A 72089-nucleotide genomic window follows, 5' to 3' on the forward strand; every position below is an offset into this window, starting at 1 on the left:
AATTAAATGATCATTTGATGTGAAAAATGATGAAATAAGGGATGTCATCGATGAGCAATAATTGTTGTAGTTGAAGGGAAATGAAGGGTGTCAAGGTAGCCAAGAGATAGGTCAGGAATGAGTTGCAGAAAGTGGTCAAATGTGGAAAGGGCAAAGATAGGTTGTAACAATCATGTCTTTTGGGAAACTTACGTGTAAGTCTTAATAGATAAACTTATTATCCAATAGGTCTTGTAATAATTAATGATATTTTTTTTTCATTAAATACTATTAAAACATGTCACTAATTGTTAATTTTCAACGACAGTTTGAAAATTTCATCATAAAAAATGTCACTAATTATAAGTTTTAGCGTCATTTTAAAAAAATCGTCACAAAACACATTACTAATTTTCAACTTTCACCAATAGTTGTCACTAGAAAAATGTCACTAATGGTAAATTTTAGTGATAATTTATAAAAACGAAACAAAAAAGTCACTAATTATCAATTTTTAGGGACATATGTAAAAAATCGTCCAAAAAAAACGACGATTTTATTATGATTTATTTTCAATAGGATTTGATAAGAATTAAGTCAAACTATTAGTACCTATTGATAGTTTATCATTTTTTTTAAGTATTGCATGTAATTATTTTAGATTCTCATGATTTTTTAACAAAAAAGTTAAGGTTCCAAAATTTGGGAGTCAGAATGTACCTATTGTAGACACCCCATTTTTTACCGTCCTCAAGACTTGGATGTTCTTACAGGTACATCCAGTGACAAGTTTGATTGCTCGTCGAGCACTCGAATTCCATGGCAGAACGTGCCAGGTTTGCTCTTTCCAAACCCTATTTCCATTCTGTCTCATATTTGGACCATGTGTTGGTATTTGCAAGCTGATGTCCTTGATAGCCTATCGGCCATGCATTTGGGTATGCCAGCCATCAATAGGCCTTGTTGGCCACCAATGAGGCACTGCCGGCCACCACTGATGGTCGGCCGGCCACTATTGCTTTAGTAGATATTTTTGCAGATATTTTGACAGCTGTTTGCACAGGTAAGCTCATCTGCACGCACGTGGATGGCTGGATCTCTTCAAGGCTTCTTTGTATCTCCTATATATAGAACTCATCTATATGCATGCAAAGGGTTACAAAATTTCAGAGCTAAAATTTCCCTCTCTTTCTAGAATTCTTTCTCTCTCTCTATATATATATATATATATATTGTGCTATATTGTGCTTGAAAGTGTATTTTCTTCACATATTTGCATTAACACACCTAGTCAAACACCACTACCTTGGAGCTGAGGTTCTTGAAGGCTTGTTTGGAGCTCAAAAAGCTAGTTTTTGGCTCAGAAGTTGCTTGTTTGGCTGCTGTGCTTCAAGGGTAAGCATTTACCCTTTTTAAGCTTGTTTTTGTATGCTAGTTTGGGCCACCTTTGCATGCTATTTTGGCTTAGTTATCAACTACAAAAACCTCTATTTTTAAGTGTTAAAAATGGTTATTTGAGGCTCTTTTGGAGTTAGAGGTGATCCACCCTCCTTGTAGCTTTATTTGCTAAGCTTTGTGCCATCCTTTAAAGCTTTTAAAACAATTCTTTTTTGGCCTTTCTACCACTGAAACTCAGAGGTTTTTCAATGGTAGAAAGCTGGTTTTGAGGACCAAAATAGGGGGGGTGGTCCCCCATCTTCACATCTTGTTTGCATGTGTTATTAGCCTAGTAGTTTTATTCACCCCAAAAAAAAAAAAAGCCTAGTAGTTTAGCATGTTTTTCTACCATCTCATGGCTTGTTCTCAGCATATTTTTATGACTTTTTTGACATGCTATAACTCTGTTTTGGGCTGGATTGGTCAACTCTTGCTTGCTTCTTACACTTGTAGTGCAATCTTGTTCGCTAGACTAGTGTGCTTGATGTTTTAGCTTATCATTTTAGCATGTGTTGGCTCCATTCCAACATGTATTTGGCCTTGCTTTGACATGCTTAAGCTCTATTTTGATTGGTCTTGGTCCCTTGAGACTTGCTTTGTATAGCTATAGTGTAGTTGACCTTGACTAGCTTTGTGTTTCAAGGTCCTTAACATGTTTTGTTTGAGTTGTTTACATGATATGGCATCATTTTACATTTGATTTCAGAGCATACATCATTGTCATACTCTTACATATTCCACTCTTTCATTGTGTTTGAGAGTTGTGCCTTATGCATTGTTTGTGAGCCAATGAGTGAGCATGATTTTCTTGCTTGTCATGCCACCATCTCAGCACATTTTGGCCACTGTTTTGGCATGTTTAAGGTCTGTCCATAATTGGTTTGGCCATTCGGGTTTGATATTGCATGCCTCTAGTGTAATGCTCCTCACTAGTCTTAATGATCATGATTTTTGAACATGTCTTGCATGCTTTGCTTGCATGGTTTGGTGTCTTTAGCATGCCATTTCAGCACTAAAAATCTGCCACCTTCCTTATTTCTCCACTTTTGATTTGTTTTGAGGGTTGGTTAGTCTTAAGTTGTGCTTAAACTATGGGATTGAGGCTTATGCTTAAATGGCTTTAACCCAATTTTGAGGGTACCTCCTAGTCAAAGACATGGTCTCTCCCATGTCTTAAGTCATCTTTTGATTGACCTTCCTCTCATCAGAGGACTTTCACATTGGGCAAATTGGTTAATGAATGGCTTGGTAATTTAAAATGTGTAAACAAGAATTGAATCAAGTAAAACATGCCAAGATAAGCATGTTATGTGTGCATTGCATTATGTTCAATCGGATGTTATATTGAACACAAGATGGATTGGCCCATTTCATACTCAAAGTGATGAAAATGAGCCAATTCCTTTTGTCTCCATTGCCTTTGATCATCTATGATAAGGTAGTGGTGTGCATTTATTGAATTTCTGCAAGTTGGATCCTTGGCCATCATGCATTGAAATGCTTGATTGATGGTTTTGGATCCAATGGTGTCTTTCCCTTGATGTTTTGAGATGATAAGGAGTGGCATAGTATAAACATGTCCTTGGGAGAACCTCCATTTTCCTCTATTGCAGTTTGTTGTCACAGCCACCAGTGGCCGGCACCCTTTCATTGTTGGCCGATATCCTTACATCCTTGGTCGGAAGAGGCACACTCTTGGTCGGCAGATGGCCGGTAGCCACCATTCATGGCCGGTAGGCCACTAGTGCACTCCCCAGCATTGTTTTGGTAAGGTTCAGCAGAAAGTTCTTGAAGACACCCTGCAAACAGAGCCTCTAAAGAGCAAACCAGAGAGCTTTTCCGGACGGAAACCGAGGCATACATGTTTAACTTCTTCAAACAGAGCTGAGGCAGTATAAGTTTAGAGCTTTACTTGTTAGTTAGCTTGAATTTGTAATTTAACTAATTAATTTGTTAATTAGTTAAATTGTTGTAATAATTAGTAAATAGTTTGCTAGTTATTCAATTTGGTTTTGTAATAATTAGTCTAATTAGTTTAATTAGCTTAGCTTAGATTAGTTTAGCTTATTCATTCGGATCCTCCTTCGCGAGGGCGTAATGTTGTAATAAAGGTGCTTGTGTGTGTGCATGTCTTCCAACACCACTTCTTTCTCCCTTTTACTTAACCGCTTTCGATAGTTAGTTTTAGGACATATTTCAATTAACATACCTTATGCTTGCATGCGTGCATCATTCATTTGTCTTGCATGCACCGGGCTCGGCGCATCATACAAACTTCATTATATTTCAATACCTATTTGAATACATGTTATCAAATTGTCGCATTCATATGCCATCATAGATAGCTAAGCCTATTTAGTTGCATGTGTTGCATTAGGCATCTCGACATAGTTAGGATCATGCATTGTTTCTAACTAGCTTTTATTTTTGGCTTGGAGTACACTGTAAGTGTTACGCTTTAGCATACTTGCATAAGTATGAGTGTTGCCATGTTTCGCATGCTTGCCATGAGGCTATTTGCTTAAATGCTTAACTGCTTGAATGTCTGTGGGTGAAGGCTTGATTGCCTGAATTAGAATAATTCGATGATTGTGAGTTTTAAAGCCCACTTTGCGAAGTGGCAAAATCATGTTTTAAGCCCACTTTGAGGGTGGCAAATCCGCGCTTTAGCCTACTTGCGAGTAGCACTTTCAAACCATTTTCAAAAACAAACATGAGTTGTTTTGTTCCAATTCTCGTGATCGAGTCTATACTTGTATGCTGTGCGCATCGCATAGTAAAGTTAGCTAATAACCCGAATAAGAACACATGTGTTTTTAAAAGAACATATCATGCTTAGTAGAGGCCGATCCTTTGATCGGACGAGCGGGGGTGCTCATTTCAAGACCTTCCCCTCTCGTACCGTAGACACCCCTTTTTTGACTGTCCTCAAGACTTGGACGTCATCGTTTGAACATTCGATGATCATCCATGTTCGTGTTCGTCTTGAGTTCTCGGAGGTTTCGGTTGCGCGCCTTGCCTCAAGACCTCTCGACTTATTGGCTTTGTGCTTGGTTATATACCAAACACTTGTGTTTTTGCTTCTGAGGGCAAGGAATGGCTTGTTGACCATCCCCACACTTCATCGGCCTTGGCTTAAGGCCACCGGCTCTGTTTTCTTGCTACCGGCCAAATATTTTGGTCGATCGGCATTGTTTTTGGTCGGCCGGCCATTTTTGTTGGTCAATCGGCCATATTTTCCAGCCGACCCCTTTCCATCTGCTTTTGGCAGATATTTTATGCCAGCTGTCACAGCTGGCATCCACTTTACTCCCTCTCCATACACGTGTATGGAGGGATTTGTCTCTTGCTTAGCTTGTTTTGGAAGCTTTGCAAGATGAGAATTCTATAAAGATGGAGCTTCTCCTCCCTCCTCAAGGGTTCCAAAGGTCAGAGAATTAGGTTTAGAAATAGTTGTATCTATCTATCTCCATATCTCCCTCTTTTTACATATTTATGTGTGTATAAGGTTGTTTTGTTCATATTTTTGCACACAAACACCTAGCATTACACCATCCTCTTGGAACTGAGATCCGTGGAGGTTGATTTTGGTGTTCTTGGGTTGCTTTGAACTCGAAAAACCTACTGGACCATTGTTCTTGAAGAAGGTCTACAAGGGTGAGTGTTCTTGCTTTAGTTTTCCCATTTTTGTACAAGCTTTTGGCCTATCTTGCATCTGTTTTTAAGCTTAAGTTATAACTGATAAAAGTTCTATTTTTAAGTACTTAAAATAGTTATTTAAGATCACTTTGGTGTTTGGGGTTGTTTACCCCCTCTTAGGCCTTGTTTGACCTTATTTTTGTGCCATTTTTTTGTGAGCTCCGGGACCACCTTGTATTGTGTTTTGAGGTCCTAAGAAGGAGAGGGCCATCCCCTCTCCCTGTTGTCTTCAATACTTGTCATATTTGCCTCATATGTGAGCACCTTTGTTAAGTTCATGTTGGCCATGTCTTAGTTAGTATTTGTGGTTATTTTTCTGTCATATGCCACTGTTTTTGCCTATCTTGGTCATTCCATGCATGGTTTATACACTTGTAGTGTAAATTTTGCAAACTAGTCTTGTATGCCTCATGTTTGAACATGTGTTTCTAACTTGTTTTTGGGCTATCTCAGTAGATTTTTGGTGTTGTTTTAACATGCCTTAGATCTGTTTTTGCTTGGTTTGGTTGGCCCTTGCATGCCTCATACACTTGTAGTGTAAATCACACACACTAGCTTTGTATGCTCCTTGAAGTAGCATCTCATTTTAGCCTATGTTGTGTCCATTTCAGCATGTTCTTGGGCTTATTTTATCATGTCATACCTTTGTTTAGGTTTGGTTTGGTTAGCCGTTGCATGCTCCATACACTTGCCATGCAATCCCATGAAATAGCCTAACATGCGTCATGTTGTGACATGTCTTTTTTAGCATGCTTTTGGCTTGACTTCAAGAAGATTTTATCCATGTTTTGGTATGCTTGAGGTCTGGTTTTGGTTGTCTTGGTCACCCATGACTTGTTTTGCATAGCTTTGGTTCAATCTTGCTTGTAAGCTTTGTGTATTGAGTCATTTAGTGTGCATTACTTGGCCTATTTCAATGATTTGGCATCATTTGTAGTGTAATTTCAGTCCATGTTTCATGGTCATGTACATGCATTTATCACTCTTTAAATGCATTTGAGAGTTGTGCTTGTATGCCTCATTTATGGACCATTGCATGAGCTTCATCTTTGTGCATTCCGAGCCACCATCTCAACACATTTTAGCCACTGATTTTGGCATGCTTGAGAGCTACCTATGTTAGTGTAAGTCCATCTCACCATATTGTTGCATGCTTATTTCATTTTGCATGTTGTTGCATGCTATACATGTCCACATGTTTAGGTTGTATGCCTATTGCATATTGCATGTTAACATGCTCATGTTGCATTAGATTTGTTGCATACTTGAGTTATTTGCATGCTTGCTTGCTTGCCTAGGTTGCATTGCACTGTGTGTGCATCCCTTGCCTCTTGATCAATCATGATAGAGGTTGAGGCCCTTTATGTGTTTTGTGCATTTCATTCCATATCGAGTTGCACACTTGGCTTCTTTGGCCATCATGCATTGAAATGCGTGATTGATGGTTCGAGGGTTGAGGACTACACTCCCTTGAGTCTTAAACATGATAGAAAGAGTGGTTGTGCATACATTGCTTTGAAAATGCATTGCCATGCTTTGTTTGCCCTTTGCTGCAGCAAAACAGGATTCTGCAGGAAGAGATGGCTGGTCGGCCATCTTTAGTGCCGGACGGCCATGTATTGTTGGCCGAGAGCTCCACTTATGGCCGATGACCATTTTTCAATGGCCGGTGGCCTTTTCTTTTGGCTGGTGACCTTCCACAGTGCTCAAAAGGTGGTTCAGAAGCATCCTTGGGACTTGTACAGTCCTCAGAGGTGCATAACGGTGTAAACAGAGGCAACATGTGGCATGGCAACGGGTTTCCAAGCGAGGCGAATCGAGCATGCATCGTCCCATCATTCCAAGGCAGGGCTGCGGCCACCTCCTTTTGTAATTAATTTGTTAATTAATTAGAATTTTGTAATATTTAATTAGCTAGAGTAGTTAATTATTTATTTGGTTTGTATTATTTATTCGGACCCTCCGAGAGAGGGCAATGTTGTAATAAGTGTGTGTGAGTGTGTGCATGTCTTCTAACCCTTACTTCTTTCTCCCTTTTACTTACCTGCTTTCAATGGTTAGTCTTAGGGCACGTTTCAATTAGCATACTTATGATAGCATGTTTGCATCATTCATCTGTATTGCATGCACCGAGCTCGGCGCATCATGCTAACTGCATTGTATTTCAATTCCAAGTTGAATACATGTATTGGATTGTCGCACCTCATATGCCATTCTTAGGATAGCCGAGCCTATCTTAGTTGCATTTTGCATGCATTGCATTAGCCATCTTAACATGAATTAGGATCATGCATGATTACTAACTAGTTTCTTGTTTTGGCTCGGAGTACACTGTAAGTGTTTATGCTTTAGCATCTCACATGAGTGTGAATGTTAACATGATTGCATGCTTTCCATGAGGCTAATTGCTTAGGTGATATAACTGCCTGAATGCCTGTGGGTGAAGGTTGGATTGCTTGAATTGGGATAATTCATTGAAATCCGTGTTTTAGCCTACTTACGAGTAGCAAACTTCAAATCATTTTCCAAACAAACGGATATGCGATACTTTGTTCCAAATTAGGCGATCTAGTCTATACTTGTTTTGTTGCGCACATCACATAGTAATTCTAGCTAATTAATCGGAATAAGAACGCATGTGTTTTAAAAAACGAGATATCATGTTTAGTAGTGGTCAATCTTTGATCGGGTGAGCGGAGGTGCTCATAGCTGACCTTCCCCAATCGTACCCTAGTTCCTGAGCCGAGGCAACTTTGGTGATGACGGACATGTGACCTTAGGCAACGAGTCAGGGTTACCTAAATTTTCCAAAAATAAAACATTTAGGTGGCGACTCTGTATCTAGCAAAGCAGTCCATGTTTGGCACTTCTTTCTAAAAATCTATTTTTCAAAACGATTTGTCGGATTTGGACTCTTTGGTGATTTATCAATCTCACATCGCACATTGTGAGATCAGATTAAGAACCGTGACAATTTGAGTGCGAACTGTAGTGAGCCCAAATGAATAAAACAGGATTCCCTCCCGGGACGTTCGGGGACGTCCACAGTTTCTGGCGACTCCGCTGGGGAGTTAGAGAACTTGACTCGAACTCATGATGTCTTGTTTTGAGTACACTCATGTGTTTCTTTGCATTGCATGTGCATTGGTGCGCCTAGGACACTGTGTTTGCCATCTGCTATTCTTGAACGGTTTGCCGGAGGCTCACTTTGAAAAGCTTGCCATAAGGCTGACCGGTTACGGAACACAAACCCCGGTTTTTACTGGGGCACCCTGTTGACCATTCGACCTAGTGTATATTCGGAATCCATAGTGACCATTCCAAAGCTAGGACAGGTTGCTTACCCGATTATAGGTTGTTTGAAATCGCTATGTGCGTAGTGAAACCCTAGTTCTTGACGAAACTAGGACAGGGAAACCCTATCCCAACATAAGGGTGTATTGGCTTTCATTTGCTTGTTATATGTGCTTTTAGAGTTGACCTCTACAAGGAACGCACATATCCGTTTGCAAGTCTGGGCATCAGGCCTGAGGGCATCAGTGTCAGTATTTTAAGAATCAGTAGTATCTGCGGGTATCAGATTCAGTCTTGGGGCAGTAGTTTTGAAGAACAGTGATCAGTAATCAAATACAGTTGTTCAGTTGTGCTTACGATTGTTTGGGCAAAATTGGGCTGAACTGCTGCCTATTTTCTCTTTCAGGGGAGGAAGAGGGGAGTTTCAGAGATCTGAGTTCAGAATAGCCAGTGTTCTCCTTCGCCGAAGCAAGGCAGATATCTGATCAATCAAGTCACCAGTCACATCACCTCCGTTTAGTTCAGCGGATTTATGATATCACAGAATTCAGAGGAAGTTGTGGTTATGACAGCCGCACTAAATCAAGGGATCATCTTACAGGGTGAGACCGATGTTGAAATATCACACCCGCCCAGGTCGCCTGTTGCACCCCCGATCTGGGAACCCCAGTTGTTTCAAGCTCGTGAACCCACCACGTTCGAGTTAATGGGAATGATTGGCGACCTCTAGAGATCTGTGGCTGATCTAGCCTACGGAATGTCAGCCCCGCCGCCAAATGCATTGTATGCTGGGAACTTTATGCCAGAGGAGCCTCCGCTACTGGGGCGAATTGTAATTGAGCTCAGCCAGCCTGAAGCTATCTCGAACTCCAGCAATGACGTATCAACGACAATGGGGCTTTGCACTGAAGCAACAACCCAAACCTCCCACCAAGCTGAGGCTAGTGGAAAGAACAAGATGAAGGCAGATGCAGATCCCTATGCACAACTCCAGCAAGCTGTTGAGGCTCTGAAAGCTGGGGGCTTGAATAAGCAACAAGTACTCGCGGTTTTGGCTAAGACTGTGGATGACATCTTTCCCACTCAAACTGAGAGCAGTTCAAGCCAAAGGGAAAATCGAGATAGGGACCGTCGTACCAGAACCATTCCTCTCAACCCTAATCCTGCACCTGGAAAAGATCAAAAAGCCAAGGTAGCACCTGTCGATCCTTTTGCTAGTGCGTCCAGCAAAGGTCCACAGACTTCGAAGTACTTGCCCCGAGGGCGCAGGGTTTTTCATGTCCTTTACATGCCTTTGTCCAAGGCTCTTCGAATTCTCACGAAAAAAGGTCATCTCAAACCTCTTGAGCCTCGGCCTCTCCCGAGTAATCTCCCTCTCTCACATGATGCCACCCAGTGCTGTGCGTACCATCAACAGGCTGGTCACACCACCGACAATTGCTTTCGTCTTCGCCACGAAGTGCAAGACTTGATCAATAATGAGGTCATCCTCCCACCCAGCTCAGCAAAGTCTATCGCCACTGAGTTTCTGGACTTCGAAGATAATGCAAGTATGTGATCAGGGGTTGGCCCACCTACGGGCAGTGCTCAGTTTACTTCAGATATGGCGTGTGGCGCGCACTATTTTGAGCATCTGCGAATGCTAACTTTTGTAGTTTCTGACTCGGGTGTTGAGTTAGTTCTGTGGTTTTGTTTTGAGTCTGTCTCTTTGTTTTGAGTTAGTCTTTTTGATTAAGGGTTTGTCTTGTTGTATCGAGTCAGTCCTGTTGTATAGAAGTTGGGTGATTCCGGGGTTGTTGCTTCGGATATCACTATTTTGTTTTGTGTTCATCCTTTCTTTTGAGTCTGTTTCTATCTTGGAGCCAGTTACACCAGAAGATCTGAATGAAATAGCAGTAATTTTCACACTCTCATGTTTGCTTCTGCTTTGCGCCAGTTGTGCCAGAATCTTGAATGAAACGGCAGTACATTTCACCTGCTCTTCTATGCCTTCAAATCATTGCATTGACCTAAGTTTTTCAAAACTTTTTAAACATTGTGATGAAAACGAAGAGGAAGGAATTCCTCGGGTTTTGCAAAATTTGATCAAATTGAGAGAAAGAGAGGCATGCTAAGCCCTTAATGAATGAGATCATGTTTGTTAATATGAGTACTGAGAAGGATCCTGACTTGATCCAGATTGGTTCTACACTGTCTTCGGCACGAGCGATTAGTCGCTTTCTTAAAATTTTTCAAAAAAATGTTTTGCGCGATTCTGTGAAGACCTGTGTGGAATCGCTCTTAAGATTGTGCAGCTTAGGATCGCTCTCAGCCTCGAGACTCGACCCCTTTTTACTTTCAAACAATTGAACTTGCGTTCAGAATGTTCAAACGGTCAATCACGATGTGAGGCTTGTATGGACAGATCAGAAGCACCTCTCGAACAAGAGGCAAAAGACGTCAGATAATGCACTCGAAGAGTCCAAAACGAAGATCGGCAAGAATGCCAAATCCCAGAAGGGAGGAAAGAGGAAAACATCGCCGGAGAACAACTGAGTTCCTATCTACAACACTAGGGGGAAATTCAGCCCCCATTGGATGGACTCCGACATCATCAGCAAACAACAGCCACTCTCTTGGATTCAGATGGCTTCGAGATCTCAAAACCATTCAACATGGACAAAGCTACACTTTTACCCTTGAGAGGCTCGCTGGGCCGAAAATCCGGAAGAGCGACCCAGGCAAAAGTTAGAGCAAGAAAAAAGAAGAAGAAAAATGAAAAAAATGCAAAGAATGGAAAAGAACAACAAGGATTGAAAAGAAAAGAAAAATAAAGCTCGCAAGGTCGAAAACCCAGAAGGGCGGCCTTGGCAAAAGTTAGAGCGTAAAAGGAGAGGTTAATAACCGAGTGTCCCTCACCGGAACTACGTAAGGCTTGATTCCCATGTTTGGGATACGTAGGCAACTTCATTCTGAAGCCCAGCCACAAATACTTCCAATTGGATTGTCTCCATGTAATGGTTTTGCTCATCTTTATTTTCTCTGTATCCGAGAGTGCGATTGTGATCGTCACTCTGAAGGCTGATTACAATGCGCAGTGGTGCTATCCAAGCAAGGGGCAACTTTCCGTTGCCATTTAGTGTGCTGCGATGCCGTTCAGACAAGGGGCAATTTTTCATTGCTTCCGATTCGAGGTTGTACATCTTAAGAGTAGGTTCCGTGCTCGTAGAGCAGTGGCCGTTTGCAAAAATAACTTTTGAGAAGTTTTACTGAGGTTGACTAATTTTCTCAAAAATTATTCCATTTTTCCAAAACCGGACCATTTTCTTGGACCCAAAAAGGAAAATTTTTAGTGCTCACAACCTAACTTGCATGATTTTAAGTCAGAAAGTTGAATGAGCATGTTAATCAAACTTTTGTATTGATCAAAATTGTTTTAGTAGAAAACAAAAACAAAAAATGGTCAAAATGATGAACTAGGGGCACAGTTGAATCAGGCTTCCTGTCTTTTTCCCGTTATCCATGCGTTTGCCAGAAAGGGCACTCTACCTGCCAGAAAGGCACACAACTGAAGCTAACAACAAAGGGTCGAAAGCTCTCAACATCCTCTGAAAAACGAGGTATCAAGCCAAGTGTGAAGCACGAACTCGAATGGATCAAGTTACTCAATTCCCTCTTCTGGGCCCTTGACTAAATGACACCGGAGGAGATAGCCGTGAGCTAATAGTGTTGGGCATGAACCCACAACCTTTTGTTTATCCATCAAACCACCCAGGGGAGGGATAAAAAAATGAGAGATTGAAGAATAGAGAGATGTGCATTGAGAGAAAAAGTGAGGAAAAGACTTTTTCAGAGAAAAAAGAGCCTGAGGGCCGAGTGATGTGAGAATCACAAATGAGAAAGGGTGGAAAACAATACCCGGAGAAACTGGCCTCTCGCTTTTGTAACATGTCCGAATGTCGTGTCTTTTGTTTGTCTCGATTCTTGTCTTGAGTCGTTTCAAGTGTCTGTGTTTTTCTTTAGGTTGTATACCTTTTGTTTTATGTTGTTGAGTCCTTTTTCGTTGTGTTCAGTAGTAGGCTCAATACCCAATTGAGAATTCATTTCTCGATTTTCAAAATGAATCGCTTTGTACTCAGAGTGCTGTGTCATTCTCCACATTTGTTCTTCCACATTTGGAGCATCTGAGTATGTTTCAACTTCTGCCAATCCCATTTTTGTATCCCGTCTGTTCGGATCGAACTGTTTATTCAAAATTAGCTATATGCCGAATAAACCGAATGTTGTGTTATGGGCTGTGAGTTCAGAATGAGCAATATTTAGAATGGGCTGTGTATTCAGAATCAGCAGTGTCCTACATGGGCCGTATGACCAAAATGAACAGAGTACTGTGTTGCGAGTGGTGTGTTCAAAACGAACACTCTATATGTTGAACATATTGAGAACTCGTGATTAGTTCCATTTCTAGTGCCTTCCGGTGTTGATTTTGCAAAGTCACACCTGTATTACTTCAATTTGCTTATCGAGTTGTTGCTCATTTGCTTATCGAGTTGTTACTCATTTTGCTTATTGAGTTGTTACTCATTTTGCTTATCGAGTTGTCGCTCATTTGCTTATCGAGTTGTTACTCATTTTGCTTATCGAGTTGTCGCTCATTTGCTTGTCAAGTTGTTACTTATTTGCTTATTGAGTTGTTACTCATTTGATTACCAAGTTGTCGCAATTTTGCTTATCGAGTTGTTGCTCTCTGCTTATCGAGTTGTAAACTTGTTAAGGTCTCATTTTTGCTTATTGAGTTAATTTTGTTTACGTTGGTCTACCTGACCTGGTAGTACATGCATGTTCAATTTCTATCCGATTACATTGTCATGTGATATGGTGCGATGCGATGCGATGCGATGTGATGTACAAATGCAACACTTTTTCAGCAAAAAGCTTGTTTCATTCCATCATCGTTTCAAATACATAGCTTTGGGAAAGTAAAACCTGCCTCAAGCAGTACAAAATGCTCAAACTACTAGCTAAAAGGAAAATAAAGCAAAAGAAAGAAAAGCAGCAAAAGTCTAGATCAATGTCAACTGGTCTCACGCATGAGAGTCTGTCCTCGTCCTCTTCCTGGACGAAGGTCCAAGAGCGTCGTCGCCGTCCCCACCATCTGAGCCCGAGCCCGAGCCCGAGCCGAGTCATCTCCAATCGTGTCCTCAGATGATTCTGTCTCTGCCTCTATCTCGGACTCATCATCATCTGGAATCGGTGCCCGCGAGCTGCTCCCAACATGAGTGCGCCCCGCTTTGGTGTGGGGGGGTACTGTGGTCCCTCGTCCTACTCTCCCTCCTCCTCGGGCAGACACGGATGGTCCTGCCGGAGCACCTCCTACAGTCGGTATCTGGAATGGGGGCTGAAAATGACAAATAGTAGATACATCAGTTATGCTATGAGCAGTATATCAGTGCAGAATGCCGTGTATGAATGCTATGAGCAGTATATCAGTGCAAAATGTCGTGTATGAATGCTATGGGCAGTATATCAGTTCAGAATGCCATGTATGAATGCTATGAGCAGTATATCAGTAGAGAATGTCGTGTATGAATGCTATGAGCAGTATATCAATGCAGAATGCCGTGTATGAATGCTATGAGCAGTATATCAGTGCAGAATGCCGTGTATGAATGCTATGGGCAGTATATCAGTGCAGAATGCCGTGTATGAATGCTATGAGCAGTATATCAGCGCAGAATGTCGAGTATGAATGCTATGAGAAGTGTGTCAGTATAGAGTACAGTGACTGAGTGCAGTGTATGAATGTCGTAAGTAATGCTATGAGCAGTCCGTGGGTTACAATGTATCAAATGCCGTGAGGGCCGTGTATCAAGTGCCATGTTGGCAGTGCGATGCATCATATTATGTGTGAAACAGATTATGCACAGTTTGAGATTGTGGTTGAAGGAGCTTATCGGGATACCGTAAATAGCCAACAGGTCGAGGCTCCGCTGTAGCATCCCCATCACAGAGGTAATCAACTCTAAAGACTGGCGAGTGTACTCGGCAGAAGTCTGCAAGAGTGTTAGAAACATCAGTATTCCGTGGAAAATCAAGAGAAATGAATTGAAATGACTGTACAAGATGCAAAATACAGTAGTGCATACCGGAGGCAAGCCGTAGAATCCGACTAGCTCGTGATCAGGCGGAGGGGGAGCGATGGGAATCTGGTAAGTCTCCCCATCCTGCCCTCGACAAGTCATCATAGTAGGCAGCTCAGGCCACCCAGCTCCCTACCCTCTCCGGGGCCCACTCCTACCTCAGGCCTGAGGTGCCCGCGATGCTTCCGCTCTCGCAGCTGGCGCCACTAGTCTCTCTCTCTCTCAACTCGGCTGGTACTAGCCAGAGGCCTCATGATATAGGTCTGGACGAACTCCGCTTAGTTGCCCTCGTCTACATAGCACTCATAGCTCCAACCGATGGTGTAACTCATCATCTCCGCTAAGGTATATCTCTTAGTGTCCCTTGCATGGGTAGGAGGAGGTGCTGGAACCGGTTGCTCCGGCATGCCCAAGGTCTGTCGCAAGAAGCGCTCTCCAAAGTACAAGGTACGCCAAACCGGGCCCTCTAGCAAAACTCTGAATCGGGCCGTCTCTCGGGCACCAGCATACCGGTCCCGAACTGCGTCAGGCAATGGGGCCCAAGGCTGCCAGGTAATCTGCAAATACAATACAGTTTGTTACCTACTAATATTGAAAGAGCAATGTAAAGCGAAGCTTAAATGACCTGTAATGTTTGACATACCTCGGCTGCGGTGATGGTATCGAAGTAGCGGCGAAAGAATATGAAGAACTCCCGCAGCCTCCGCTCACATCTCACGTCGAAGCGATGAGAGAACGGGACACCAAGGGGAATCTCCTCATCCGGCACTGGGGCAAGCCTCGGAAAGTAAGCATACACCCACAACTACAAAACGAAATAGAGCGAACACCAGTAGGCTTATCAGATAAAGTAGTGTACAAATAAAAGCGAAAATCAGAAAACAGTGTGCGGTGTATTGTGCAATGTGTGCGGTGTGTTGTGCAGTGTATGCAATGTATAGTCAATGTAGAACAGATTGCGTGTGCGCAGTGTGTATAGAGCGAAGATAATGTAAAACAGAACTGAAAAGACAAAAAATGGAACATGTACCTCCCAAGCTCGCCAGTAGCCTCCGAGTAACTGCCCACTGAGGCGGGAAGATGAGCTCATGTACCCGTAGAGAGTGGCCAAGCCAGCGCCACCCCAGTCATAGCGACGGATCTGTGTCACATCCACAAGCGCGCTCAGCAAATAGAGGGTGACGGTGTTCGCTCGGTCGGCGAAAAACGTGGTCCCTAGCAGAAACATGATAAAGCCACGAGCATACTGCTCCTCCTCCTCCTGGGTAGTAGGTGCCTAGATCCGAAAATGGTCCTCGAACCATGAATATCTCACAAACCCTGCCCGAGCGAGAGGTGGCTGAGCGCCGAGCAGGTACATCTGAGCGGCGTCCCACTCATCCATATCTGTATCGAAGGGGATCAGATCACCCCCCACTCCGATGCCTGTGAGCATGGAGAAGTCGAAGGGAGTCATCGTCATCTCCCCCGTGGCAGAAAGGTGGAGGGAGTTGGTGGTGTCTCACCACCTCTCCACCAGAGCAGCAAGGAGGGGCCTACTTGCAGTAAGGCGCGAGAGTCCCATGCAAAAAGTCCCAAAGCCAGCTCGATTAACGATGCGACGAACCGCGTCAGGTAGCTCCATGTACCAACCTCTGGCGTCAACATTCCCATATCCCCGGAAGGCATGGGAATCCCCCTGTGGTCAAAACAAACATTTACGAAGCAGTGTTACAAATACAATGTTGAATGCACTCAGAATTGATGAAAATACAGCGTGTGTACATGTGTTCAGATTCAAACAGATATCGGGTGCAGGTGTGCTCACAGGGAACTACAGCATGTGATGTATCAGTGTGTCTGAGCGGTTCAGTGGAAAATACAGCGTGTGTACACATGTTCAGATTCAAACAGATATCGGGTACGGGTGTGCTCGCAGTGAACTACAGCATGTGATGTATCAGTGTGTCTGAGCGATTCAGTGGAAAATATAGCGTGTGTACACGTGTTCAGATTCAAACAGATATCAGGTGCGGGTGTGCTCTCAGTGAACTACGGCATGTGATGTATCAGTCTGTTTGAGTGGTTCAGTGGAAAATACAGCGTGTGTACACATGTTCAGATTCAAACAGATATCAGGTGCGGGTGTGCTCGCAGTGAACTACAACATGCAATGTATCGGTGTATCCGGGCCAAACAGTTAAAGAACAGAATCAACTATTAAAGTTATGTATTCTACTTTGCAGAAAATGAAATAGGGAAGAGTGTACCTGAGAAGCGCCATAGGACAGGTGTGACTCTGGCTCGTGCAACAGAAGCTCCAGTGGCACGCGTCGCTCATAGCTCCTGAAGTGACGGAGGCTGTCAGGAGGAAGCACATGTATCGCCGGCCTGTAGGCCGCCGGATCGAATAGCTGGATATAAAGAGGCAAGAGCTCAGCCTCAGGGTCCACGTCCAACTCTAGGGAAGCCCCACCGCCTGGAATGTCATCTGCCATCTCAAGAATCGTGTGAAAATGGCCGAAAGTGTGAAAACCGGGCAAGAATGTGGAAAGTCAACCCAAAAGTCAATCCCGGGAGGGTGAAAAATGGGAGAAAATGTCGAAGTGCGGAAAAGGGCACGAAGACCGAGGAAAACTTGGGAGAAGCAAATCCTAGGTGATGGAAATAAAGAAAACTACACTGAAACTAAGATTTGTTTGGTTCAAAATGTGCGAAATCGGAAGGATTTCGTGAATCAAACAACGAAATGGGCCCGAAAACCAAGGAAAGACGGGGATCGAGAGGAGGAAAATCACCTAGAGAGAGGGGGGAAGTTTTCGAGCTAGGGCAAAGTGAAAATATGAGGTTTAGAACCTCATATTTAAATACCCGCGGCCAATTGACAAAACTGCCCCGACGCAGGCATTTTTGGCTGGTCAGCCAAATTGTTAGCCGATTGGCCAAAAAGTTGGCTGATGGCCTTACTTTGTGGCTGGTGGATGGCCGGTGGACTCTCCTAATGGTCGGTGAGTCTCCCACACCCTTGGTTGGGTCATTCATGTGGTTTGGAACCTCCATTTATCAAGGCAGTACAAGGAAATGCACTTTTGAACCTTGATCGGCCTTCGTGTTGACCTCGAGCCGTGTTTCCTGTATGCGATGCTCAATACGCATAAGGTGTATCCTTTTCGTATCCTTGGGTATCTTGTAAGGTTCAATAACCACTTTAAATGCGTTGCATTACATGTGTTGCCTCGTTTCTGATAAACATGCATTGGTTGCATTGTTATGCACGTCTACGCGCGTTGTAACACACACAATTTGCATTGTTATGCACTGTTCATTTGCATTGTCACGTATTTCAAAAAAAAAGACGTGCATTGTCACACATTTGAGTTCGTTTGCAATGTCATGCATTTCAAAAAAAAAAAAAACAAACGTGCGTTGTCACGCATTTAAGGTCATTTGCATTGCCATGCATTTCAAGAGACGTGCATTGTCACGCATTTTGAATTCATTTGCATTGTCGTGCATCCCAATAACATGCATTGTCGCGCATTTCAGTTCATGCATTGTCATGCGTGTCTCATTTTGCATTGTCATGCATTTCCTTACTTTGCATTGTCATGCATTTTAGTACATGCATTGTCATGCATTTCTCTCATCGTGCATTGTTATGCACACCGCATTTGCATTGTCATGCATTTCCTTATCATGCATTGTCATGCATCTCCTTACTTTGCATTGTTATGCATTTCAGTACATGCATTATCATGCATTCCCTTATCACGCATTGTTATGCATTACATGCATTGTCATGCACTTCAATTACATGCATTGTCATGCATTTCAATAAGTCATGCATTGTCATGCATTTCAATCCATGCATTGTCATGCGTGTCTCATTTCGCATTGTCATGCATCTCAAATTACACACATTGTTATGCATTACACTCATTGTCGTACATTTCAATTAGATGCATTGTCGCGCATTTCAGTTCATGCATTGTCATGCGTGTCTCATTTTGCATTGTCATGCATTTCCTTACTTTGCATTGTCATGCATTTTAGTACATGCATTGTCATGCATTTCTCTCATCGTGCATTGTTATGCACACCGCATTTACATTGTCATGCATTTCCTTATCATGCATTGTCATGCATCTCCTTACTTTGCATTGTTATGCATTTCAGCACATGCATTATCATGCATTCCCTTATCACGCATTGTTATGCATTACATGCATTGTCATACGATTCAATTACACGCATTGTCATGCATTTCAATTACATGCATTGTCATGCATTTCAATCCATGCATTGTCATGCGTGTCTCATTTCGCATTGTCATGCATCTCAAATTACACGCATTGTTATGCATTACACGCATTGTCGTACATTTCAATTACATGCATTGTCACGCATTTCAGTTCATGCATTGTCATGCGTGTCTCATTTTGCATTGTCATGCATTTCCTTACTTTGCATTGTCATACATTTCAGGTCATGCATTTCTCTCATCGTGCATTGTTATGCACACCGCATTTGCATTGTCATGCATTTCCTTATCATGCATTGTCATGAATCTCCTTACTTTGCATTGTTATGCATTTCAGTACATGCATTGTCATGCATTCCCTTATCATGCCTTGTCACGCATTTTCGTATCATGCATTGTCATGCATTTCGGTACATGCATTGTCATACATTTCCCTACTTTGCATTGTCATGCATTTCAGTATATGTATTGTCATGTGTTTTCCTACCTCGCATTGTCATACACGTTTCATTTGCATTGTTCCTACTATACACATTGCATGCATTTCCGCGCATGCTTTACTTACATGTGTATATTTAGCTTGCTTTATACATTGCATGCGTTTCCACGTGTGTTTTACTTATATGTGTTTATGCATCCCCCCCAGGTGGTTACACATTGTATGCATTATCGCGTGTATTTTACTTATATGTGTTCATACCTTGCTTGTTTTACACATTGCATGCGTTTCCGTGTGTGCTTTACTTATATGTGTTTATGCATCCCCCCAGGTGGTTACACATTGCATGCGTTTTCGCGTGTACTTTACTTATATGTGTTCATACCTTGCTTGCTTTACACATTGCATGCGTTTCCGTGTGTACTTTACTTATATGTGTTTATGCATCCCCCCAGGTGGTTACACATTGTATGCGTTTTCGCGTGTACTTTACTTATATGTGTTCATAACTTGCTTGCTTTACACATTGCATGCGTTTCCGCGTGTGCTTTACTTATATGTGTTTATGTATCCCCCCCAGGTGGTTACACATTGTATGCGTTTTCGCGTGTATTTTACTTATATGTGTTCATACCTTACTTGCTTTACACATTGCATGCGTTTCCGCGTGTGCTTTACTTATATGTGTTTATGCATCCCTCCGAGTGGTTACACATTGTATGCGTTTTCGCGTGTACTTTACTTATATGTGTTCATACCTTGCTTGCTTTACATATTGCATGCGTTTCTGCGTGTGCTTTACTTATATGTGTTTATGCATCCCCTCAGGTTGTATGCGTTTTCGCATGTACTTTACTTATATGTGTTCATACCTTGCTTGCTTTACACATTGCATGCGTTTCCGCGTGTGCTTTACTTATATGTGCTTATGTATCCCCCCCAAGCTGGTTACACATTGTATGTGTTTTCGCGTGTACTTTACTTACATGTGTTTACACCTTGCTTGCTTTACACATTGCATGCGTTTCCGCGTGTGCTTTACTTATATGTGTTCATGCATATTTTCAGGAGGTTACGCATTGCTTGCGTTAGCGCGCATGCTTTACTTACATGTGTTCATTCCTGCCATACACATTGCTCACGTTGTTGCGTGTGCTTTACTTATATGTGTTCAAGTTCCTTTATTTTCACACATTGTACATGTTGTCGCATGTGCTTTACTTACATGTGTACATTTTATTCCTTACTTTATACATTGCATGCGTTGTCGCGCATGCTTTACTTACATGTGTTCATATTTATCTTCACAATTGCCTCACACATTGTACATGTTGTCGCATATGCTTTACTTACATGTGTATACTTTTCCTCACCTTCATACATTGTACACGTTGTCGCGTGTACTTTACTTATATGTGTTTGTGCCTTCGTAGCATTGTTATGCTTGTTTCAAATCGCATTGTTATGCACACACCCGGGTTGCGTTGTTATGCACCCCTTCCACCCGCATTGTCATGCACCCTCTCACTCGCGTTGTCACGCACTTTTCACTTGCGTTGCTATACATGTATCTAACAATATTGTACCTGTTAAGTTCTCTTTCTTTTTCAGGCACAATATTGTATGTATGGTTCATTTGAGGCTGGCACGACCAGACGAATCGGACAGGAATGATATTGTATGTACGGTTCATTTGAAGCTGGCACGACCAGACGAACTGCATAGGTATTGTATTCTCTGCGTCAAACGTAGTGAGAATTACATAATTCTCTTACATCCTTTCTGCATTGTAATGTAGTTTGATTTTTGATTTGCTTAAAACTGTTGCATTTATTATATGTATTTGCTTCGTTACGACTCTCCTTACATGATCATAAGTTATGTTCGGCACCATGCATTGTTCTTGCATTCTGCCCCTGGGCGCATATCTTGCTATCTTGCATGCTTGTCTAAGTCTTTGGCCTTGTCAAAAATGGCTCGTTTCTGCGCTTTGACATTCACTTCCGTCATTGTTATGACTTTCGAGTTCTGTCAAAGAGGGACAACTATAGACACCCCATTTTTGACCGTCCTCAAGACTTGGACGTCATCGTTTGAACACTCGATGATCATCCATGTTTGTGTTCGTCTTGAGTTCTCGGAGGTTTTAGTTGCGCGCCTTGCCTCAAGACCTCTCGACTTATTTGCTTTGTGCTTGGTTATATACCAAACACTTGTGTTTTTGCTTCTGAAGGCAGGGAATGGCATGTTGACCATCCCCACACCTCACCGGCCTTGGCTTGAGGCCACCGGCTTTGTTTTCTTGCTACCGGCCAAATATTTTGGTCGGTCGGCATTGTTTTTGGTCGGCCGGCCATTTTTGTTGGTCAATCAGCCATATTTTCCAGCTGACCCCTTTCCATCTGCTTTTGGCAGATATTTTATGCCAGCTGTCACAGCTGGTATCCACTTTAATCCCTCTCCATACACGTGTATGGAGGGATTTGTCTCTTGCTTAGCTTGTTTTGGAAGCTTTGCAAGATGGAAATTCTATAAAGATGGAGCTTCTCCTCCCTCCTCAAGGGTTCCAGAGGTCAGAGAATTAGGTTTAGAAATAGTTGTATCTATATATCTCCATATCTCCCTCTTTTTACATATTTGTGTGTGTATAAGGTTGTTTTGTTCATATTTTTGCACACAAACACCTAGCATTACACCATCCTCTTGGAACTGAGATCCTTGGAGGTTGATTTTGGTGTTCTTGGGTTGCTTTGAACTCGAAAAACCTGCTGGACCATTGTTCTTGAAGAAGGTCTACAAGGGTTTGGTTAACCCTTGCATGCTCCATACACTTGCCATACAATCCCATGAAATAGCCTAACATGCGTCATGTTGTGACATGTCTTTTTTAACATGCTTTTGGCTTGACTTCAAGAAGATTTTATCCATGTTTTGGTATGCTTGAGGTCTGATTTGGTTGTCTTGGTCACCCATGTCTTGGTCACCCATGACTTGTTTTGCATAGCTTTGGTTCAATGCTTGTAAGCTTTGTGTATTGAGTCATTTAGTGTGCATTACTTGGCCTATTTCAATGATTTGGCATCATTTGTAGTGTAATTTTAGTCCATGTTTCATGGTCATGCACATGCATTTATCACTCTTTAAATGCGTTTGAGAGTTGTGCTTGTATGCCTCATTTATGAACCATTGCATGAGTTTCATCTTTGTGCATTCCGAGCCACCATCCCAACACATTTTGGCCATTAATTTTGGCATGCTTGAGAGCTACCCATGTTAGTGTAAGTCCATCTCACCATGTTGTTGCATGCTTGTTTCATTTTGCATGTTGTTGCATGCTATACATGTCCACATGTTTAGGTTGTATGCCTATTGCATATTGCATGTTAACATGCTCATGTTGCATTAGATTTGTTGCATACTTGAGTTATTTGCATGCTTGCTTGCTTGCCTAGGTTGCATTGCACTGTGTGTGCGTCCCTTGCCTCTTGATCAATCATGATAGAGGTTGAGGCCCTTTATGTGTTTTGTGCATTTCATTCCATATCGAGTTACACACTTGGCTTCTTTGGCCATCATGCATTGAAATGCGTGATTGATCGTCCGAGGGTCGAGGACTACACTCCCTTGAGTTTTAAACATGATAGGAAGGGTGGTTGTGCATACATGGCTTTGAAAATGCATTGCCATGCTTTGTTTGCCCTCTGCTGCAACAAAACAGGATTCTGCAGGAAGAGATGGCCGGTCGGCCATCTTCAGTGCCGGGCGGCCATGTATTGTTGGCCGAGAGCTCCACTTATGGCCGATGACCATTTTCCAATGGCCGGTGGTCTTTCCTTTTGGCCGGTGACCTTCCACAGTGCTCAGAAGGTGGTTTAGAAGCATCCTTGGGACTTGTACAGTCCTCAGAGGTGCAGAACGGTGTAAACAAAGGCAACATGTGGCATGGCAACAGGTTTCCGAGCGAGGCAAATCGAGCATGCATCGTCCCATCATTCCAAGGCAAGGCTGCGGCCACCTCTTTTTGTAATTAATTTGTTAATTAATTAGAATTTTGTAATATTTAATTAGCTAGAGTAGTTAGTTATTTATTTGGTTTGTATTATTTATTCGGACCCTCCGAGAGAGGGCAATGTTGTAATAAGTGTGCGTGAGTGTGTGCATGTCTTCTAACCCCTACTTCTTTCTCCCTTTTACTTACCTGCTTTCAATGTTAGTTTTAGGGCACGTTTCAATTAGCATACTTATGATAGCATGTTTGCATCATTCATCTGTATTGCATGTACTGGACTCGGCGCATCATGCTAACTACATTGTATTTCAATTCCAAGTTGAATACATGCATTGGATTGTCACACCTCATATGCCATTCTTAGGATAGCCGAGCCTATCTTAGTTGCATTTTGCATGCGTTGCATTAGCCATCTTAACATGAACTAGGACCATGCATGATTACTAACTAGTTTCTTGTTTTGGCTCGGAGTACACTGTAAGTGTTTATTCTTTAGCATCTCGCATGAGTGTGAATGTTAACATGACAGCATGCTTTTCATAAGGCTAATTGCTTAGGTGATATAACTGCCTGAATGCCTGTGAGTGAAGGTTGGATTGCTTGAATTGGGATAATTCTTGAAATTCGTGTTTTAACCTACTTACGAGTAGCAAACTTCAAATCATTTTCCAAACAAACGGATATACGATACTTTGTTCCAAATTAGGCGATCTAGTCTATACTTGTTTTGCTGCGCGCATCACATAGTAATTCTAGCTAATTAATCGGAATAAGAACGCATGTGTTTTCAAAAACGAGATATCATGTTTAGTAGTGACCGATCTTTGATCGGGCGAGCGGGGGTGCTCATAGCTGACCTTCCCCAATCGTACCCAAGTTCCCGAGCCGAGGCAACTTTGGAGATGACGGACATGTGGCCTTAGGCAACGAGCCAGGGTTTCCTAAATTTCTCCAAAATAAAACATTTAGGTGACGACTCTGTATCTGGCAAAACAGTCCATGTTTGGCACTTCTTTCTAAAAATCTATTTTTCAAAACGATTTGTCGGATTTGGACTCTTTGGTGATTTATTAATCTCACATCGCACATTGTGAGATCAGATTAAGAACCATGACAATTTGAGTCCGAACTATAGTGAGCCCAAATGAACAAAACGGGATTCCCTCCCGGGACGTTCGGGGACGTCTACAGTACCTAAGTTCCCAAGCCGAGACAACTTTGGTAATGCCGGACACGTGGCCTTTGACATGAGTCAGGGTTTCCTAAATTTCCCAAAATAAAATATTTAGGTAGCGACTCTGTAATCTGGCAAAGCAGTCCATGTTTGACGATTTTCATTCAAAATTGATTTTCCAAAACCAATTGCCAGATTTAGACTCTTTAGCGATTATCAGTCTCATATTGTACTTTGTGAGATTAGATTCAGAACCGTGACAGGAGTCCAAACTGTAGTAAGACCAATTCGCGCCTTCTCCGAAAGGAAGGCGCGCGAAGAAGGTCGGGTCTACACCTATAAATGGATTTGGATGGTGGAAATTAAATTGATGAAATGTGGGAAGTACATATATAAAATAAATCTAAGTCGATGTAAAATTTTGAATAATTTCTAAATTTTTGTGTGTGGTTTGTGTTTTGAAAAATATTTTTGAAAGAAAATCTCCAAAAACATGTTTGGTTATAAATTTTTTCAAAATTTTTTGAAAATTACTCTCTTTATTACATATCAATTAATTACTTTTTCTCTCACATATATCTATTCAACTACAACAAAATATTATCATTCCAAACTTCTAAATTTTAAAACTATTTTCAAAATATACAATCAAACAAATTAAAAAAATTTCTAAACTCTTTCTCCAAATTTTTTTTTAAAATTTATCTCAAAATACAAATCAAATGCGCCTAGGGGTGTAATTTTGGCCCGGCCCGGCCCTGGCCCACGGGCCAGAAAAACTAGGCCCAGGCCCAAGGGTATTCGAGCTTTGGACAGGTCAGTGGGGTCGGGCCTTGGGCTAGGCCCCTAGGTTTGGGCCTGAGCTCAGGCTTTGAGCGGGCTTGGGCAGGTCTAAACAATTTTTAAATTTTTATTTTATATTTTCCATTAAATTTTATTATTTTTCATTAAAAATAACACTGGGTCTTGGGTGGGCCAGGCAGACCGGGCCTTGAGTGGGCCGATGGACGGGGTTAAACGGGCCGAACTTCAAAACGATAGCCCAGGCCTAAGGCCTCGGACTGGGCTTAGGTTCGAGCCTAAACGGACCGGGGCCACCTGAGGCCACGGGCGAGCTTTAGGCTGCCCGTGGGCCATGGGCCAAAATTACATCCTTAAACGCAACCTGTATTTGGATTCGTAACAATACTGTTGTTTCAATTATTTATTAATCTTTCCATATTTATGTAAATTTTTTAAAAAATACAAAAAAAAAAAAATTAAATTAAATTTAAAAAAAAAAAAAACAAAAAAAAAACAGAAGGATCTGAAATTGGCGAATTGGCAATCAACCAAACCAATTGAAGTGGGTATTAGACATGGCCGCGTGATCCCGACCGAGGACCGGTGTTTCTCTCAACGTCCTTGGACTTCCCCCCTACTCTCTTCTCTGTCTGTGTCTGTAAACTCTCCGACTGTGATCTCCGATCAGGTATGCCTCCTTACTTCCACACCTCTCTCTCTCTCACTCACTCACATGTATGTACATATCTGTGATATATACATAATCAGTTACCCACAACGGAATTCAACAAGTAGGATTGGTTCTTAGTGAAACCCTGGTGCAGATCGGTTGGATCTCTCTTCATCTATATTCGGAAGATTAGGGCTTTTATTTACTTAAATTTGTAGAATTTGCTTCCGGAAATGAGACTATTATGAAGCAATTTGATTTAAATTTGCAGAAATATATTTGGTAGGACGATGAATTTTCTGCTGCGGCCTGCTCAGACAGCAGCAGCAGCAGCAGCAGCAGAGCAACCGTCTGTTTCTTCCGAGTATCAGACAGATGCCAACTATGTTTCAAGGAATGTAACAACGTTGGAAGGTCTTATAGCCGAAGATTCATTTTCGGAGAATTCGATGATGGGTGAAGATCATGGGGAAGGTGGTGCTGATGGAATTGGGGCTGAAAATGGAAGTGTAATGGGCTCGAGTTCCAAGGGTGATTCCTCCATTGTAGAGAATCACATTGATGTTGCTGAAGATGAAGGATGGATAACTATTCCATATAGTATTTCCTCACCATTTTTCTAAATTACGCTTTTTTCCTGGTTTTATCAAGTTATATTTTATGCAGCTTTACACATTTGCTTTTTAATCTAATACCATTTTGTAAAGTCTAGATTTTACAGCTTGTTTGGCAATTCAGGAGAGAGAAGAAAAGAAATGATTTGTTATGCTAAGAGAGAAAGGAAAGTACAGAAAAGATTGTGTTTTCTACCCCTTTTGCTTGGTTAGCTGGAGAGAAATGCAGAAAAAAAGAAAATATAGTGATTTCTCTCCTATTTTGTTTGGGTAACCTTTATATTTTTAAGTACTATGATTCTTCGTCCGAAAACAAAGTCAAATGGTTAATCTTTAAGTATATTGATTGTGGACATCAACCCATACCCTTACTGCCGCTTAATCCTCTTTCAATTGAATCAAATTCCCACCAAATACCAAGCAAACATTGAAACCTACCATTACTAAGCGTGAATAGGGAGTTGTATTGTAAACTAAGGAGTTTACTATCTAGTCTACTTGTATTAGAAGATTTATTTTTGTGGTTCAACTGGTAAATTTATATACTAAAATAATTTATAATTAAAATTGAGATTCAAACATGGGCCAGAGTCACCATTGCTGTTTAATCTGATTAGGAATACCATGTGTACGTGAAATGAAGCTAGGGATTGCTTGTCTTATTATTCCTTACAAGTCACATTCAGTCAAAACCCATGATGGACTTTTGAAATATATGGATTTCAAGAGATTGAAATTTATGAATGGAGTAAATGAATGTAGTTTATCTTGTTTGAGCAAATCTCTTGAACCCTAAGGCCTTTTCTGATCCGTAGTTTTATCACAATTGATCATCTTAGTTCTTTACATTCTTGTAATTTTTATGGTTGGTTTCTATTGTTTGATAAACATATTGAAATGTACTTGTATAAAAAATCTTATCTAAATGTACTTATCAAAAAAGAACAAAAAGTCTGAATGACTTTTTGTTGGCTTTCACATAGCAAAGTAGTGCATTCTCTTTATAAAGTCCTATAATAAGCTTCTATGTGTTTTACTTATTTTTTCTATTGTACTTTAGAAATAGTTTCACCAAGGTCCTTAGGAATTTTTTATGCATGAATTATTATTAATGCTTGATGCGTATTTTTTTAATTATTTTTTATTTAGAGAAACTTCCTGATAATTGGAGTGAAGCGTCAGATATACTTTCATTTCGTTCTCTGGACCGCTTCTTTGTTTTTCCTGGTAGGTTTTGCTTCTTGAATCTCTTGCTTTCTTAGGTTTTGACATGTAACAAGATTTCATGTTTGGGGATCCTTTTTTTTTTCATGTGAGATCTGAATGCTTTTCTTATTCTAGGTGAACAAGTCCATGTCTTGGCATGCTTGTCTGCATATAAGCAGGATACAGAAATTATCACACCATTCAAAGTTGCTGAGGTAATGAGTAAAAATGGCATTGGAAAAAACACAAAGAAACAAAACGGAAACATTGGATATGAAACTGATACTGTTTCTGAAAGTGTGGAAGTGAGTCCAGATAGTCATGACGCAGATCAGAATGGTGAAAACATTTTAAAAGAGAAGATTGGTCCACAAAAGGATATTTCTGCTGGTGAATCTCTTCTTAGAATGGAAGATCACAAAAGACAAACTCAAAAATTGTTGCAAAGATTTGAGAATTCCCACTTCTTTGTTCGGATTTCAGAGTCAGATGAGCCACTTTGGTCTAAAAGAAGTTCTTCAGAACAATCTCTAGAATCTTCTGAGATGGTTGCTGAGATGTTCACTGCAGATAGTGCAGGAACTAGAAAAACTTCAAATAGCAGGGGCTCCCTAAATGCGGTGATTGATCGAGGAAGTTTTGATGCTAGTGTCTCTGGTGGATTGGCAAGAGATGCGGTTAAGTGTTGCTCTCTTTCTAATGGAGACATAATGGTATGTTTCAAAAAACTTGTAAGATGTTTTTACGTCATCTTTTGTTTCCTGTCTTCATAAAGATAAGAAAGATGCAAGCATAGATTCTTGTTACCCAATGCAAATTCCTGTGTTTATACTTAATTAATTGTATTCAAAATTTCTTTTTTATTATATGCCACATACCAATTTGGCATGGGAGCTGATCTTGTTGTAACTTTGAAGTTTTTATCTGATTTGTTGGACCATCCTATTCTTGGAGAAACCGAGTATTAGAAAAGGGAACAGGATGACTGATTAGTTTATTCGTGGAAGTTTTTATTATTACTTTATCTGCATCTTGAACATAAATTGTGTCTGAATTTTTTTGTTACCACTGACACCCTGGTCTTGATGACATTATCCATTGTTGGTCCCATGTCGATTCTTGAGTTTTTCACTAATATGTGATTAACGTTTTTAAGTGAAACTTATTACATTTAAGTAAAACCGTTGTGTTTGTAGTGTGGGAAACAGATGCAGGCATGTTGATGTAGGACTAGTAAGGAATTGCTCCCCTACTAGCAGCAAGCTCAAAATTAATACAAGGCAGCAGAGAAACTAGGTTTTTTGGGGCTCATTTTAATTGGTTTTTAAAGGTTGGATGGGTGGTAAAATATCAAGATTTTAGGGTCAAAGTGTGCAACAAAAGGATAGTCTTTTGAGAATAAAGACACGAGATTTTGGGACTATTTTGGGACTGTTCCAGAGACTGTAAACAGTACCCCGTAACAATAGCTGGGGTTGTTACTTGTTCTTTTGCAAATAGGGTGCTAAGGTTTACTGATCTGGTTATGTGGTTTTAGAGGCTGTAAAAGTGTAGAAAAATTATAAAAAAGAAGAAGAAGAAGAAGAAAAAGGTCTAAGCATCACACCTAGAAGGCTATAATCCTATCGGCATCACTCCTAGGTTTTGATTGCACCAAACAATCTCAAAGAAGCTTCAAAGTAGTTTCTGAAAATTTTCCAAAACATCAACTATGTTATTAAATTAGAGCCATTACATGACTTTGTAGAGGCTATAGAGACTTCCTTCTCCAATTAGCAGTAAGAATTCTAAAAAAGAGACTTCCTTCACCAACTAGTAGTAAGATTTCTAAAAGGAAAACTATGAAGCTTTTAACTTCTAAAACTTGTCTAAAACCATATACGACCTATAAATTACATGCAAGTATATAACTTGACCCATATGACTGGTAGATCACCAATTGTCCCAAAAATTTAAGTTGGTAAGAAATGAGCCCAACAATGTATATAAAGCACCTTGAACCTGGTCTTGCACTTGGAGATGTAAATATACATACATTGAGACAAACAAAATGTAACTGTGGAACAAATGCAAATGGAGAGACTTGAACCTAGGATCTTCCTCAACCTGAGTTGTGATACTATGTTAGACCACAAAATGTTTCAAAAACTTAAGATGTTAGGAAATGGGCCTAACAATATATATCAAGCTATCCAACAATGACAACCTATTGGTGACCCTTACAACCTATGTCAGAAAATTCTGCAAAATATTTAATTTCCCTTCAATTATGAAATATTAGAAATATAAAGAACATATATGAAAATGACCAGATTAATATCTAACCTATATAACTATATAACAACACTGCAATAAGATTAAAAAAATTCATTACACACAATTTCCAATTGGTTGCACGTGGGTTCGACTTTAAACCAAGCAATTCCCAAATATCATCTCTTCTTTAGCTTTACTATTTCTTGACTTTCTTATGGCCTGCATCACATGTAGTTGGTTGTTGCATTTCAATTCTTTTTTCAATAACGCTATTGTTTTAGGCTTTCGTCAAAGAGGATGAAGACATGAAATCCACACTTCATTTATTGTTTGCCATTTTCACTGTTGCTTATTAACCACAAAATGGTGGAAAGTTATTTTACGTGTCTTTCTTGGTTGGAAATGGGAATTGGGTTGGGATGGTGTTAGCTGTGAATTCCGTTGGTTATAGATGATACATGAACTTATTAATGATTTCCTTGCAGTTGTGTTTTTGTTTAAATAAGGGCACAAGCCATATACAACTGACTTAGCTTGCCCATCTTGTTTTGGCAAGTGATCTTGTCAACTTTAGTTTGGAAGTTTAATTCCCATTAGTGGTGTGGGACCTAGGCTTTAGTGGACGAGGTTTTATGAGGCTATGTGGAGGTTTTCTACTAGCTTTAGTTGGAGTAACCTGATGAAAAAGGGGTGAGTAGCTCATTTCTATATAACCAAGCACAAGTGCTTAGACTTTAAGAGTTTGGGGTATTTTGGTGTGTTTATTTGCAGGCGGCGTTATCAAAATCTTACGATTTGCGATTTTTGCAAAATCGATACGAATCTGTGGCATAGATTGTATTTTTGCATTGTCCAATCGCTTTGAATTTATGGCATAGATGTTTTCTTTGGGAAATGTTATGTGGGTAGCCCCAAAAGGGAGTGCGCATATGCTTCTAGTTGATTTTCGCACATTTGGAGGATCAAAGAGAGCCAAAGTGTTATGGTCTTGTGCCGTCATCGCAACTTTTTGGGTTCTATGGATGGTGAGAAATGCAAGGTTGTTTGAAGATAAGTTCCGGGAGGTGGGCTGTTTGTGGGATAATGTTTGTCACTTAACTTCCTTTTCAGTGTTAGGGAGCTCTTTATTTAAGGGAGTCTCATTTTTTTTGTTAGCTAGAGATTGGTTGGCGGTGTGTGATATGTAAGTTTTTGCTTGGGATTAGCTTGTTACGGGTTTCATTTTTTGTATTACCATTGTCCTTTTGTAAGAGGATGCCTCATCCTGGCTTGCTTTTTTGAATTATTAATAAAGTTTTTGTTGTTGATATAAAAAAAAAAAGAAAAAAAAAAGAAAAAACTATTTTGAAAGTGAATCTCTAATGAATTGCACGATTCACAATCGATTTACTTTTTACGATTCATGCAATTTTTGAAATTATTATGTCTGGACATATTTTGACTATTTTTTTCTCCATCTTTTTAGTGAAAATGACATAATATAACTTCTAATAGCGTTTAATACCAAAATAACCAACATGTATAAAAGATTTGTTGTTATTTTAGTGATTATGGAGTTTTTAATAGGATCCAATCAAATTCAGTCAGACCTAACATATTTTTTAACATCTCTTCTCATTTTTTTTTCTCTTTAAAAAATCATAATATATCTTTTAAAGATGTTTAATATTAAAGTTACACTATGAATTATTTATTGCTATTTTATTAAATCAAATATAATTGAATATTACATGTGTAAGGTCAGCTATACCTTTTAAAATGTTTTAGGCTTTAAAATAAAAGATTCTAGATGATTCTTTCTTATTATTTGCTCACTGTTACTTAGAAAAGTATGTATGCTTATTGTCCAAATATCAATATCGTTGTTAATTATTTTTACTTTAGAAATTGATAGTTTGTTTATTAGTTATTATCTTTATTAAGAATGGTTGATAAGAAATATCTAAAAAAGAAAAAAGGTAAGATGGTGATCCTACATAGGAACCTTTGTTAATTTCTTACCTATTAAACTACATGATTATCATTCAAAATAACATTTTCATTGATTTAAGTATAAATATTTCATATTCGTAAGATATATTTAACATCTAAATGTGTAGATATATGTTTTTAAGTAATTTAAAAAAAGTGACCGAATCTTTACGATTCACGATTTGATTCAATTCGCGATTTGGTACGAGGCTATTTTGATTCACGATACGAATCCCGATTTGACAACTATATTTGCAGATAATGGATGGTGGTAATAGAGAATTGTGGCCTAACTTTTGTGAGTATAAGAGATTTGAGGGTAGGTGTGTTGGGTTAGGTTATGTGAATTGGAGATGGGATGAAATATGATATTGACACATCAATAGATAATGTATATATTTATCTACATATATGTTGTTAGAGGCCATAATGGAGGAAGTTGTCTTAAGTGAGAATGAATGTTTATCATGTCCTGCATGTTTATCAAGTTCTGCAGTCATTAGTTGCTATATGTTGTAAATCCTAGAGAATTTTGAGTTCTTAATGTTTATCATGACAGTTGGCCAGACGGCTAATAATTCTGATTCTATTTTCTTGTTTGGAAGAATGCAGGTACTTTTACAGGTAAATGTTGGTGTTGATTTCATGAGAGACCCCATTCTGGAAATTTTTCAGTTTGAGAAATATCAGGATCGAAATTTGACTAATGCGACCCAAGACTACTTAGTTCATAAAAATCAGGACCCTTGTGGAGAACTGTTGAGGTGGTTGCTCCCATTGGATAATTCTTTTCTCCCTCCATCTCGGCCTTTATCTCCTCCAACATTGAATTCCAATTCATCTATTCGTAGCTCATCAACAAAGGCAAACTTTTCTGCTTCATCTGGCTCTCAGCTCTTTTCTTTTAGTCACTTTAGAAGTTATTCCATGTCTTCACTTCCTCCAAATACTGCACCACCTCCACCTGTTCCAACCCCCAGTTCTAGACCAAATGTTGACCTAGAAGATTGGGATCAGTACTCTTCTCAGAAGTTTGTAAAGAGTAAAAAGCCTGGGAATGAAGGGCTTTTATCCTTCCGAGGCGTATCACTAGAGCCAGACAGGTTTTCTGTTCGATGCGGATTGGAAGGCATTTACATACCCGGAAGAAGGTGGAGGAGGAAAATTGAAATTATTCAACCTATAGAAATCCATTCTTTTGCAGCTGATTGCAATACAGATGACCTTCTTTGTGTGCAGATAAAGGTGAGGTTTATGATATTTTTGGAGTCAAGATTATGTAAATTTTTCTAAAAGCAGAATACTATATGAAAAATATTTAACAAGGTATTTATGGATGCAGTTGTGACATACTAGAGTTTGGTCTTTTATTATGCCGTAAATACTGAGGCAGTGATTTACTCAGTCCTTTTTTTTTTTTCTTTTTTCCTGGCAGAATGTCTCTCCTGCCCATGCACCAGATATTGTGGTATATTTGGATGCCATAACAATTGTTTTCGAGGAGGTGTCTAAAGGCGGAACACCTTTTTCATTACCAATTGCATGTATTGAAGCTGGGAATGGCCACAGCTTGCCAAATCTTGCCCTCAGGTTGTTGTCCATTCATGGAATCTTAGTTTATGTTTAATTTTTTTGAGGACCAGTTTTTACCCTGGCTATTCAACATGAAAGCTAATATTTGTTGTTTTATACATGATTTTGAGCCATGATATTATATGTTTTAATGAGACATCATGCCCTTTATTCTCATAAAATATTAGTTGTACTCTCGGATATTGCTTGTAGTGTTCTTTGACATAAATGATTTGCTTGTTTTATATCAGTTACAAACTTCCACTCATACAGTCAATGATCTCTAGGGAGTGGGAGAAGCTTATTCTTTGATTTGGAAGGTTGGTAATTTGAGAGTCCATTTGCTTCCAACAAATCATTTTTTAGACAGGTTGTGTGTTCCAACTAGTACCCCAATCTGTATAAGGTCACTTGAACCTGAACTCAACCTGCCTAACATATTAGTTCCTATTATTTATTTATTTGTTTAGAAATTTTAAATTTCTGTATAACATTTTTTTATTTCAAATACTTAATAGTATTATTGTTGAATCATATTAATTTTATAGGTAATGCTTGAATTAATATCTTTTTGTTTTTGGATAAAATGCATTAATATCTAAATTCAAATAAGTGATCAGTGGAGACTAATGTTGTCGAAGTTGTTCGTATTGTTATTATTATTTATGATGAAATAACATACCATGATTAATAGGGTTGATTTTTCATCAAAACAGGTCTAGCTGAACTGAACCTCAACCATTTCAAAGTAATTTGTAGACTTGACGGGTTGATGGCCAGCCTAAAAGTTTCCTGAAGTTCATTGCTGTCATAACCCGATTAACCATGTCAAATGCTTATTTATCTCGAAATATAATTTTGATACATTTAATTTTTTTAGGACAGACCATGTTACTTTGTGATAAGGTGAATGATTTGTTGATAGACTTAAAACCTTGGCAGTAACGACTCTTTGAGGTTTTCGATTGGAATAAAAACAGATAATAAAGTATAAGTAAAACACATCAAGAAGCTCCCATGAGATATTTAATTAATTGGAGCATTCAGAGTTGGACCCTGATCTCGACAAATTGAAACACAGAACACAAACGATACAATATGTTACCCTCATCTGTCTTCTTCTATCTACCAAAGACAATGCTCCAAGCATGATGAGCATGACGTTTAGCCATCTGGTGGAGTGCTGGAAAATCTTCAGTGTTCCCCTTGAAGTGGTGACTATATTCTCTTTTTAGGAGAATTGTTGAATAAGGGGGATGAAAAACAGGGTTCTTTAGAGGTCACACAATCCTTCTCAAAAACCAAATTGTTTCTAGAATTGTCGTTTGACATACATTATCTAGTCAATATAGTGATAGTAAGCACCAAAGGTCATAGACTAAGTTATGCAATTAAAATAGAAAACCAAATTGTGTTTAGGAAAGGCTGATGCTCAATTTCTAAAAAAAAAAAGGGTTATAAGGGGCTGATTTGATTAGATTCTGATTTTATTTTATTGTAGAACCAGTTGAGTTTGTGAATTTTTTAATGGGTTTGTTTTAGCAAGTGTGGTTTTTTTTTTTTTTTTTTTTAACAAAGTAGTTTCATCCTGGTGTTAATTGGGGACCAAGTATGCTGAAATCTAAATTTGATGCAAATAACATATAAGGGAAAAAAGTTAGCTGTAAATTTGCGCACCTGGTGCCTTTTGTTAATAAAATTGACTCATTAAACAAAAATTTTATGGAATAAAGGATTTGGGGAAGTTTCTTGTTTGGAGAGAATAAAATTCAGGTTATATTCGCCCTTTGATTTCTTCTATTTCTTTTTCTCTGGTTGTTTTAGAGCACAAAGCTCATGGATTTGAGCTTATTTATGCTGGAAATAGCAGGTTTCTGACAAAATCAGATTCCGTGTGTGTTTTATCTTTGTTTATTTGGGTTCACTTCTGAATGTTGTTGGTTACATCGCTAAACAGCTACATCACCACATAGGAAGTCCAGTGAGTCTGTCAATTCTCTACATTGTTTAAACAAGGCTACTAAGTTGGTGTGTAGCCACAGGCCCTTTTTTTTTTTTGGGTTGTTAACTTGATATACATTATTGGACTCATTTCCTAATGACTTAAACTTTTGAGACCAGTGGTGATCTAGCATGATATTAGAGTTCAGGTTGGGGGAGGTTTTGAGTTCAAGTCTCTCCATTTGCATTTGTTTCCTGTTTGCATTCTGCATCTCTATATGTATATCTGTTTGCATCTCCATGTAGAAGATGGGGTTGCATGCAATGGAGGGTGTTGGATACATTGATATGCATTGTTGAACCCATTTCCTAACTGGTTATCTAACACTTTTTGCCTCTTTTGTTGTCTAGAATTGCATTTGCTATTGTACGTCTGTCTCAATCTAAAAGTGCTTGCATTCATTTTGAAACTTCATCTACTTCCTCAAGCCACTTGTTAAGTTAATTTCTTTTCTTTTTCTTTTTTGTTAAACAAGTTAATTTTCTTTATTACAAATAAACACGAGCACGTGCACATCTATGGATCTTTTGAGATTTTTTCATTCAATGTAGTGAGAGTAGAGAGATGGTAGAGGGAAAATGCTGGTAAGCAAAAATCTGGAGAGCAGAAGAGGCATAAAGAAAATAGATAATATTTAACCCTCCAACCACCTCAGGGGCATGATGGACTGAAATTCTTGGTTTGTCTCCTGGTGGAAAATGTTGCTATATGAGTGTGATTATGTATGTCAACAATGACCTGAGGAAAACGGGGGTTTTGATGGAGGTTGCCTGGACACGTTTCCAGACATTTGTTTGAGCCTTTGCAGGAGAATATCTTCTTTGCTCTTTCATTGGCTTTTCTATTAGGACGAGATGTAGTCTCTCTCCTCTCAACTCTCAGGAGACGATTAAAGCTTTGCTAAAACTCTGTCAGTCCTCACATTGGGAGCTTAGGCTTCAAAGGTCAAAGAAGCTAAGTGACGCAAATATTTTGCATTAGTCCTTGTTCAAATCATGTGGTGGACAAGGGGTTGTAGTGTCAAGTCTAATTTTGAAGCTTTGTCAATTTATTTTTATTATCTTTTTTACTGTTTGTGTAATCTTTTAAACCTATGTTCTTCGTCTTATTCTTCTAGATTCAATTCCTTTTTTACATCATGCGCAGTTTGCGTTGACACACCAGAAAACATTGGGGAACTTGAATCAGCTTATCTACTTAAGTTTCCATGGAGTCTTTTTCCGTATACTATATGTCCAGTATTCTGCTTTCTGTCCTGTATCTTTTTTTTTGCTTATTTTAAGTGTGGTTGTGGACACTGTGCTTGCTGTTACCAATTCAATATTTTGTGGTTTTGAATTCTGTGCATTACTTAAATCCTGACATTGAGTATACTGTTTCAAATTAAGTGAAAGCCATGTGATTAAACTTGAAAGTAAATCAGAAATATTATTGGTGGCATGCATTAAAATTATATGGTCATAGGTGGAACCTATGTTACCTACAACTCAGATCATTCTAGTATGACGAACGGGAACAGGTCTGGTACGATAGGAGTAGGCTTGTATAAATATGAGAATTACCTTATTTTAAGAAATTAGATATCCAATAAAATATAGCTTATTCTTCTTCAACTTAGTCAGGTAAGAACAAATTTCGTAGAGCATTATGGCTCATCTTTTACAGTCTCTCCAGATTTTGGTTTATTATTTTTTATTTTTTTTCCTCATAAGGAAAATTTTAAGGAAATAATTCTGATTTTTGATTTTTGGATGGCTTTGGGTTGTTAAATTTATCATTTTAGAATGAAAGTGTGTTATGTTTCAGAATGTGTATTCCAAACTGTAAATAGTTTGCGTATTAGCATATTCTGGTAAAACCATGAAACTTTTTTTTTTCTCTCTAGTTAAGGGGATATCAATTTTGGACATCATATGCAAAAATATTTTTTCTTAGAGTTAAGATCCATCTAAAAATTTGTCAACAGCAAGGAGAGAAGAGAAGACTGGGGAAGGTTTTAGGTTTTAGTTTTACATTTAACCATAAAGATGGAGTAAAAGAACGTTTCTTTCCTATCCTTTCATCCATCCAACCTTGTCCTTCCTTTCAGTTATCCATTCCTAGCAAACCAAGCATGAATTAGAGACAATTTTTTGTTGTGAGATTTATTATTGTTTAGTGCATAAGATGTAGTACATATATGTGTGTGTGTGTATATTTAGTTGCATATACACAACAGCAAAGGAGGGAATAATGTATCTGCTAGTTGGAGGGATTGCTTTGTAAGTTGAGAGAAGGGCTCAAGGTTTTGAGTCCATGGTTGCTGCTTGTCCTCAATAGTGTCTTTTTATGTCTCATGACAGGAGAGGTGAAGAACACTCTTTTATTCTCAAACCAGCAACCTCAATGTTGAAGAATACAAAGGTTCACGGAGAAAGAAGTTCTCAGTCATTGCATTCGCAGGCTGGATCAAGTCTGTGTATTCCGACCAATTCCTCTGCTGATCAGTATGCTGTTCTAGTATCATGTCGCTGCAACTATACTGGTATTTATATTGCTTTTTGTTTGCTGTGTTCTTGGGAATGCCTGATGGAGTTGATTGATTTTATTCTAACTGCATTTTTCCTCTCATCAATGCATCATGTGTAGAATCAAAATTGTTCTTCAAGCAGAGAACAAGCTGGCGACCACGCATTTCAAGGCATCTTATGATCTCTGTTGCATCTGAAATGTCAAGCCAAAATCCTAGTCCGAATGGAAGAGTCCCTCAGCTGCCTGTTCAGGTTACTTGTGACTCTTGAGTAAGGTTTTTGACTAGTACTAAATAAGTTTGCCCTAACTGGTTCAAATTGTCAGGTGTTAACTCTTCAGGCTTCCAATTTAATGTCTGAAGATCTAACATTAACAGTACTTGCTCCAGCGTCATTTACTTCACCTCCCTCTGTGTTGTCCTTGAATTCTGCTCCCTCGACACCAATGAGCCCATTTGTTGGTCATTTTGAGTCCTCAGGAAAAGGGAGTGGTGAAAGACGAATTTCTTCAATGCTGAATGTGAACTCAGCATCTCTTGCTTCAGAAAACCAGAGACAGAGTGGAGATGGTGGACCTCGAACTGCTGCCTTCAATGAGCAAGCCATTCCCATCTCTGATGTCCTTCCAAGTACTGATTTGGGTTGTACACATTTATGGTTGCAAAGTAGAGTTCCACTGGGGTAAAGCATTACTCCCTTCCTTTTCTTATTGATTTTAGTTTGAGATACACTGGTGATTATATTTTATTGTGATTGCATTAGATGTGTTCCTTCTCAATCCACGGCTACTGTCAAGCTCGAACTTCTACCATTGACTGATGGGATTATTACACTTGATTCTTTACAGATTGATGTTAAGGAGAAAGGTATTCTTCTGCTTATGTCTTAATTAATTTCTTGTTACCTGTATGTTTTTATTGTTTCCACAATGGCTTTATTCTGCTAGATTAGAAACTGTTAGTGGGTGGTAAGTGTAATGCTATCCTCTTGCAATAGGCAACCCACCCCACATGCACAAAAAGAGAAAAAAAGAGAGAAAAGAAATGTGAAAGCAAAAGAAAATTAGATAATAGAGATTCATCACTTGGGTGGCAAATTGCCTACATGGCTAACATCAAAGATGATATGGGAGAGCCATTTTGGTATCATCCTCTCCTCATGCCCCTTAAAGAACCATTGTTAACATGTTTTTGGATGTATTATGGGCCATGCTATTACAATTTAGGTTGAAATGAAAGAATGATGTTGAAAATTGTAATAATTAAACTTTTGGCAAAAGGAACATCTCTACCTGCCCAAGTTAGCATTTACAAGCTTTTTGGGTTGCCAGCATCTTCTTAGCGCAACTGGTTAACAATTCTTTCAGAATCACCCCCTTCCAAAAAGAGGAAAAGAAATAAAAAATTCAGTTTCCTATATATAGCTCCATGTAAGCCCTACATTTCCGACTTGCTTGTTTGGTATCTCTTCTGTGAATTCAATTCATCTTCCCTCAATTTCTTTTATTCCGTAGTGTAGTGCTCTTTTCTTTCTTTGTATAATCTAGCCTCTAATGGTCTCCACCACGCCAAGTTCATTGTGTGTCATGCCAAATTGCAAGTTGCCTTTGTTGCAACTTTAGCTTACTGGTAGAATGTCCCCATGACGTTCTACGAAAAGTTTCGCCTCTTTTGGATTATAAGAATATTGCTATATTGAGTAAAATTGCATGAAATTATGTGAATTTTGTCTTCACTTATCTCTTTTTCATCTGCTTTGTGGGCTTTTTATCAAGCCTTATTGAATATGATGATAACAGACCTGATATTGTAGCTGCCGGTGTCTGAATAATGGCAAATCAGCTTATATATCATTTCCTAACCAACTGATTGTCATCCCCAAAATAGTCTTAGCCTCATTTTCTATTGACATATCTATCTCCTTTTTTAACCTTTTTATTTTTATTTATATATCACTTTTGGTAGCTATTGATGAGACTAGTCACCTATGAAGCATGGGTCCTTCGAAAAATATGCCGAACTCGTACCGGGTACTTACCGGCGTACCGTATCTCGTATGGTACTTTTGCATACGTACCGGGTACATGAAACACGTACTCAAGTTTTTTTTTCTTAATTTTTGACGTACCCAATATATATCCAAGCCGTACCGTACCTCAGTTGAAACAATATTTTCCTTCTACTACAGAGATAAAACTCATTTCACTAGATTTCTTTTTTAGTTTTTGTTTTATACTTAGTATGATTTTAAAATTAAACTATGGTTTGTAAGTTGTTTAATATATTGATATTTGATTTTGATTTATACTTTTCCCTTTGGCATTAAATGTTAATTATTGGTTGGACCTTAACAAATTAAACCATTTGATTATTTTTTGCATTACTTTAAATTAAAAATAAATATTTTTTTACAAGTGTATCAAGCCGTACCCATACCCTTACCCTATTTTTTTTGAATTTTACCGTATCGACGTACCCGTATCGTACCAGTACCAATACCAGTACTCGTACCCGTACCTGTGCTTCATAGCTAGTCACCAATGCACACATGGTTCTTGGGCTTTCCTGGAGACCATCTAGAAGGTTGTTGCATTGAGAGCTTAATATTTCATTCCCATAAAGCTTCTAGGAGAAGTAGGATATGTTTGTGATATTCCCCTTTGTGATGGACTTGATGGTGAATTTCGATTTGACAAGTTATAATTCTAATCATATGATGAAATGATCAATCATGTAGTGGATTAGTGCAATCATGCAGTTGTTGATATCACAAGGTCTCACAATCAGCAGTGGACTCAGAAATTTTCTTCAATGGGTTCAATGAATAATCAATCAATTTGGTCTGCTGTTTTTTTTTTTTTTTTTTTTTTTTTTTGAATAACTGAACAACTTAGCCCCAATCCCAATTCTGATCCCTGGAATCGATGACCCATTCCTTCGGACTAAAATTCTTTCCACCAGAAAATGGGCTTTATTCACTATATTTCTCTCTAAACCAAGAGACCTCCAAAACTATTGCTGAAAACCCTCGACACCCTCAACACCCCTTTGCTTCACAAGAAAATTGGAAGACCAAACAACCTATTCCGTTCTTCCCTCTGGCCTGAGAAAGCTTTGATATAGTTTGCCGGACGCTCTGGTCTTTCTTCTTGGATGGAAACAAGAACAAATGAAATGCCCCGCTAAGGTCAAAGGCCTGGACTTTGGCTGACACTCCCCACTTATACCCATCTCTGCATCTTTCTCCTATCTGGTGTGATATATGGAATTGGGTACAGGTATCTAGTGTGGGTATGCATCTTGTGTTGGATTCATGTAGTTCTCATGTGGTACTGGGGACACAACAAAATATTCATATTTCTTAATACACTTATTTGATTTTCTAGGGTAAAATGGTGCATATAAGATGTCATATAACAATTTGTTTTGGGTGAAAGATTTTGCATTAAAACAAAAGCAACAGCTACAAACAAAGCATACCCTGGAAAAACAAAAGCACAAAAGCTGAGGGAGAAAACAAACTTCCACCCTCTAACCAAAACAAAAACTAGCCAAACAACAGTAGTATGCACAAGAAGTGACTGAAAATCCTAGAAGAGATGCGCCAATTATCACACTCTTCCAGCACTAGGACAGAGTTCACATTCCTTAATAAGCTAAGCTTAGCTCATATCACCCACTAGCCCATCCAAAACCACATGAACAAGTAAGTCTATCTTAATGAATATTCTGCTATTGCTTTTCTTCTACACATGATACATAGTAACCAGCAAAGGCCAACCTGTAAACATAAGCTGTAATAGCCTTACCTCCACAATTTCCAGCAGCCCAACTAGGTGTCATAGAACATTCATGCATAGTAATATGTTAAACCTGAATTGCTAGAAACAGTTGTTGCATTTGCTTTTGGTGGTCAATTGTCAGATGTAAATGGCAAGAGATTGAATCTGAAAAATTCGATGTTTTTACTGATAAATACTTTCTGGCTTAACAGGCATGACTTATATCCCTGAGCACTCACTGAAGATAAATGCAACGTCCAGCATTGCCACTGGGATTATGTAGGAAGGTTATTTGCAAGTTCCATTTCTTTGGCTTCTCTCCTCGAGCAGGGAAAGATAAATCAAATTGCTTCTTCTTATATAGTATTGCAACAAGTAAATGGCACACTATTTTAAAATGTGAATCGAGGTATACGTCTTTTCTCCCTTCCTGAGCAGCGTGCAATTTATCATGTCAATTTGTTTCAATAGAAAACCTTATAGCTGGTTTTTGCAACACATGATCTGGGGATTGTATTTGTTGTATGCCCTTTGAACTGGAAAATCAAAATGTGTACCGTTTGTTAGATGAATTGTGTCCAATATCATGCTCCACTTTTCAAATCTCTCTCTCTCTCTCTCTCTCTCTATATATATATATATATATACACACACATATATCAGCCTCTGTGATACACAGGCATTAATGACATTGGAGGTGTTAAAAAAAATCGGTTAAATTGTGAATTGATTTGAACTGGTCAAAACTATATGGTTTGGTCCGGCTTTTTAAGAGAACGGTTTGGTACTAGTTTCAAGAAATTAAGTACTTTCAATTATGATTCAGTTGACAAATTAAGGCCCCAATGATACAAATAAAATCGGACCGAACTATTTGATATGTTTATCAATTTTATTATATGTGTAGTGTTCTATAAGGTACTTTCTTATTAACTTCTCAAAACTTGAATCTCATTCCTATGTTGATGAGGCCTTCATTCATTCTATGGACCAATTATTATTATTATAATTTTGGTATAAAAATATGTATAGCTTTCTTTTCCCACTAGGCACATAATTTTTCCACTTCTTATATTATTGAAAATTACAATTTTATAGTAATTATTATGATATATGAAAATTTGTTTGTCTTTACATATTTTATAATAGTTAATTTAGAGAATATTTTAAAATTCTGAAGTATGCTTATATAGTTTTTTGAATACTTGCATAGGTAGAATTAATTTTTATTGAACTATAGTCTAGATATAGTGAAGGATATTCTGACTTTAGAACCATGTAATCAAATTGAAACTAAATTGTGTTTTATGGTTCGGTTTTAATTTGAACCAAAATTTTATGATTCGGTTTGGTTCCTAAATTTTCAGTACCGTAGGGATCAGTTTAGTTTTTTATTTATCTTATAGCTGAACTAAGGCCTCGTTTGGGAATAAACTAATTTAGTAATTTTTTGGCTATTTGGCTAAAATATGAGCCAAAAAAAATTAGTATGCTTGGGATAATTTTTTGGCTTTTTATGAAAGGATGTGCAAAAGTAGAGAGAAAAGAAAATCTTTGACTTTTTAGTATGGGTTGTTGGCTTTTTGACTAATTTAGTAATTTTTTGACTTTTTGACTAAAAGGGAGGGTTCCCAAACGAGACCTAAAGCAGCTAAAATTTGATTACTGTACTAGTGTTTTTTATTATATTTTCCTTCTATTATGACAGTCTTCATAGTATTACCAATTCTAGTTGATTTAATTTTAATGTGTGATACCAAACATTGGGTTGGTGACATTCTAAACTGGGTGTGAAATGGATCGGATTGAGTGGTTATAACTCTTTTTCAGTTGATCTAGTCTAAGTATATATAAATTAATTTTAGATTTTTTTAAAAAAAAATTATATCTAATTTTAGTCATTTGGATACAAACTTAATCTTTAACATTATTTATATAAAGTGACCATTCTCAAATTTAAAAAAACGTAATCGTAATCATAATAATAATAATAATCAAATTGATAGATCAACTTTTAATCACAAAGCTAATGTCCCACTTTAGGAATTTTCAATTCATCTTCCAATGAGAGAGAATGGAAAAAGGGAGATGGAGGATTGAAGTAAAGAACCATTGTCCAATTATTTAAGGTAGTGTTTAGTAAAAAGAGAAAACAAAAAAACAGTAAAATGTATGATTTTTTATTCGTGTATTAAAAAAAATTAGAAAAAAATAATGTACGGGGAGCAAATATTTCGGCAAGCCCGTATTCCTTTCTTTCAAGCTCTTGCCTGTCCGATCGATCTGTAAGCACAATGGCGGTGAGCTACCCGGTGGTGTGTGGCCGGAATACCCATCTGACGATCAAGTTAGACACACACACGATAGAGAGAGAGAGAGAGAAAGGATTGAGCGTATAATATAAGTCTCACCAAATGTTCATCTGTCCAGGCATGGGGGGCGCAGACTCGCTTATATACCTTCTGCGCCCCAAATATACTCCCATTAGTCTCTCGACACGTGACGCTGCTATCCCATCTGTCAGCACAAATCTAGCAATCACCACCTAACCAAACTGTTAGGATACCTCGGCGGCGCTCGGCAGACCGGTGGAACCTCCTCGGTTTCTTCTGACCGTGCTGCGCGGCATACCTTAATGAACCATTTGCCGAGCTCCTGTACAACCGAACTCGGCTGCATTCCGGCAAGCCGAGCTCGAGGTAGGTCGAGCCGGTTAGCCGTCGGTCTTCCTGCCGAGCTAATGCATGAACCGTGGAACCCATGGAGACAGGCAGACATCTCGGCCGAACTCCCAGTAGACCGGCTTCCCCACCAACAAGCCAAGTAGCTCGGTTCCACATGCTTTGTGCCTTAATCAAGCAAAACCTTTTCGGACAGGCCCAAGCTACCACGACCCAATTGTGTTCGGCCCACAATTTGTTCTGCCATTACCACGGCCCAATTTAGCTCATAAATCTCCCTCTCAAATAATATAGTGTGAGTCTATATATACTCTTATTAAAACTTTTACTAAATGCATATGTGGTCAAATATGATTGATAGCATTAATATTACAACAATTGATCATATTTAGCGGTATTTGCATTTACTAAAAGTGTTTGTATTTTTTATTCAACAACATATTTGGTATAAATGTATATTTTTAAAGTTCAAAATTTTTTTAAATAAAAACAATTCTCAAACATATTCTTGATCATTTCAAATTTTTTTTTATGTTGACAGTGGAATGGAAATGCCATCTTCATATTCTTCACATACATTGAACAAGTCTCCTCATTTTTGTAAAGATTAAAATCCAATCCAATTCTATTTGTTAAATTAGCCAGCACCTTTCAATATCATTGTGAATCAAAGAAAGTCATATAAACATGTGTCATGTCAACAAATGTTATTCTCATATACATATATCCAATCTTATTAGTAATTAAATAAATAAATGAGTTAATTATAAATATACTTCTTAAGATTTGTTTGAACTACGATTTGTCTTATGTGGTTGTGAAAATTTCATATTACCCTTTAAAATTTGTAATTTCATAACAAATGACCAATTTTGTTTAAAAATTAAATTAATTAATAATTTTTAATGATGTCAAAAATTTATTTCAATTAATAATGTAAGTAATTTTATCATTATATAGGTGAGTTGTTAACAATTTTATTTTTTAGTTAATTTGGTTAAATAAAAAAATTCTAACCAAGGTATTTGTAATTTTTCAAATTACAAAAGACTATCCATATTTTAAGCAAATGTTAAGAGGTGGATTTGTAATTTATCCTAAATAAACACTTGCTAATTGCAATTAATAAATAATTATCTCCAGCATTGAAGGTCAATAATTATATTTTAAAAAATTAAAGGGTGGTTTGTCGTATGGAGTGTTTTGGGAACAAGCTAAAAGAGTTAATTTTTTAACTTTTTAGTTTTTTTTACGCAAAAGAAGTCGAAAAAAGTTAAAAAAAAGCTAACTTTTTTACATAAAAAGTCACAATAAAGTCAAAAAAAATTTAAAAATCAAATTTTTACTAACTTTTCAAAATATCAATATGGGTTTGTTTGGGTAGTGAGTTGACTTTTTAACTTTTTGATTTTTTAGTTATTTTAGCCTAGGGTTAAAAAATCTTGTTTAGAAAAGTTTTTTAACTGTTTGTGAGAGAAAGAATGTAAAATTATGAGTTGAATGTGATATTTTGTCTTATTAAACTAAAAAATTTATTTTATTTTTTGTGACTAAAATAACTCCAAACCCCCTCAACCCATTCTTTCCAAACGAAACCTATATAAAAAAATACTAGCGATCTCAAATATTTTATTAAATATCTCATATAATTATGAGACTCAAATACCATATAAGTTCTATATAGATCCCATATGAGATATTTAATAAAATATTTAAAATTTATGACCTTTATCGTATATATTAAAAAAACAACAATGATTCATCCCACTAAAAATATCACCACTAATAGCACTAATGCATTAAAAAAGTAAAAAAAATAAAAATAAAATATAACTCCAAGACCAAAATATCACATCTTTAATGGCGAGACCCACTGCCACCTAATTAGTGGGAGCACTAATTAATGCTCCCAAGCATTTTTCTTAAAAAAAATTTATGACCTTTATCGTATATATTAAAAAAAAAAAAAAATCATCAAGGGAAAAGAGAAGAAGATGCATGAACAAAGCTGGACACATCATCACCTAAATGGGTCCCACAAAGCTAGACACGTCACTACCTAAGTGGGTCCCGCCAAGCTAAACACACCGAAATGGGTCCCGCGCCCGCCTTCTCAAAATCTGCCCGAACTGCCCACTTTTTTCCACTTCCCTCTGCCTGCCCTCGCTCTCTTTTCCACTTTTTCGGCTTTCCCGAACATACCCCATTATCTGGTCGTACGGTCAGCTGTCTCCCGGTCATAATGGGCAGCTCAAAACCCACTACCCGTATTATCCGGGCAGCTCCGGTATACTTTAATTTTTTAATTTTGAATAAATTACAAATACATCTTGAAATTTGATTAAAATATAAATTATTTTATAATTTTAGAAATTACATTCCATCTTCTGAAGCTTTTATTTCACAACAAATCATTTATTTCATTAATAAATTATGAAGTCAATTAATAATTTTTAATGATGTTATAAATATATTTTAATTAATAATTTAAATAATTTTATTATTATATAAGAGGATAATTATAAATTTTTTTAATTAATTCTGTTAAATAAAAATTTTTAGTAAGAAAATATTTATAATTTTTTAAACTAAAAAAAATAATCTATATAGCAATCCTCCATAATGTATTTATAATTTTTTTTTTGTTTTTTTTAAAATTTTTTAGTCTTCGATTCCATTTAAAAAGGGGGGTGAGAAACCGATAATTCCACTAGTGTATACAATTTCTTTTTTTGAGATATCATAAAAAAAAATTTCAAAATTTGATCAATTTTATTAATATGAAATTTATTTTTAAAATTAAGGAAGTATTTGAGATGATCTAAATAAATATATTTTTTGATTTTTTTTATAAAATATGAGTTAGGTTTGAAGTGATGGGAAAGAAATGTGATGTGACTTAAATAATATAGTGACTTTTTGACTTTTTAACTTTTTTAAATTATGACAAATAATAAAAAAATAAGTATTTTAAACATTTTATATAATAATTAAAACATTATTTTTTGGATCAATTTTAATTATGAAAATAAGTAAATAATTTATATTGAAAATAAATTAAAATATTTAGATCAGATGAGTTTTATTTTAGTTGCCTGAACATTTTTTTTTCAGCATAAAAAAATATATATGTGTATATATATACATATATTTTTTGAGGTTTGAACTAGTCTTCCTCTTCGAGTCTTTTGTTGAGATTTCAGTAATCTTTGAGGCAGCAGACATTTCTGGGGTTGCTTTTGAACCGAGATTATCTGATACAGCTTCTACTGTTTGCTTTGAGCTAAGTTTCTTCAAGTTGTTTTGTGAAGGCCAAGCATGTGATCCGAATCTTTTAGCTTTTTGCCAAGTATCTAATGTGATCTTTGCTTGATTTTCTCAATTGGGTCTGTGCTATTTTGTCTGATTTTTGGTGGGTTTCTGAGGATTTTTATTTTTATTTTGTCTCTGCAAGCGAAAAAGGACTATTTGGGGGATCTTTTGTTTGTTGGGTTGTGCGAGGAGGTGGTTGAAAAGGGCTTTGACGTTATCTGTGAGAAATTTTCTGAAGTGGGTTTGATTTGTTTCATCTGATTTTTGAAGGTCTTTGAGGAAATAGCTCTGAAATTGAAGGGCTTATCAGGAAATTTTGTTTTTGGGGTTTCTGTGAGTTGGGTTGTGGAGGGGGAAAGAGGGAGGAGGGGGGAATTTGGAGACCTTTGATGATATCTGGGTTGGATTATAGGGTTTGTGAAATATGGGATTAGGAAAGGGAGAGTCTTGGGATGTGGGCAAACCAAAGAGTAGGAAGAAGAAAAATGATGCTGTGGAGGAGACTGGGTGTTGGGTTAGGTTGAGGTTTATTGGCAGCTGTATTTCCTCAAGATCTAAAGTGGATAGCTCTATTAGTGGCATCAGTACTCATTGTGGTAATCCTTTATTTCCCTCTGAAAAGTTTTTATGTTGTGCTAAAACTGCACTTTCTTATTGCCATGGATTTTGTGGTCTCAATCAAGTTTAATTTACTTCATTTGCTTTTCTGAAGGAATTATATGTAATTGCTATATGTTCATATTTTATGGATATATGTTGTTTGTTTAGCTCCTGCTGTTTGTTATTAATTTGAGTTAGAAAGCATCAGTAGTAGTATCTTGGTTGTGCAAATATTGCTTCAAGTTTGGTGGAATGTGGTAACAACTTATAGTTGAAAGAAGAAGAAAACAAATAGGAAAAAGAATGCAAGATGAGGAAATACCACTCGACCCATGATTAGGAAGTTTGTTCTATGGCAGTATGGATAATCTAAAGAATTTCACTCATTTATTGAACATTTCTGCAACGAAAACCATATTTCTTCCTATTTTCCCCCTCTGAGGTCACTTATGCAAGTTAAATTGATGATATTAGTAATTCAGTGATATCAGACTCAAAGATTGTGTACTTTGTTATTGTTTGAAAGGATCTGCATAATTTTCCATCCAGTGGTACATGCCATTAGCATATTGTAATTGATACAGATATCATGTTCTTGATATATCAGTAGCAGGTGGTATGTAAAATGCATGTTTCATAGGCTACACATATTTTGGCCTTGGCTCTGTCGTGTTGAAATGTTTTTGTGTGGCCGCACTTAGCATAATCTTTTACGGTGTTTTGTTAACTTCTGGTGTGGCTATGCTGGACGCTACCCTTGTAATACACATCTTGTCCATCAAATTTTTGTTTTTATTTTTATTTATTTTTTTTCCCACTAAACTGGATCTTGTATGTGTATGGAATCATTGCATATGTTTCAACCTATCAGCATAGTGACAGAATGAGTGAGGTTTGAGTTCTGTGTAAGACCAACCAACTAGAGCTTTTGCTGTAATGATGGGTTATACCTTACCTTCTTTAAGTTGCTTCCTTGTTTGTGTCAGCAGAAGGTAAATCTACAAATGATACAAGCAGAGACCCTATTGCACTGGTAGTACCATCAACAACCACAAGTAATGCAGAAAGCAATTCATCCACCTCCAAACTTGAAGAGGAACTCAAAGTTTCTTCTCGGCTTCGAAAATTCACATTTAATGATCTTAAGTTCGCAACGAGAAATTTCAGACCGGAAAGTCTTCTTGGCGAAGGTGGTTTTGGTTGTGTATTCAAGGGGTGGATTGAAGAGAATGGAACTGCACCAGTGAAACCCGGCACAGGACTTACCGTTGCAGTGAAAACCCTCAACCATGATGGACTTCAGGGTCATAAAGAATGGCTGGTTTGATACTTTCCTAATGCATTTCAGTTGTTGATCACTTTCTTCTTCTTCTATTTTGCTTTTTCCTTTGCCATCTTTTAGTTCTTGGCTGTTCTCAAGTGTCATCTCATTGGCCAGGCTGAAGTAAGTTTTCTCAGCGACCTCATTCATCCTAATTTGGTTAAACTGGTTGGTTACTGCATTGAGGATGATCAACGGCTGCTAGTGTATGAGTTCATGCCTCGAGGAAGCTTGGAGAACCACCTTTTTAGGAGTATGTGACTCTGCCTTTCTTTTGATATGATTGCTTCTTGTATTCCCTTCATATTTTGTACCCCAATTTCTTATTAAAGTGGAGTAGAAATTAGTATTATAGTTGTTCAGCATTTTAGGATTTTATTTTTATTTTAATTTTTTTTTTCTATTTAGGTAATGGAAAGCTGATTTTTACTTCTAGGTGGACTTGAAACCTTTTCTTTCAACCACCAGCTTGTAACTTGAGTGGTATCTTCCATAGTTACCAGGAAACTATCTTTGAATGCCGTTGTGGGTATGATACACTCGTAAAAATTAAGGGAAATGTTTCGAATACTTTTGGGAAACGTATCTAATAAGAGTTAAAGACTAAAGGAAAAGAAAAGATGAGAAGATAAAGGAAGAGAAGAGGAGAGAACATAAGGTGAATAGGGTTTTTTTTTTTTTTATAATTGAGTCATCCCAACACCCATTTATTTATACCAAATAATTCCAAAATTACAATAGTACCTTTATCTTTGAAAACAATTATAAAACATAGCAAAATAATTCTCCCCGTCAAGTTAGAGCATAGATATTTCTCATTTCAAACTTGCAAACAAAGGGTGAAAGACCTTACTACTAAGCCCTTTACTAAATACAAAAAAGCCCTTGTGTAACTTTTCCTCAATAAAATTTCTATCAATCTCATATGTTTAGTTTTGTCATGCTGATTTGCATTATGAGTATTGTTGATGGCTGCCTTACTATCACAGATTCACAGTAAATCTCATAGGTCCATCATCAAATATTCCCAAAAGTTCTAAAAATAAGAAGACATATAAACTCACAAATTCCGTGAGACAAGTAACCCTGTACCTGTACTCTACCTCTACATTGGATCTAGCCACCACTACGTGCTTCTGCTTTGCTAAGTAACTAGATTCCCTTATATAAAGGATCAACCTGCATAGTAAATACATCCAACCTTGAATGACAATGGCTGGAGATCAGATTCTTTTTCTTGGTCTTGTTAACTTTACACTTATTTTATTTTATTTATTTTTTTATGAAAAACTTATTTAAACAACTCGAGCCACTTTTAACTTGTTTACCAAACTAGGGTAAAACATGATTGGCAACCATGTTTTTTAGTTGTAATCAACTAAAATTAGAAGTCTGAAAATATTGGAATTTTGAAAACAACATGGTTGCTAAACATGATTAAAAAAAAAAGAGGATATGCTTAGAGATCACATATTCAACAATAAGAAAATCATAAAATGTGCTTAACTTGAGTTAAAAAAATAAGCTAAAACCAACCCCTACAAATTAAATGACTTTTTTACAACATTTATTATGTAAAGAGCCCTTTCTAAGGGGTTGACATGAGATATTTCAGAATATGATCAACAACATCTAGGTGAGTGGTATGAGGACTATATAAACTGATAAACAACTCCTACTGTATATGCTATATTAGGTTGAGCATGGTAGAGATGTATCGATCTCCCTACAAGTCTATGGTATCTCTCTTTATGCACTACGTCACCAATGACATTGCTAAGTGGATGATTAGTTTCGATTGGTGAATTTGTTAGTCTACAAGCTAACATACTTGTTTTCTCAAGAAGATGAAATTGTACTTCCTTTAGGAGATAAAAATGCTCCGATCGAATTTGGAAATTAAAATTATCCTAGAGATGGGATCGATTATCCCCAATTATTCCCTTTTGGTTGTGTTGATTTGGTTGATCAATTCCTTTACAACGAGGATTGTTAGTGTTTTTTTAACCAATTCTTTAGTGATATCAACCCCAGCCAAGAGTTTGCGTCTTGTCCTGACTGAAAGTCTCACTAGTTGTGCCACTAGAAGTAGACTGAGAGGAAGCCTCTGAAGTCTCAGACATGTAAGCATGGGAATGAGCAAAACCACGTTGACTACTACTGCAACCTTGAATGGGGCAACCATTCGGCTTACAGCTCTCTAGGATGGTGGGTCTTTCCGCAATATTCACACTTTTTTCTGTAGGTTAACATTTTTGTTGCTCTCGTCCTATTGAACATACACATAGGCCTGTCTCAAGATGGGAAACCCATAACATGCTTTTCCACCCATTTTTTGGAACTTTGTTGTGTCTATTGTACAATCAGCTTGAAAAATAGTAATAATAGTCAAGTTCCTACCGCAAAGTTATCTGTTCTGCATAATATATTGCAAGGGACCGATATTCCTGGTTTGTCTTACAAACTCTTTTCCTAAACATGGTTGTGACCATGCTAAACAGTTGCTCCAATCCAATTTTTCTGGACTAATCTATAGGGTGATGTTATTCTCAAGAGCTCCAACTTGCTCAACCCACTCAATTCACTACTAATAATTTTATCAGCACCTCTGACATAGCTGCACTTTAGGGTTAGCAGAGTTTATAATCACAAACAAGCCTAAACAAACCTAGTTGAACAAATTTCTGAAAAACATTAAAAAATTGAAGACACTGCCAAACTGTACGAGACCTTGATGTTTCTTTCTCTGGCAGTCCCTAGATGATTCTCTGCAAGTTTTAGTCTGTATGAGGTTTGATTGGATTTGATCATATACTCTGAAACCAAATTAAAGAATGAAGGAACAGAAGAAGAGAAGAGGAGAGAATGCGTCCCAATTGTCCGAATTAGTGCGTTACCAGAAAACGTTGATATCTTTGCGAATTACATTTTAAAATGCATGTTTCAAAACATGGTATACTTTGTTTGAAAATGATAAATTTAGCAATCCAAAGCAATTTTGAAAGTTTTTCCCAATAGATTTCCTTATAGTTTTCTTAGGAGTAAAAGGATCAAGTATAATAATCTAAGGGAGAGTGAAGTTTTTACATGACAAAACGCCAAAAATGGGTCATAATGCTCTTAGAAATGTATTGTGATATGATTAATTTGAAGAAAAAAAAAGCCTACATTTTATTGGATGTCTAATTGTTAAAAAATAAATTACTCCACACTAGAAGTACCTTAAATTTGTGTAAACTATACACGTCTACGTCTATCGTACCATAATTTAGAGCATGTAGCATACTGCATTCCCATTCCCATTCTCATTCCCGTACCTTAATGATCCACCTTCTAGGTAACATATATCCAAATCTATGTTACCAGAAAACGCTAATATCCTAGCGAATTACGTATTGGTATGCACGTTCCGAAACATGGTATATTTTTGTTCCAAAATGGTAAATTTAGTGATCCAAAATGATCTTAAAAGTTTTTTCCAATATATGTTTTAAAATGTTACCTTAGGAATTCAAATATAATGAACTAAAATTTAAGGTGAGTTAAGTTTTGACAAGACAAAATCAAAAAATAGGTCATAATGTTCATAGAAAATATTACATTTTATTGGATATTTAATAGTTAAAAAAAAAATACTCTAGAAGTATTTTAAATTCTTAAGTATAATATATAAAAATCTACCCCTATCGTACCACATTTTAGAGCATGTGATGTACCATGTTCCCGTTCTTATTTTACTTACCGGAACGATCCACATTCCAGATGACATAGGTCCAAATACTTAAGACCTAGGGCCTCATTTTGATGTTTGGTCTAGGAACTCAAAAAACTTTGAGCTGCTACTCCTATCATGTAAGAAACGTGGATTATGTTGTTTTGGAAACAATAACACGGGCCTATGAATTGTGTGATTTTGTTTATGTATTTGTTTAGTCATTGTTGGATCTGTACTGGTATCAACAGTTTGACTTATAGTATCTTTGCTTGATATTCTCTTATAGTTACCATTACGTGCAGGATCCCTACCTCTTCCATGGTCCATCAGGATGAAAGTTGCTCTTGGTGCTGCAAGGGGCCTTGCTTTTCTTCACGAGGAAGCAAAAAGGCCAGTTATATATCGAGATTTTAAAACCTCCAATATCCTAATAGATGCAGTATGTGATAAAATCTCTGGAAAAAGATTAGATTTATTCTCCTGATTTCTTCATTTTCTAATGAAGTGTCATTCCAGGATTACAACGCCAAACTTTCTGATTTTGGACTTGCCAAGGATGGTCCTGAGGGAGATAAGACTCATGTCTCTACTCGTGTGATGGGAACTTATGGCTATGCAGCTCCTGAATATGTGATGACAGGTAAATGAATTTGGTCTATGATAATTGTCTAATATATACACGTTGGGTACAGGTGTGTCTCCTTTGTGTAGGTTTGTTTATTACATACTTGTATTTTAGGAGTAGTTATCTGGTAGGTCTGGACTATCACGTTGTCTTGTGTCTACCCAACAATGAGAGGACATATATCTTATCTAAATAATGGGATTCAAAGTACTAACATGTCCTGTACTTTTAGAAGGGCACACCACGTGGTGTTACAGGTCGGATCTACTAGATAATTTCTCTTATTTTAAATTATGTCTTGTGCTTCTATCTTCATATTTAACGGGATAAGAACGAGGGAAATTTTAAACTGTTGTGTTTCCCAGTTTAAAAATTCATGAATGTCATTAATACATAGCTCATGATTCGAGACACTTCATTCTGATCTTCTCTTATTTTTGTGTCAGGGCATCTTACATCAAGGAGTGACGTTTACAGCTTCGGTGTGGTTCTGCTTGAAATGTTAACTGGCAGAAGATCAATGGACAAAAACCGCCCCAACGGAGAACACAATCTAGTGGAGTGGGCGAGGCCACACCTAGGAGAGAGAAGAAAGTTTTACAGACTGATAGACCCCCGGCTCGAAGGCCACTTCTCGATAAAAGGTGCCCAAAAAGCTGCACAGTTGGCTGCTCGCTGCCTTAGCCGGGACCCAAAAGCCCGACCTCTGATGAGTGAAGTTGTCGAAGCGTTAAAGCCTCTGCCAAACCTCAAGGACATGGCCAGCTCATCATATTACTTCCAGACAATGCAGGCTGACCGTTCAAGTCCCAATGCTAGAAACGGTTTAAGAACGCATGTTGGGTCGTTTTCGAGGAACGGGCAGCAACATCCGAGGAGCCTCTCGATTCCAAACGGTTCTCAAGCTTCGCCGTATAATAAGTTTCCACAAAATTCGCCAAAACCCAATGATAAACCATAGGCTTTTGGGTTGGTTGTATTGTCTGTTTCTTCCCCTCGTCCTTGTTTACTCTCCTCTTTTTGTTTTCTGTTTTTCTTGTTTTTGTTATTTTCAAATATAATTCTAATTTATGGGGGTTGGAAGATTGCATTGTGGTGTTGTGATGTTTGAGAGTTGTTTATGTCCTCTCTCCCCGTGAGGGAAGAGTTAGGGGGGTTGTAGTGTATGGAGCAAAAACAAGGAATGTCAACATGTCTACTTGTTCAGAAATGTTAATGATAATCTCTCTCGAATTGATTTGGTGGTTTAGGACACAGTCACGTGGTGCTTTAGAAATATGTAATTGGTGGAGGAGGTGGACTTCCGGCTTTGTGTTGGATGATTAGGGAATAACAAGAAACATAGTGTATATTGATTGGTGAAGAGCACAAACAAATAGTGTCCTAACAGCACTACGTAATCATCTTTCTCATGCCCCATCTAGCATATTGTTGTAAAAAATCATGGACAATTAGAATTTCTATCCATGCTTTGGATACATATAGTTCATAAATTACATGTATTAATTAAGATCAGATGTTAATGCTAGTTCGTTCAAATTTACAGTTCGTTTCTATCAAATATAATTGGGTAAATTATGAATACATTTCTTAAGGTTTGTTCAAAATACAAATTATCTCTTGTGATTTGAAAAATTACAAATATTTTTTTATCAGAATTTTTTATTTAGTAGAATTAACTTATAATTGCTCTCTTATATAATAATAAAATTATTTAAATTATCGATTGAAATATATTTTTAATTTCATTAAAAATTATTAATTGACTTGATGATTTAATAATAAAATGACGATTTATTATGAAATTAGAAATCTCAAGCAATAGAATGTAATTTTTATAACTATAAGAAGCGATTTATATTTTTATAATTCCATCACAAAGTATTAAAATCTAATAAAATTCAATTGTCGCTTCTTTACAAGCGTGTATTCACAATGCGATCGAGAAACAGTTCTGTGATCTACCCAAGTATCAAACTAGACTATAGTCTTGTGAAGATAGAAGACTTTCTGATCAAACCCACTTTCAATGAGAAGAGTCAATCAAAAAATACCAACGGCTAGTGCATCAAAAAGCCATAATTAGATTTTAAATCCCTAATTCAATACTAATGGACAAATATGATTTCCAATTGAAGAAAATTCATTATAAAATTTACAATTATAACTAAATTAATTTCGTATGTTGTATTTTGAAATATTTTAACTAAAAATACAACAAAGACTTGGTCACAACAATCAAAAATATTAACTGATTTGAAACTACAGTCTTGTTGCCTAAATATATTACAAAATATGTCCCAAGACCACAATTCACCAAAAATAGTAAGACACCTCACATTTTTTTAATTCTTGTGAATGTTGCATATTCCTTTTTTGGTCATCCCTAGACAATTCATACATACTATTTTGTTACTTGTTCTCCAAACCTTCCATAGAAAAACTCTATAAATAACCCCCTTGTTAATTTCTTCATTCATTCCTCAATAAATTGAATCTTGCAACACAAAAATAAAAATAAAAAAAGAATCATATCTATTTTCTTACATTACATTACGACAATAACTCAATGGACAAACAATACTTACTCACTTTTTTCGTCGTCGCTATTGTTCTTCCATCAGTCACTTTAGCTAAAGAGTTCATAGTCGGTGATGAAGCTGGATGGACAACAACGGGCGATTACGAAGGTTGGGTCAAGGGCAAGGAATTTCGGATTGGAGACAAACTCGGTAATATAACTTGATAAATCTTCATGATATGATCAACATGTTTGGTTTAAACACAAAATTTTAGATTACTCAATATATATGTATATATATGTGCAATTGGATCAAATACTCATGTTTTCGAGTTTTTATTTATCAAAGCTGTAATGATAAGTTGATTACATTTTAATTGACATTTTTTTTTTTTTTTTGGTTATACAGTTTTCAAGTACACTATTGGACTTCACAATGTGTATCCTGTGGACGAATATGGTTACAAAAATTGCATTATTCCACAAAATGGAGTACTAGATTCAGGAGAGGATACAATTACTCTTGAAACCCCGGGACCAAAATATTTTGTTTGCGGTGTAGGGTTGCATTGCGAGAAAGGTGGCCAAAAGCTCTCAGTAGACGTGAAACAAGGAGACACACAAGGGCCAACCCACGGGGAAAAGACTTATTCTCAATCCTTTGGTGCAAATGGCTCACCATATACAGCACCTTCTCAATCTCCAACTACAAATGGTTCACCATATGTAGCACCTTCTCAATCTCAAGCTACAAATGGCTCACCATATGCAACACCTTCTCAATTCTCGATTGCCAATGACTCACCAAATGGAGCGCCATCTCAATCTTCAATCTCTAGCGATTCTAGTAATTCATCAAATGGATTAAGAAAGATTGGATGTCAGCAACTATTAGCTATATTGGTGGCAATTGTGGCTCTGATTGTAATTTAATTGAATTTTTTTTTTTTCATCTTTCCTTTGAAAATGTGATCTTATAATTGAAATACTTTTGAATGTTGTCTAGTATTTTGTCACATGATAGCGGATCAAATACTTTGAAAATGATTCTAATAAAGTCCTTTGAATTGTAAATTTAATTCCTGAAGGTATGAGAGTGCTCACACCATAATATGGTGGGTTGCCTCATACTATATCATAACCCAATTGGTGGTAATATAAAACCTTCCCGCAGGAAGAAATATTTGAAACAATTTTATAAAATATTTTTCGGTTCAAATTGGGTCTCCAAATTGGCTCCATCTTGTTCTTCACAGAATTTTAATCACAACGGTGAAATTCGTTGTGAAAAACGGAAAAAATTTGAAACAGAAAATTTGAGTTTCAGTCTATGGTCGCCGACTCTCGTTACCGGAGAAGACAACCTGTGTATTAATATTGTTGCAGATTCTGTTGAAATTCAAAACTGTGGGCCAAAAATAAAACCAATTAAAAGGGGCCAAAAAATTAGACTAACAGCAAGGAAGAGTGTTCCCTTGGGCCTAAAAATTAAAAAGAAAATTTTTGGGCCACTTCAGCCATCAGCCCAAGTTAGTCAGAAGGAGCCTAGCAGCCCACAGCCTCAAGGGTCACCTAGCCTAGCCACGCAGCACAACAGCCCAACGCTGCAGTCCAGCGTGCGCTCAGCCCCGCGCGTCACCCCAACGCTCCGCGCCCCACGCCCGGACCCGCGTCCGTCTGCTTCGCTTGACCCGCGTACTGACCCGCGCCCTGCTCCGCGCGTTGACCAGCGGTTCAAGCTTGTTCAAGCCGGTTCAGCCACAACATGGAATCGACAGATTGGTTCAAGGGATTTTTTGGCTCGTTCTCACTCATTTCAAGGCCGTTTTCAGTCATTCAAAAGCCAAAATTTCTAGAATTCTTCTAAGAATTTTTTCGTGGATCGTTGTACTAAATTTTCTGAAAACAAAATTCAAGGAGGGGGCTATCCAAGGGTGTTACCAAGGAAAACATTCAAAAAACTATTATTTAAAAGGCACCATTGTGTTCCTTGGGCTCGTAACTATTATTACAATACTCATAAGCACAGTTTTGGGTCCACAACTACAAGGCAACAGTACCGTTCCATTTCTTCGCATCATTTTCATCATCGGGGCCGCTTCAGCAACTACAAGGCTTATCTTTATTAAGACATGCTGTTGTCTTTAATCTTGCTTATTTTTATTTTTCATTTAATATTGTAATATTCACATTTGAAAGTTTCATATTCACATTTGAATTTTCATAGTATCACATTTTATTTTTAATATGGCTATTAAAAATACAATGGATTCTTCGAGAATCGAGATGCTTCATGGGAATAATTTCTGAGCATGGAAACGCCACATTTCTTATTTTCTTACACATGAGAAAACATTGCGTACTTTATCCACTTCTAAACCAGATGATGATTCTAATTGGTTTCAAAATAAATGGATAGAAGATGATGTAATGGCTAAGGCAACTATGTTACATAATATGAAAGATAACATTATTCTGCTCTTTGAAGAACATGAAACTGCAAGACAACTAATGGAAGCACTAGAAAGTAAGTATGGAGTTCGATCGGATACTCACATTCAATTGCTCTTGGACAAATATAATAACACTCGTATGAGTGATAATAATAATATTGGTGATCATGTTAATCAAATGGAATTAATTGCTAAAGAATTATCCAACGCTGGTCATTCTTTGTTGGACAAGATGCAAGTAACAACCATACTTAATAGTCTTCCATTGTCTTGGGATCATGTTATCACATCTCTCACTCATAACGGTCGAGAGATTTCAATGGTAACATTGCCTGTACTCTTAGTTTTGGAAGAAGAAAGAATGAAGCGCAGGCGTGAAGAAGGATTGTCTTCTAACTTGTTGATGGCACAATCTTCACCACATCCACAGAATAATACCCACACTCCATTCAATAAGAAAAAGACGACTTTTTTCAAGAAAAAATGGAAGAAGGGGTTTCAGAAAGGATGGAAGAAACCGCAAGAATGGCAAAAACAACAACATCACAAGCATCAAATTGGCCCATGTTACAAGTGCGGTCAAAAAGGTCATATCAAAGCCAATTGTCCTCAGAAGAAACAGACAAAGGAGCATAACCCTGTTGCCATGACAGTTTCTGAAGCAATGGTGCTTGAACCTTTATCAAATTCAGCACCTTCATCAAATTCATGGTGGATTGATTCTGTTGCAACTAGGCATATTGTGCAAAATACAGACATGTTCGTGGAGTTTACTGAAAAGAAGGTTGGTGAACACAGAATCTACATGGGCAACAACTCCTATAGTGATGTTTTGGGTATCGGCAATTGTCAATTCTCTATTAATGGGACTTCTATTGTGCTTCATGATGTGCTTTATGTACCTAACATTCGGCGAAATTTAATTTCCGTTCCGGTGTTAACTCAAAAAGGTTTTAAGGTTAATTTTAGGTTTAACACAGTATTGATTAAGAAAGGGAGTGTATTAGTGAAAGGTATAAGAGTGAATGACATGTATTCTCTTCCTATTGATAATAAAGTATGTATTTCTGATTATTTGCATGTTTCTACTAGTAATAGTTCTTATTTGTCGCATTTAAGGTTAGGTCACATTAATAAAAATAAAATGTCTCGAATGTTTAAAAGTGGCTTATTGCCTAAAGTATGTTCTGATGATTTTGATATATGTGAACCATGTATCAAAGGTAAAATGACTAGCAAGCCATTTTTTAAACATTGGAAATCATCAGAATTACTTGAAATAATTCATTTAGACATTTGTGGGCCTTTAAGAACTAAAACTCATCGAGGCATGGAATACTTTATTACTTTCACTGATGATTATTCCAAATATGGACATATCTACCTTCTTAAACACAAATCAGAGGCAATTGAAAAGTTTAAGGAATATAAATTAGAGGTAGAAAAGCAACTTGGTCGATCCATTAAACACTTGAATAATGATCGAGGTGGCGAATATGAAGCTATGGATTCTTTCTGCAAGGAGAATGACATAAAACATTTGTTTACCATGCCATATACACCACAACAAAATGGGGTTGCAGAAAGACGAAATCGTACTCTCATGGAAATGACAAGGTCTATGATGGCTTATGCTGATCTTCCTATTCATTTTTGGGAGGAAGCCTTGTCCACCGCTGCGTACATCTTAAATAGAGTCGAAACAAAAGCCAAACCTCTAACTCCTTATGAATGCTGGCATGGAACTAAACCTAATGTTCAAAATCTCAAAGTTTGGGGATGTAAGGCATATGTACTTATTCCCAAACCTTTACGGGATAAATTGGGAAGCAAAACTTGGGAATGCAAGTTTATTGGTTATGTTGAAAATGGGAGTGGTTATCATTTTTACCATCCTGAACGTGGATTGATAGAAAGTCGAGATGCTATTTTTCTTGAATCCACTGATCTTGTTACTCCTATTGAACAAATTGAATTGCTCTCTGACGTATCTCAGGATTCTTCTCTTCTTTCTTTGTCACACAGTTCACCTATTCTCCCCGAACCATCTAATAGTGGGAGCAAAAGCAAATTACCTTGCATTGTTTTACCTGCTTCGAATTCTGAGATAAGTGGGAGTAAGAGAGCAAGACGTTCATCTACTGTTTTGAATGATCATTATGTTTTTCAAGTTGAAGAACTTAATAACTTAGTAGATGATCCTACTAGTTATAATGAAGCAATCAGTAATAGTGATGCTACACAATGGCTTGAGGCAATGAATGAAGAACTTGACTCGATCAAGAAAAATGATGTTTAGGAATTAACCGATCTCCCAAATGGTAGAAAAGCCATTGGTTGCAAATGGGTTCTTAGAAAGAAATTCAAAGTAGATGGAACTTTGGAGAAATACAAGGCCAGGTTAGTAGTCAAGGGTTTCACTCAACAACCTGGAATAGACTTCGTAGATACATATTCTCCTGTTGCAAAATTTGCCTCAATAAGAATTCTAATGGCGGTAGTCGCCAGGATGGATTTGGAATTGCATCAATTAGATGTTGAAACAACTTTTCTCAATGGAGAATTAAAAGAGGAAATTTATATGATGCAGCCTGATGGTTTCCAGAACCGCAACGAGGATAAAGTCTACAAGTTGAAGAAATCTCTATATGGACTTAAACAATCTTCAAGACAATGGTACTTGAAATTTCACTAAGCCATTTTAGAAATGGGCAATCTTGTAAGTCCATTAGATCACTGTGTTTATATCTGGAAAAATGATGACAAGTTAGCAATATTGTCTTTATACGTGGATGACATATTGTTAGCAGAAAATTGTCCAGATATGATTGTAAAAACCAAAAATTTCTTGTCATCTAGATTTGAAATGAAAGACATGGGTATTGCAAACTATGTTCTAGGAATTAGAATTTCAAGAGATAGAAATTCAAAATTATTATATCTAGATCAAGAGAAATATCTAGACAAGGTGCTCAAAAGATTTAATATGGATAACTGTAATTCTTTAAGTACGCCTGTTTGCAAAGGACAAAGTCTTAGTAAAAATATAAGTCCTCAAACTAAGTCTGACGTTGAGGAAATGAGAAATGTTCCGTACGCTCAGGCAGTAGGTAGCCTAATGTATGCCATGACAAGCACTAGACTTGACATTTGTCATGCAGTCGGATTGGTAAGTCGGTTTCAATCTAATCCAGGAGATGTAGATGATAGAAAATCTACTGGTGGTCATGTGTTTTTGTTTGGTGGAACAACAGTTTCTTGGTTAAGTAAGAAACAGAGTTGTGTTGCAAAGTATACTATGGAAACTGAATACATAGCTTACAGCACAACCGTTAGTAATGTGGTCTGGATAAAACGATTTGTTGAAAGTTTACAATTAGGTATACCTGTCAGACCGGTCAGTATGTTTTGTGACAATCAGTCTGCCATCCCATTAATAAAAACCGGAGCAAATAACTCTAAGGGAAAACATATTGATGTTAGTTACCATTATATTCAGGACATAGTGGAGAGAAGTGAAATTAAAGTCAACTATATACCCTCAGAAGAGATGGTGGCTGACCCTGTGACCAAAGGGTTGTCTCTAGAAAAATTCAGAGAACATATAGCTAATATGAGATTGAAAAATACCTAGTTAAGTGGTTTAGCTACTTATATAAGAGCATAGTCGGATGACTCTGGGGACGCCTAGAAAACCGATGTTTTGCGACTCTATCTTGCATGGAAACATGTGTTTGGTCAGGTAACAAGATAGAGGAACTAACAAGGTATGGATATCATAGTTAGCATGATATGTAAAGTCCATAATATGCAACGTGCTAACTAGATGATATTGTCTGCTTGATCAACAAAAAGTCATCGATAAGGTGTGTTAAGGAAAACCTTCAGGAATGGGTCTTAAAGGAAGTACTTAACAATAATTTCAGTGCAGGTCGACACATGAAAAATGTGTACGGCTGAAGTCGTCAATGGTGATTGGGTATGAACTATTAACCCATCACTGAAAATTGATGTCGTTCACATTGTTATATAGTGAATTGAAGTCATCTGGAATGTGTTGATAGTGGGAGAACACATTCGTACGGGTGCGGTCGGATTGATGACAAAAACGTGCGCACGTATGACCAAGTCACAATCAGACGTCGATCTATGAGGTAATTTCATAGATGAAAGTTGGCATGGGCAAAATTTTTTGGGTACCAAGGCAAACATGTCCAACTCAGGTTTTGTTATCAATATTATAGTGTGATCAAGTGGGAGATGAAGGTATGAGAGTGCTCACACCATAATATGGTGGGTTGCCTCATACTATATCATAACCCAATTGGTGGTAATATAAAACCTTCCCGCAGGAAGAAATAAAACTCTGATTTGAGTTTGAATGTATGCAACTATTGATCAATGGCCACCATGTAAACTATAAATAGATGGCCTCACTACAATGGTTACTTCACTTCATTTTCTTACTCCCCGAATTTCATATATTTGGATTGTATTTTTCTCTGTTTGATAAACACCCTCACGGGCTAATTGATCATTACCATTGTTAAGTTTGTCTTACAATTCCTTCAAACAATATTCAATAGAATTACTTGAAATTTATAATGAGCTATTACAATAACTAAACCAAACCAAATCTTAAATCCCATCATATGGGGTCGGCTGCATAAATCTTTCTTCTCCACTCGACTCTATCCAAGACCATTTTGTTAATCAAATTAAGGAGATTTATATATTTATTTATTACATTAATCCACGTCAATCTAGGTCTACCCCTTCCCCTAACACTACCATCTACCGTCACTGTATCTCATCTTTTCACTACTGTCTCTGTTGGTTTTTGTTATATATGACCAAACTATCTCAATCTATTTTCTCTGAACTTATTTTCTATTGGTGCTACTCCCATCCATTCTTGAATATACTCATTCCTAATTCTGTCTTTTCTAATCTTACCACACATCCACTTTAGTATCTTTATCTTAGCAACATTCATCTTATTTACATCTTATTTCTTAGTTCTCCAACATTCCGTCCCATACAACATTTCTGTAGAACTTCCCTTTTAATCTAATGGGTACTCGTTTATCACACAGTACTCCAGAAGCACTCATTCACTTAAGCCATCCCGCCTTAATTTTGTGAACCACATCCGCTTCAATCTCCCTAATCATTGAGATATTCGATCCTAAATAACGAAAATGTTCACTCTTACGTAGTTTTTAGTTTTCAATCTTCACTTCTCTTCTGCTTCCATTGTGACTGTTACTAAAATTACACTTCATATATTCTGTTTTGGTTCTGCTTATCCTAAATCCTTTGGATTCAAATGCTTTTCTCTAAATCTCCAACTTAGTGTTAACTCTCTCTCTAGTCCCATCCACTAACATAATATCATCTGCAAAAAGTATACACCATGACACATCATCCTGAATATTGTGCGTCAACTCATCCATAACTAAAGCGAAAAGATAAGGACTTAAGATTAATCCTTGGTGTAATCCTACAGTAATTGGAAAATCACTTGTCTTTCCAACATGTAATCTAATAGTGGTCATCACACCTTCATACATATCCCTAATCACATCAATGTAACATTTTGTCACACATTTCTTCTCTAACACCCACTAGATTATATCCCGAAGCACTCTATTATAGGCTTTCTCAAGATTGATAAAAACTATACAAATGTCTTCTTCATTTTCTCTATACTTTTCTATTGTTCTCTTCAAAAGATGGATCATTTCCATTATTGACCTACCAGATATAAACCTAAATTGATTCTCTAACACATATGTTATATTTTGCAATCGACGTTTCATCACTCTCTCTCACACTTTCATTGTGTGACACATTAACTTGATTCCCCTATAGTTATTGCAATTTTGGATATCTCCTTTATTCTTATATATTGGTACTAAAATACTCTTCCTCCACTTCTCTGGCATTTTCTTAGTCAACAAAATCTTATTAAATAACATAGTCAACCAAACAACCTCCTTCTGACCCAAACATTTCTACGCTTCAATAGGTATATTATCAGGTCCTAAAGCCTTATTCAATTTTACTTTCTTAAGTGCAAACTTCACTTCAAAGTCCCTAATCCTACGATAGAACTTATAGTCCTGGTTTTCTTTATTACTGCCTACTTCCTTCCCTTTTGACATACCTCCATGTTCCTCATTTAACAACTTCTCAAAATAGTTTTTCCACCTCTCATTAATCTCTTCATCCTTCACTATCACCTTAAAGTCCTCACCCTTGATGCACTTAACCTGATTAAAATATTTTGTTTTCCTTTCTCTTATTTTAGCAAGTTTGTATATCCTCTTCTCTCACTCCTTACTAGCTAATCTAGTGTATAGGTCATCATGGGCTTTCAACTTAGTCTCTCTGACTACTTTTTTGACCTCATTTTTGGCCAATTTGTAACGCTTAAGGTTTTTCTCAGTTCTATCATTCTGCCACTTTTTAAAGCTCTCTTTTTTCATCGTTATTGCTGCTTAGACCTTCTCCATCCACTATCAAGTTTCCCTAAAGTTAGGTTCCTTTCCTTTCGACTATCCAAGAACTTCCCTTGAGATTCTCATAATACAATTGGTCATCAAGATCCACATAGTGTTAGCATTATATTCCATGTCCCAAGTACCTTGTTTATCTATTCTATTCTTAAATGTGTCTAATTTATCCCTTTTTAGGTCACACTATCTTGTCCTGCGATGCCCACTATTTTTCCGAGCTTGGTATTACCCTTTAAAGTATAAATCTAATACCAAAATCCTATGTTAAGAAATGATGAACTTAGCAACCATCACATCTAAGTAGTGAAATATTGAAAAATTCTATTTCCACACACCTATTTATCTCAGTACACACACTAAATAATTTTTTTTAATGACAATTATACCTTAAAGTAAAATGACTATAATAGATATCAAAATACACCTTTAATGTTATATTTTAATTCTCTATACACGTCTTTTTTAAATTAAAAAAAAATCTCAATACATATCTTTTCAATAAAAAAAAACCCAAATTTAAAATGTAAAAGACGACTAGTCTTGTTGTGTCAAGAATCAGAAATTATAAAGCGAAAACCCAAGTTGTTGTTTTCTTTTTATTACATCAAAAATCTCTTTCAAATCTCTTTCTGGTTATTCTTCACCTACTTTGTGTAGTGGTTCAACTAGTAATCTTTGATTTCATGGAGAGAAAAACAAAGATATATATCAATATATACATACATATCCACACAGAAATTCTGAACAATGCAGGAGACGAAGACTATCAGAATGGAGTTGTCACAACTAGTAATCTTGTTCTTCTTTGAACAATGGGACGAAGACTGATGATGCAGTTATTGATGGTATGATAGGTTGGACTGATCCACGCTTCTCAAGTCTAATGTCCGAATGACCAAGCCCACCAGAGAACCTGCACAAGAGTTCAACGGGGAACGAGGAGTCCCCCAGCGAACCCTCCGACGAGCAAGTTAGAGAGAGAGAGAGAGTGGAATATGTAGATAGATTAGAGATAGAAAAGCTTAACCTTCTTCTTGTCTTCAACGTTTGCTTATATCCTTTGGTAATCATTTCGTTGTCCCTTCCGACTTGTCACCTTGGCCAAAAGTCTATGCTGTAACTTACTTTGTTCAAGGTGAGGGCATGCTGTCCCGACGGAGAGGTGTTGTTGTAATAAATGCAGTGAGGGGCTGCATTAATGGCGATGTACAGTGGCAATAACTTTGTAGATCTTTGTCTGCTGATGTGGCTTGCCCTTTACCTGCCACGTGTCTGAATATCATTGGTCATTCATGCCATGTTGACTTCCAGATGGTGCTGGGCCTTATCAGTTGGGTTATGTATTGGGCCCTAAGTGGTAGGCTTGGGTTGTTCATAGTGGGTTATGGTCTTTATGGGCCTACCCATGTCAGTAGTCCCCCATTCTCAAGTGCAGCTTTAGTCCAATGAAGGAAATAATGAAGAAGATGGAAGTTGAAGGTTGAGGGAAAGGAACGACCGACCAGAAGTGGCCGAGTGGAGGGACCGACCGTGAGGAGGGCCGACCACGAAGGGTGATCGAGTGGAGGGACCAATCATGAGGAGAGCCGATCGCGAAGGGTGACCGAGTGGAGGGACCGATCATAAGGAGGGTCGACCGCGAAGGGTAGCCGAGTGGAGGGACCGATCATGAGGAGGGCCGACCGCGAAGGGTGAGGTGGCGGGGTGCGGGCTCGAGAGGCGGCGCGTCTCGTGATGACTTGAAGTGGAAAAGACAGGGTAGGAAAAGGGGGCAGTGAATCGTAGTCGTACACGTGGCAGCATCTCGTGGTGGGGGAGGTTAGGCGTTGGGCCAGAAGTGAAACGATAGGTCATTATGGAGTGTTGAAAGGACAGTTTTGGGTGTGTTTTGAAAAATTTTCAAACTGGCGAAATTTAATAAGGACCCTTGGAATACGGGCAAACCTTGGGCCTTTAGGATTATTCGCTTTACCTATCTTTGTGCAAAACATCAAAACATTCCAAGCGTAAACTCCTTCATTGCTAACGATATGCCCCTACAACACTTCTTCAATTTCTTGCGCCTGCATCCGAAGCTATTCAAAGATATACGAGAGAGATGGCACAAGAGGAAGTAACCACCGCAAGGGTTGATCCCCTAGGGGATGATGACGCGGTTGACCTGGCGGAACAATATAGGAGGGAGAGGCAAGTGGAGAAGTCAGGGGAGCCGACGGGTTTACCTCGTCCGTTGACAATGATAGCGGCTCCAAAGCCAATTAGCCAGGCTGAGCCAGATCACTGGCATACGAAGGCCGACAAGTCAACTGTTATGACGGAAGAGTTGGAGGGTATGCGAAAAAAATACCAAGTGCCTGAGTTAATGTTACCGATAGCAACGGAGAGGCCATACGACGCCCGGCTGGTGGAGTTTGCCCTCTACGAGGAGGCGTTGAAGGGAGGGTTGAGGTTGCCGCTTCCACAGGTGGTAGTGGATGTCCTCAACCGAATGGATGTGGTGCCAGGTCAACTAATGCCCAATGCATGGAAGATTGCACCGGCCTGTGCAAGTGCGTGGCCGAAGGTGAACGAGGGGGCAGCCATGACGGTGGACCAGTTTTTTGCCTGCTATAAGGCCTCGGGCCAGCAAGAAACTTGCGTCACTTTGCAGGCGGCGGCAGGAAGAGGTTTGGTGGCGGGGTTACCGTCATCAATTAAGGGATGGAGGCCGCGATGGTTCTACGTATCCGTGAACGGCGGAGTTAGAGTACGCACGGTGTGGAGAGTACCCACCAAGTCTATGGAACCAAAGCTGGGGGCGGCCGCGGAGGAGAGGGTGAAGAAGGTGAAGGCATGGAGGGAGAAAGAGGGCGTCAGATGGGTCGACCTCGTTCAGCCGTCAGCTTTGTTTGCCACAAGATTGGGCCCTCAGCCGACTGGTGGGGATCTGGCACCGGCAGAGCTTGAGGCGAAAAGGAAAGCGCAAGAGGTGGAGGACCAGATCATTTTTGCCAAAGCTAATAAGTTCAAAGAAGCGCAGTTAGGCCCGCCACCAAAACCGGTCGCGAGGGAAAGAATTCAACCGTAACCCAAGCCGCTGGGGGAAAAAGACTTGGGCAGTTTTGAGTCACGACCGCCCCCTGTTGATCCGGTGAAGGAAAGGGAAAACAAGGAGGGGGAGGTCTTGAAGAAGAAGAAGAAGATGAGGGTTGCCCCTGAGGGGGCCTCAGATGCGCCTGGATCGAAGAAGCCCAGGGTGGGTGGTGAGGGCACTCCAATGGCGGAGGAGAGAGGGAAAAAAGGGGTGGAGGCTGCTCTAGAAACGGTGGTTGCCTCAGAGGCACAGGGGGAGAAGAGTCAAGGGATCCCAGAGGAAGAAAGTCACATAAGCGCCCTCGATCCCAAGATGCAATTGGAGAGTGGGTCAGCTGACCCTAAGGAAGTGATGGAGCAGCAGCCCAAGGGGGGCCCTGCGTCCCAAGGAAAAGGGGCCAGACTGATGACTGCTATCTACCACACTCGCGCAGTGTCTGGGCGGTTGGAGGGAGAGGAAGGCCCAGCCAGGGCGGCTGCAGATCGCCTTGTGGGGATTGTAGACGACGCAACCGTGCGCTCGGTGGCCAGGTTCAATGAGGCTGAGCTGCTAAGGGGGTTGTGCTCTGCCTAAATGGAGGTAACCACCTTAGCAGGGGCTCTACTGAAAAAGGCAGCGGCTGCGAAGGTTAAGTCGGAGGAAGCTAAGGCCCAACTTGCAAGTTTTAAGAAGGCAGTGTAATGCTGCCGCTCGAGCTGCCGCTCGAGCCCATGCTGAGCTGCTTGCGGTCAAGTTGGAGCTAGAGGACGAATGCCGTAAGGTAGTGTCGCTCGAGTTCTAGCTGGCTGGCAAGCAGAAGAAGCTGGGGGATGCTCAGAGTGCCTGCACGGTCGCCACCGAGCGGTTTGAAGAGGCTATGATCAACAACGAAGAACTGCGTGCCCAGCAGATCAAAGAGAAGGATGAAGCAGACGTGAAGACTGCTGGGCTGCAGAAGGAGCTGGAGGATGAGCGTGCTAAGGCAATGGAGGAGAAAGCAAGATTGCAGAAGGAGTTAGAGGAAGAAAAGACCAAGGCAGCCTCTGAAAGGGCAGCATACCCTGATCTGTGCGTTGCGGCAGTAGAGCAATTCAAGGGGTCTGCTGACTTCCAGATGGCGATCGACGCCGCGGTCACCAGCAACTTGGCAAGGGAAGTGTCTGGGGGGCGAGCCCGTCGGGAACGACCGCTGAAGAGAGGACTGAAGCATAAGTTATTGAGAGCTTCCAGCGGTCAGACTTCAACAAACACGAAATGGTTGAGTTTTGCGACAGTGGCTGGAAGATGGTCAAGCGGAAGGCAGAAGAACTGTTCCCAGACTTGGACCTTAGCGGTGTAAGGATTGATGAAGACGACGTGGCCCAGACCCCCCTAGATGAGGGCGTTGAAGAAGAAGACTTTGTGTCAAGTGAGGAGGAGTAACTGGTGTGAACAAAACCTGTACTTAGGGTATGTTTTGTGTTTTTGTTGTTTTTTTTTTTTTTTTGGAATGACTGTAAGAAACTTATGTACAAGTTTGTGAATAAATAAAATTTTGAATCTTGTTTTCCTGCTACTACTTTTGTTTGCGCATCTGAAATGAATGAGAATGGCGACTTGTATAAGGCTTATGTATAAATCATTGTGAAGTGTAAAATGTAAGGAAAACTTAATGTAAAGTGAAGTTTAACTTGTAAGAAAAATTCAATGCAGAGTGAATGTGGGAAAAACTCAATGCAGAGTGAATTTTAACTTGTAAGAAAAATTCAATGCAGAGTGAATGTGGGAAAAACTCAATGCAGAGTGAGTTTTAACTTGTAAAAATTCAATGCAGAGTGAAATGTGGAAAAAACTCAATGCAGAGTGAATTTTAACTTGTAAAAATTCAATGCAGAGCGAATGTGGGAAAAACTCAATGCAGAGTGAATTTTAACTTGTAAAAATTCAATGCAGAGTGAATGTGGGAAAAACTCAATGCAGAGTGAATTTTAGCTTGTAAAAATTCAATGCAGAGCGAGGTTTATGGATCCCGACCCAGCGAGCAACGAGTCTGATTTGGAAAACGTTGGACTGGAATGTGACCAAGTATGGCCACTATGCTTATGATCATGAAGTCGCAATGGTGGTTTCGGCCTGGCTGGGGCTTGAAGTAACTCAGTCTGGCGGGGCTCTGCGTGCTCAGTCTGGCTGAGGCTTTTTGCGCTCAGTCTAACTGAGGCTTTAAGTGACTCGGTTCGGTCGAGCTCTTCATGCTAAGTCTGGCTGAGGCTTTTTGTGCTCAGTCTGGCTGAGGCTTTAAGTGACTTGGTCTGGCCGAGCTCTTCATGCTCAGTCTGGCTGAGGCTTTTTGTGCTTAGTCTGGCTAAGGCTTTAAGTGGCTCGGTCTGGCCGAGCTCTTCATGCTCAGTCTGGCTGAGGCTTTAAGTGACTCGGTCTGTGTCACGACCCAAACCCGGCCCTATGGGTTTAGCACCGTAACCGGCCAGTAATCCGAGATTACCAAAGGCCTGCAGAACAGTAGTACAGTAAAACAGAGTACAGGGCCTGACGGAAGCCAATACAGTAAATGAATAATGTCCATTGAGCTGTGCCAGTCTGTATGCCAAAAAGATTTTTCATGCATTCACATATACAAACAGTACAGTCTATACAAAATTTACAGTCACACAGTACAGGGACCTAATCCCTTGATAACAGTACGGTTAGCAGTTAACAGTCTATACAGTAATCCAAACAATATGAAGACAGACGGGGGAAGAACAAGACACCCCAAAGCCATAGCATGGCAACTCGGAACCTCTCAGTGAGGCACAAAGGCTGGCTTGACAAAACTGGAGTCTAACCCACGCTCCTAGCTCCGATCTGGTGGCTGAGCACCTACATATATATATAAACAGTGAGCTAAAGCCCAGTGAATAACATAATGCGTAAAGGGGTTATGAATGAAATGTCCTTATAGTAATGAAATCAGTTCATTAATCAATACTTCAGTCTTTCAGTCAGAACAGTTATTCAGTCATATGTGGTACATCCATTAGCATAGCAGTAAACAGTAGGTCTTAAAGACCGAGCAGTAATGATGGCCATCAATCAGTAAACAGTAGTGGTCCCACGAGGGAACCGACAGAGATCTCTGTAACAGTAACAGTAAACAGTAGGTGCTAAGGATGCCACAATACAGTTCAGAAGGTAGGACATACATTCATTCAGTAAACAATATCAGTTCAGTAAACAGTGCAGTTCAGTATTCAGAAGATAATCATTTGAACATATCTTTACACAATTGTTACTCACAGAGTTTGGGCTACAGTATGCTAGAGCGTGTCTCCCCAGTCGCCAGCCCTACACAGTTCACAGGTTGAACACACACTAAGCTACACAATTGGAAAAAAATAACAACTTAATCCCTAATGCCTCGGTGTGTTCTACATCTATATCCTCAACAAGATGTCCAAAACTAGGTCTAAGAATGCCTAGAATGAAATGAGGATGCAAAGATTTGATCAGGAAAACAGTCTCGGAGTTTCCAGAAAAATAGAGTCCCGCTCGAGCGC

General features: G+C 38.4%; 3 protein-coding genes across 5 annotated transcripts; all 3 read left to right on the top strand.

The window, feature by feature from the left end:
* Positions 1 to 25593: 25593 nt before the first annotated feature.
* LOC114310263 (heat-inducible transcription repressor) lies at positions 25594 to 42358 on the top strand. 2 transcript variants are annotated; one of them, XM_028256217.2, is made up of 11 exons: positions 25594 to 25861; positions 26115 to 26443; positions 27607 to 27684; positions 27799 to 28376; positions 32503 to 33135; positions 33326 to 33480; positions 37807 to 37988; positions 38093 to 38226; positions 38300 to 38655; positions 38737 to 38840; positions 41968 to 42358. In XM_028256217.2, the coding sequence occupies exons 2-11, from the start codon at positions 26134 to 26136 to the stop codon at positions 42036 to 42038; spliced, it is 2601 nt and encodes an 866-aa protein (XP_028112018.2). In that variant the 5' UTR covers positions 25594 to 25861; positions 26115 to 26133; the 3' UTR covers positions 42039 to 42358. The 2 variants fall into 2 exon arrangements, with proteins under 2 accessions (XP_028112018.2, XP_028112024.2); XM_028256223.2 differs by having other exon boundaries at positions 25661 to 25861; positions 26130 to 26443.
* A 5171-nt stretch (positions 42359 to 47529) lies between these two features.
* Positions 47530 to 55258, top strand: LOC114322212 (serine/threonine-protein kinase PBL34). Of its 2 annotated transcripts, none has more exons than XM_028269483.2 (6): positions 47530 to 48344; positions 49338 to 49669; positions 49787 to 49922; positions 53687 to 53823; positions 53901 to 54024; positions 54456 to 55258. In XM_028269483.2, the coding sequence occupies exons 1-6, from the start codon at positions 48173 to 48175 to the stop codon at positions 54968 to 54970; spliced, it is 1416 nt and encodes a 471-aa protein (XP_028125284.1). In that variant the 5' UTR covers positions 47530 to 48172; the 3' UTR covers positions 54971 to 55258. The 2 variants fall into 2 exon arrangements, with proteins under 2 accessions (XP_028125284.1, XP_028125283.1); XM_028269482.2 differs by having other exon boundaries at positions 47536 to 48344; positions 49335 to 49669.
* A 1186-nt stretch (positions 55259 to 56444) lies between these two features.
* LOC114322237 (blue copper protein) lies at positions 56445 to 57463 on the top strand. The gene is made up of 2 exons (XM_082917977.1): positions 56445 to 56741; positions 56940 to 57463. Exons 1-2 carry the CDS (start codon positions 56579 to 56581, stop codon positions 57461 to 57463), a joined length of 687 nt encoding a protein of 228 aa, XP_082774103.1. The 5' UTR covers positions 56445 to 56578.
* Positions 57464 to 72089: the final 14626 nt, after the last annotated feature.

The sequence above is a fragment of the Camellia sinensis genome, chromosome 3 (genome assembly GCF_055761805.1).
Source record: "Camellia sinensis isolate YWXY chromosome 3, ASM5576180v1, whole genome shotgun sequence".
Classification (NCBI taxonomy): Eukaryota; Viridiplantae; Streptophyta; class Magnoliopsida; order Ericales; family Theaceae; genus Camellia; species Camellia sinensis.

Bases quoted from the DNA above. Each gene is read 5' to 3' on its own strand.
- LOC114310263 (XM_028256217.2), top strand. From the start codon at position 26,134: ATGAATTTTCTGCTGCGGCCTGCTCAGACAGCAGCAGCAGCAGCAGCA. The intron at 37,989-38,092 runs GTATTTATATTG...CATCATGTGTAG, and splicing joins ATGTCGCTGCAACTATACTG to AATCAAAATTGTTCTTCAAG. The intron at 38,841-41,967 runs GTATTCTTCTGC...CTGGCTTAACAG, and splicing joins GATTGATGTTAAGGAGAAAG to GCATGACTTATATCCCTGAG.
- LOC114322212 (XM_028269482.2), top strand. From the start codon at position 48,173: ATGGGATTAGGAAAGGGAGAGTCTTGGGATGTGGGCAAACCAAAGAGT. The intron at 49,670-49,786 runs GTTTGATACTTT...CTCATTGGCCAG, and splicing joins AGGGTCATAAAGAATGGCTG to GCTGAAGTAAGTTTTCTCAG. The intron at 53,824-53,900 runs GTATGTGATAAA...GTGTCATTCCAG, and splicing joins CCAATATCCTAATAGATGCA to GATTACAACGCCAAACTTTC.
- LOC114322237 (XM_082917977.1), top strand. From the start codon at position 56,579: ATGGACAAACAATACTTACTCACTTTTTTCGTCGTCGCTATTGTTCTT. The intron at 56,742-56,939 runs GTAATATAACTT...TTGGTTATACAG, and splicing joins TCGGATTGGAGACAAACTCG to TTTTCAAGTACACTATTGGA.